The following is a 72,089-nucleotide window of genomic DNA, read 5'->3' on the forward strand; positions in this document are numbered from 1 at the left end:
TAACCTCTCTCAAAGCCATTACAATGTCAATCGTGAGTCACTTTTGTGTGGATTAAAGTCACTAATTGGGACTCTTGTTGCAATCAAGAAACGAGAATCGTCCTCCGTTCCATATGCTGCACGCCTCTCTGCCCCTACAGACTCCGGTAGGAATTAATAACTTCAAAACTAACTGCCGCTTTAAATAAAATGATCCCTCTTTCCAAACACTGTAATACAGACAATAAACTAGTTGACTAAACTGTTTTTTCCCTCCCAAAATGAGACGTCTTCCATTCTTTATGAATTACATCCTGAAGTGCAGCACAGCCATGGGGTGTGCAGCCAGTACATTCTGCGTGCCGGTCCCAAGCCCGGATAAATGAGGAGGGTTGCGTCAGGAAGGGCATCCGGCATAAAACAAGCAAACCCAACTATGCAGACTCAGAATCGAATTCCCATACCGGATCGGTCGCGGCCCGGGTTAACAACGTCCGCCACCGGTGCTATTGCCCAACAGGGTGCCGGTGGAAATTGGGCTACTGCTGGGCGAAGACGACGAAGAAGAGGAGGAAAACGTTGCCACGAACAGCAGGAGAAGAAGAAAACTAGAAGGGTGGAAATGAGAGTGGGGACTTTGAATGTTGGTAGTATGACTGGTAAAGGGAGAGAGCTGGCTGATATGATGGAGAGGGGAAAGGTAGACATAGTGTGTGCAAGAGACCAAGTGGAAGGGAAGTAAGAGCAGGAGCATTGGCGGTGGGTACAAGTTGTTGTACCATGGTGAGGACAGGAAGAGAAATGGTGTTGGGGTCATTTTAAAGGAAGAGTGTGTTAAACGTGTGTTGGAGGTTAAGCAAGTGTCTGACAGGGTGATGAGTGTGAAGTTGGAAATTGAAGGGGTGATGATGAATATCATCAGTACATATGCCCCACAGGTAGGTTGTTAGATGAAGGAGAAAGAAGATTTCTGGAGTGTGTTAGATGAGGTGGTGGAGAGTGTGCCCAAGCATGAAAGAGTGGTGATAGGAGCAGACTTCAATGGGCATGTTGGTGAAGGGAACAAAGGTGATGAGGAAGTAATGGGAAGATATGGTATGAAGGATAGGAATGGGGAAGGACAGATGGTAGTTGATTTTGCAAAAAGGATGGAAATGGCTGTGGTGAATACCTACTTTAAGAAAAGGGAGGAGCACAGGGTAACATAAGAGTGGAGGAAAGTGCACACAGGTGGACTACATTCTTTATAGGAGATGCAAGCTAAAAGAAATCACAGACTGTAAGGTGGTAGCAGGAGAGAGTGTCACTAGACAGCATAGGATGGTTGTTTGTAGGATGACTTTAGATGTAAAGAAGAAGAAGAGAGTGAGAGCTCAGCAAAGGATCAGATGGTGGAAGCTGAAGGAGGAAGACTGTTGTGTGAAATTTAGCGAGCAGGTGAGAGAAGCACTAGTTGGAGGGGAAGCAATTTTGGACAACTGGAAAAGTACTGCAGATGTGGTGAGGGAGACAGCTAGGGCAGTACTGGGTATGACATCTGGACAGTGGAAGGAAGACAAGGAGACTTGGTGGTGGAATGACGAGGTCCAGGAAAGTATAAGGAGAAAGAGGTTGGCGAAAAAGTTTTGGGATAGTCGGAGAGATGAAGAAAGTAGACAGGAGTACAAGGAGATGCGGCGTAAGGCGAGAAGAGAAGTGGCAAAAGCAAAGGAAAAGGCATATTGCGAGCTGTACAAGAAGTTGAATAGTAAGGAAGGAGAAAAGGACTTGTACCGATTGGCCAGACAAAGGGACAGAGCTGGAAAGGATGTGCAGCAGGTTAGGGTGGTAAAAGATGCACAGGGTAATGTGCTGACAAGTGACGAGTGTGTGCTGAGAAGGTGGAGGGAATATTTTGAAGAGTTGATGAATAAAGAAAATGAGCGAGAGAAAAGGTTGGATGATGTGGTGAGAGTAAATCAGGAAGTAAAAGAGATTAGCAAGGAAGAAATGAGGGCTGCTATGAAGAGGATGAAGAGTGGAAAGGCAGTTGGTCCAGATGACATTCCAATGGAGGCATGGACATGTCTAGGAGAGATGGCAGTAGAGTTTCTAACCAGATTGTTTAATAAAATCTTGGAAAGTGAGAGGATGCCTGAGGAGTGGAGACGAAGTGTGCTGGTTCCTATTTTCAAGAACAAGGGTGATGTGCAGAGCTGCAGTAACTACAGAGGCATAAAGCTGATCAACCACAGCATGACGTTATGGGAAAGAGTAGTAGAAGCTAGGCTTAGAAAACAGGTGAAGATCTGTGAGCAGCAATATGGTTTCATGCCGAGAAAGAGCACTACAGATGCAATGTTTGCTCTGAGAATACTGTTGGAAAAGTACAGAGAAGGACAGAAAGAGTTACATTGTGTGTTTGTGGACTTAGAAAAAGCTTATGATAGGGTGCCAAGAGAAGAGTTGTGGTATTGTATGAGGAAGTCTGGAGTGGCAGAGAAGTATGTTAGGGTAGTGCAGGACATGTACAAGAATAGTGTGACAGCGGTGAGATGCACAGTCGGAATGACAGACTCATTCAAGGTGGAGGTGGGATTACACCAAGGATCAGCTCTGAGTCCTTTCTTGTTTGCAGTGGTAATGGACAGGTTGACAGATGAGATCAGACAGGAGTCCCCATGGACTATGATGTTTGCAGATGACTGTGATCTGTAGTGAGAGTAGAGAGCAAGTTGAGTCTAGTCTGGAGAAGTGGAGATATGCTTTGGAGAGAAGGGGAATGAAAGTCAGTAGAAGCAAGACTGAGTACACGTGTGTGAATGAGAGGGAGCCCAGTGGAATAGTGCAGTTACAAGGAGTAGAAGTGGTGAAAGTAGATGAGTTTAAATATTTGGGGTCAACTGTTCAAAGTAATGGAGAGTGTGGTAGAGAGGTGAAGAAGAGAGTGCAGGCAGGGTGGAGTGGATGGAGAAAGGTGGCAGGAGTGATTTGTGACCGAACAATATCAGCAAGAGTGAAGGGGAAAGTTTACAAAACAGTAGTGAGACCAGCTATGTTGTATGGTTTAGAGACAGTGGCACTAACAAAAAGACAGGAGGCAGAGCTGGAGGTGGCAGAGCTGAAGATGTTGAGATTGTCTTTAGTAGTGATGAGAATGGACAAGATTAGGAATGAACATAGAGGGACAGCTCAGGTGGGACGGTTTGGAGACAAAGTCAGAGAGGCGAGATTGAGATGGTTTGGACATGTGCAGAGGAGGGACCCAGGGTATATAGGGAGAAGGATGCTGAGGATGGAGCCACCAGGCAGAAGGAGAAGAGAGAGGCCAAAGAGGAGGTTCATGGATGTGCTGAGAGAGGACATGCAGGTGGTTGGTGTGACAGAGGAAGATACAGAGGACAGGGTGAGATGGAAACGATTGATCTGCTGTGGCGACCCCTAACGGGAACAGCCGAAAGACAAAGAAGACAATGGTGCAACATTAAGAAGAGATAAAATGCTAAGATAAAATATAACATGTGTCAAAATAAGATAAAATATAAGATAAAAAAGAAATATGAAAGGCTGTGTGCAACAGAAAAACAAACAGAAAAAACAGTGCAATGGGAGGAGTGCAATTAAAAACCAAAGTACATTGTCTAAAGTGACCCGTGATAAAATGATAAAGTGACAGAGTTAAGCTTAAGGTGACTGAGTTATGAGGTGTTCATGAGTCTAACGGCAGAGGGGAAGAAACTATTCTTATGGCAGGAGGTTCTGGTCCAGATGGACCGTAGCCTCCTGCCTGAGGGGAGTGGTTTGAATAGACCGTGTCCAGGGTGAGAAGGATCAGTTGTGATCCGACCTGCACGGCCCAGAGTCCTGGAGACGTGCAGGTCATGGAGAGATGGAAGGCTACAGCCGATCACCTTCTCAGCAGAGGCCACAATGCGCTGCAGTCTGTGTCTGTCCCTGGCTGTGGCCCCGGTGTACCACACCGTGATGGAGGAGCAGAGGATGACTCGATGATGGCCATGTAGAACTGCACCATCAGCTGGACAGACAGCTTGGCCTTCTTCAGCTGCCGCAGGAAGTACATCCTCTGCTGGGCCTTCTTGATGAGGGAGCTGATGGTTGACTCCCACTTGAGGTCCTGGGTGATGGTGGTGCCGAGGAAGCGGTGACAGACCACAGTGGTGATGGGGCTGTTGGTGAGGGCGAGGGAGGGCGGGGGGGATGTGGCTTTCCTGAAGTCCAGGATCATCTCCACTGTTTTCTGGGCATTGCGCTCCAAGTTGTTCCTGCTGCACCAGGTCACCAGCCGGTCCACCTCCCTCCTGTAGGCAGACTCATCCCCATCCGAAATGAGTCCGATGAGGGTGGTGTTGTCCGCAAACTTGATGAGCTTTACGGAGTCGTGGCTGGAGGTGCAGCAGTTAATGTAGAGGGAGAAGAGCAGAAGGGAAAGGACACAGCCCTGTGGAGATCCTGTGCTGAGAGCCCGAGTGTTCGAGAATTTTTTCCCAGCCTCACACGCTGACTCCGGTCCGTCAGGAAGTCTGTGATCCACCTGCAGGTGGAGTTGGGCACGTGGAGCAGAGAAAGCTTGTCCTGGAGCAAAGCTGGAAGGATGGTGTTGAATGCAGAGCTGTAGTCCACAAACAGGATCCTAGCGTAGGTTCCTGGGGAGTCCAGGTGCTGCAGGATGGAGTGCAGGGCCAGGTTTATGGCGTCATCTACAGACCTGTTGGCTCTGCAGGCAAACTGCAGGGGGTCCAGGAGGGGGTCGGTGATGGAGTTCAGGTGGGATAAAACCAGGCGTTCGAAGGTCTTCATGACTACAGACGTGAGAGCCACAGGCAGCTCATCAGCGCAGTGTGGCAGGAGAGACACAGTCTGGGCCCGGGGCCTTACGTGGATTCAGCCTTTTGAAATGTCTCCTCACGTCCTCCTCTTGGAACGAGAGGGCAACAGGGGGAGTGGGGAGGGCAGCAGTGAGGGGGGGAGGTCCAGAGTGTTTGAATATGCAGTTGTGTGGGGGGTGGGGAGGTGTGAGTCCTTGTCTTCAAAGCGTGAATAGAAGACATTCAGGTCATTGGCCAGCTTCAGGTCGTCAACAGAACGAGGTGCTTTGGGCTTGTAGTTGTTGATCTCTTTCAACCCCCTCCACACAGAGGCCGAGTCGTTGGCAGAGAACCTTTGCTGCAGACGTGAACTGTACATGGATTTAGCCTTTGCCACCTCCTTGCTATATCGGTACTTTGCACCTCTATAGCTGTCTCTGTCTTCTTCTCTGAAAGCCACATCTTTCTGCTGACGGAGCTGCCAGAGTTTAGGTGTGAACCAGGGCTTGTCATTGTTATATCTTACCCTGGTGCGCTGTGGGATGATGCTGTCGTCACAGAAATGAATATATGACGTCACAGTGTCCGTGTAATCATCTAGACTGTCTGTTGAAGCCTCAAACATATCCCAATCCGTGGTGGCCAAGCATGCGCATAGCTCCTCTACAGCTTCATTGCTCCACACTTTAGACGTCCTCACAACAGGTTTAGAGAGTTTAAGTCTCTGTCTGTACGTGGGGATCAAGTGGACCATCACGTGATCTGAGAGTCCCAAAGCTGCACGGGCCACCGCGCGGTAGGCGCCGCTCACTGTCATGTAACAATGGTCTAACATGCTCCCTTCTCTGGTCGGGCATTTAACAAACTGTATTTTGGTAATTCCTGACTGAGATTCCCTTTGTTAAAATCACAGAGAATTATAACAAGAGAGTCCGGAAAGTCTCTCTCCAAGCTCAATCTGATCCGCGAGTGCGCGCTCGGCCTCGTGCACGTCCGCGCTCGGTGGAATATACACAGAGCAAAGTATGAAAGAGTTAAACTCACGTGGAGAGTAGAACGGTCTGCAGTTTATGAGGAGATATTCCAGAGAGGGACAGCAGTGTTAGGAGATCACAGTCACATCGGAGCACCAGGCGTTATTGATATAGAAGCAGAGTCCTCCCCCTCTAGTTTTTCCACTAGTGAGTGCTCGGTCTCTACATGATGTTACAGTGACATTGTGCCGTTGCTTAAGGAGAGCCCTGCCACTACTGATATTCTCTAAAAACACGAAAGTACTTTTTATCTGATTACTCGATTAATTGATAAAATAATCAGTAGAATACTCTATTCCAAAAAATATTCGATAGCTGCATCCCTACCTGGACCTATGCCATGAGTTAGAGTGCACTGTTGTTTGGTACTCACAATACATCTTGGTTTGAACACTTCAAGCACTACCTAACAGTTCCAACAAATTTCTCACTTGCTGTACGTCACGTTTTGGTGTACGTAGGGATGCACGATCCACAATTTTTCACTTCCAATCCGGATAACTGAATTTGGGTATCTGCCGATACCGATACTATTCCGATACCAGAGCTCTGTTTGCTTTAATATTATTATAATACAATAACATGCTTTTGGAGGGTGGTATGCATTTTTAGAGGCCCGACGTTCACGGCCAGTCGCCTGCAATGACAGATATTCGCCTTAGTTAGACGAGGGACTCAGACAATGCACAACAGCAGCATGTTATTTGCATTATTATCAATTTTTACTGAGATACACAACACATAACGCGTACACAAAAAGTTGGCTCACTTAACTTTTGTCATGTAGGCTGGCGCGCGCTGCTCTCCAATTTAGCCGGTGCTTCCTCATCAAGCTGGCTGCTTTAGCTGCTGTTCACTGTCATACTATCCATGAGAAAATCATCCGGAATATCCATATTGGGACCAAAACACACTTCTCGCCTTTTCATCTTTTCCTCTGCAGACAGCCCCCACCCCCCGGACAGTTCTTGGGCTGCGCGCGCTATGACGTCATTTGTTTAAGCACAGCAGGCGGGTATAGCCAGGTAGCGTCAACGTAAATCTACGATACCGGCCCAGCAACGCCCCGGTAAAGTGATAATAATGATCATTATTGTTGATTAAATATGAGGATTTTCTTAAAAAGAAGGCCTAAATGTTCAGCTACAATTTGCCAGAAGGTGTATCTAAGATGCAAGCCTAGATTTGATGTTTTGGTGAAAGAATTAAGTACATTTATATTTTATAGATTTTATAGCCTTAAAGAGAAAAGGCAGCTCTCTCTTTCCATCTGTCTGTCCTTCTCAATTTCAAGTCTTTCCTAAATTTCAATGGAGCTTTATTGACATGGGAGATATGTTTACATTGTCAAAGCAAGTGCTAAGACTAAAAATGAAGTCCTCTCTCTCTCCCTCTTCATATTTCCTTCTCAATTTTCAATTGCAATGGAATTCTATTGACATGGGAAACAAGGTTGCATTGTCAAAACAAGTGCTAAGAGTAAAAATTAAGTCCTCACTCTCCCTCTGTCTGTCTCTGTGTCTCTCCTCAATTTTCAATTTCAATGGAGCTTTACTGACATGGGAAACATGTTTAGATTGTCAAAGCAAGTGTTAAGAGTGAAAATTAAAAACTGCGTCCTCTCTCTCTCCTTCTGTCTCTCTTTCTCGTTCGCAGTTTTCATGCTGAGCAAACCTGGTACTTTTTAGAAAGACGAAGCCTTTGAACTGTAAAATAAACTTATTTCTAAACGTATCATTAACGACCTCTCTGGTAACCATCATCTTATCATGGTGGAGACATTTGTGTGTCCCTATGAACCTGAGAGCTGTTTGTGCTCCTGGTAGGGTGTCCCATGGAAAATTGGTCTCAGGTGAGAGGCCAGACTAAGAATGGTTGACAAGACACCATGACAGAACGAGGCAGAGGAAATGTGACCTGGCCTGGAGGAAGCCCGGGGCCCCTGTCTGGAGCCAGGCCTGGATGTAGGGCACGTCAGCGAGTGCCTGGTGGCTGGGCTTGCCATGGAGCCCAGTTGGGCACAGCCCGAAAAGGCAACATGGACCCACCATCTCCACCATGTAAGCTCACCACCCGCAGGGAGAACCGCTAGTGTTGGGTGCGCTGTCCCATGGTGGCAGTGAAAGTCAAGGGCCTTGGCGGACCAGACCCGGGCAGCAGGGGCTAGCTCTGGGGGTGTGGAATGTCACCTCACTGTGGGGGAAGGAGCCGCAGCTTGTGCGGGAGGTGGAGCGAGACCAGTTAGATCTGGTGGGCCTTGTCTCCATGCATAGCCTCGGCTCCAGAACCACTCTCCTTGACAGGGGTAGAACCTTGTTCTTCTCTGGAGTTGCCCAGGGTGTGAGATGCCGGGCGGTTGTGGGAATACTCACAAGTCCCCGGCTGAGCATCGCTATGTTGGAGTTCAGTAGATGAGAGCGTCACCTCCCTGCGCCTTCGGGTGACAATGGGGAAAACTCTGTTTGTGCGTATGCGCTGCACAGAAGTTTAGAGTATTCGGCCTTCATGAAGTCCCAAAATGGAATCCTGTATGGGGCTCCAGGGTTCAATACACATGTGGGTAATGAGCGAGACACCTGGAGAGGCATGACTGGGAGGAACGGCCTCCCCGATCTAAACCCGAACAGCCGCGTGTTACTGAACATCTGTGCTAGTCATGGACTCTCCATAACAAACACCATGTTCGAACATAAAGATGCTCATAAGTGTACTTGGTACCAGAGCACCCTAGGCTGAAGATCGATGATGGATTTTGTGATCGTATCATCTGATCTGATGCCGCATGTTCATCTGGTGGTGAGCTGGATCAGAGGGTGGGGGAGGACTTTGGACAGACCTGGTAAGCCCAAACGGACAGTGCGGGTGAACTGGGAACATCTGGACAAGCCCACTGTCCTACAGATCTTCAACTCACTGGGAACCATTCAAGCTGTCTACAGTAAGGACTGGACTCTGTTGACCTCAACTGAGGATGTAATCTGCCATTGGAAGAACACTTTGAGGAACTCCTGCATCAGATCAGCGCGCCCTCTATAGTAGGGGCAGAGCAGGAAGCTGATGGAGGATTATCATCAAATTCCCTGGTGGAAGTCACTGAGGTAGTCAAACAACTCTGCAGTGGCAAGGTCCGGGGCGTTGATGAGATCCGTGCAGAAATGCTGAAGGCTCTGGGTGTGGAGGGACTGCCTTGGATGACATGTCTCTTCAACACTGTGTTGCGGTCTGGGACAGTGTCTAAGGAGTGGCAAACCGGGGTGGTGGTCCCCATATTTAAAAAAAGGAACTAAGTGTGTGTGCCAACAACAGGGGCGTCACACTATTCAGCCTCCCTGGTAAAGTATACTCCAGAGTGCTGGAAAGGAGGGTTTGGCCAATCATCAAACCTGTGATGAGGAACAATGCGGGTTCCGTTCTGGTCGTGTAACAACTGACCAGCTCTTCACTCTGACAAGGATCCTGGAGGGTGCCTGGAGTATGCCCATCCAGTCTATGTGTGTTTTGTGAACCTCGAGAAGGTGTATGATTGGGTGCCCCGGGAGATACTGTGGAAGGTGCTGCGGGAGAATGGAATGAGGGGGTCCCTTCTCAGGGCCATCCAATCTCTGTACTCAAAGCGAGAGCTGTGTTTGGGTGCTTGGCAGTAAGTTGGACTTGTTTCTGGCCGGGGCTGGCCTCTGCCAGGGCTGCGCCTTATCACCAATCCTGTTTGTGATATTCATGGGCAGGATATCAAGACGTAGTCAGGTGAGGAGGTTTTCCAGTTTGGTGGGCTCAGGGTCTCATCACTGCTTTTTGCAGATGATGTGGTCCTGTTGGCTTCATCAGCCTGTGACCTCCAACACTAACTAGATCGTTTCGTGGCCGAGTGTGAAGTGGCTGGGATGAGGATCAGCACCTCTAAATCTAAAAGGAGCCAGCTGAGGTGGTTCAGGCAGCTGGTAAGGATACCCCCTTGGTCGCTCCCTATGGAGGTGTTCCAGGCATGTCCATCTGGGAGGAGATCCTGGGGAAGAACCAGGACAAGGTGGAGAGATTATATCTCCACACTGGCCTGGGAACGCCTCGGGATCCCCTAGTCAGGGGTGGCCAATGTGGCCCAGGACGGAGAAATCTTGGGTCCCCTGCTACAGCTGTTGCCCCCCCAACCCATCCCAGAAAAGTGGTTGAAGATGAGTGAGTGATGAGTGATCATCAACGATGCTCATGCAAAAAACTCTGGATTAATACTGAAGGATTTTGATAGAGATATTTTTCCCTTTCAGTGGACAGTATCTCTGTTCGACTGTCCTCAGCTGCACTCTGAGCTACCGTTTCATAGTGTTTCACAGCCTCGGGACGCTGAAGCAGTTAACTTTTCAGTACACATTTTGAACAATTCCATTCATTTTTCGGAAAATCCATGCTCGCGGCCCAGACAATTTGAACCCGAGAGCTGGGCAGAAATTTGCCGCTACCCACGGTTTAGAACACTGCAGAGAGTTCCTTCAAACAGCTCAGCTTCAGAAACCTCCCCCACCCCTCCTCACGCTCAACAGCAAACAGAGAGCATGCAGCAGCAGTTGAAATGTTTCACAGTGGTTCCTCTCCGGTATCGAAAAACGTCGCAGGTTGTATTGGTATTTTCCGATACTTGAACTGCGTTGGTATCGGAATCAGATACTGATACTGGATCAGCTCGGCCACATCCTTAGGTGTACGTCACGTTTGTGTATTGGGTACCGGACCAGAAATACGGACATACGTTTGGAAGAACATTAGCTTTAAGGAAGTAGACTAGTCAAAGTATGGTCCAAGAATCTTCAAAAATACTTTTGCCCATAGTAAAGTGCTCTGAATGTTGATTCAGCTGTGTCTCCACACTGCACAGGTATTAAGCTCTGAAACTTCACAGGTTAATACTCCAGACAGTGCCCTTTAAAATGGGATGTTACATTACATATTTCAAGGTACTTCATTTTGTACCCTATGGTGGCCAGAATCTGTACGTGTTCCCATGCCATGAGCCCTTGTTATTAAGTTATATTGTTATTTACCAAAAAGTTATTGGTGAAATTCCAGCTTAACTTGAAATTTAATTTTTAAATTTGTTTTAAAAAGTTTAAGAGCAGCATGGTGGCTCAGTGGTTATCACTGTTGCCTCACAGCAAGAAGGTCATGGCATCGCTTCCCATCTGGGGCCTTTCTGTGTGGAGTTTGCATCTCCCTCCAGAAGTTTGGGATTCTCCCCACATCCAAAGACATGCAAGTGTGACAAATTGGAAACTTTAAATTGTCCATAGGTGTGAATGTGTTCGTCTGAGTGTGTGGTCCTGTGATAGACTGGCATCCTGTCCAGGGTGAACCTCGCCTCACACCCTACGGGATAGGCTCCAGCTCCCCACTACTTCATTGGAGTGAGTCCTGAAAACGGATGGATGAAAGAATTTGAGAAATAAGGCAGCTAGCCTCAGCTGAGCAATTTCATTTACACATAATTTTCATTTTCTAAAACACGGATTCTTTAAGCCAAAAAAAAAAAAACAAAAAAACAAAACATTAAGTATCAGTTATTTGTGTCTGTGTTATACAAATAAATGTTAACTTTGTTTATAGATTTACATTTGTTCGCATTGCCTTTTTTCCATCCTTTTCTTCATGACCCAACTTCACATTACATGAAGAAATATGGCAGTGGCAGGGATTGAATTGGTAACCTTCCGCGCTGAAACCACTTGGACACCACCCCTGCAGCCTTTTTCCCACTTAAGTCTGTTTTTGTTTATTCCGGTGTCCCAACAAGATCTCATTCCTATCAAGAAACCAGCCCCCCACGCAACTGGGCATTACCCGACGGACTCTGACCGAGCAGCTGAAGAAAGCCCACATCAAAGAAAACCCACGCAAGTTTTGTTTTTGCATGTAAATTCATTCATAGATAGTAACTGTCAGTATCATACATAGGAACAATACAATAACTGCATTACAAATGATGGGAAATTGTCAATATCCACTTTAATAGTTGGAGTCTGTACAAAAATTTTGGGAGTATCAAAGACTATAATACAATTTTGTTAACCCTTCAGTATAATCGCCACAACAGGAAACTTGGCTTGCAGAGGGTGATGATACAAACTATGAATTGGAGGATTATGAATTCAATCATCTGAATAGACGAAATAGAGGAGGAGGAGTGGCTTTGAATGTTGACAAAAGGCTTAACTATAAAATTAAAGATCAAATGACAACAGCTGTGGAAAATCTTTTGGAATCCATCACAATTGAAATAGGTATGGAAAAAGGCAAATATATATATATATATATATATATATATATATATATATATATATATATATATATATATATATATATATATACACACACACACTCAACAAAAATATAAACGCAACACTTTTGGTTTTGCTCCCATTTTGTATGAGATGAACACAAAGATCTAAAACTTTTTCCACATACACAATATCACCATTTCCCTCAAATATTGTTCACAAACCAGTTTAAATCTGTGATAGTGAGCACTTCTCCTTTGATGAGATAATCCATCCCACCTCACAGGTGTGCCATACCAAGATGCTGATTAGACACGATTAGTGCACAGGTGTGCCTTAGACTGCCCACAATAAAAGGCCACTCTGAAAGGTGCAGTTTTGTTTTATTGGGGGGGGATACCAGTCAGTATCTGGTGTGACCACCATTTGCCTCATGCAGTGCAACACATCTCCTTCGCATAGACTTAAAGAGAACACCTCTCCAACATGCCAAACGCCAGCGAATGTGGGCATTTGCCCACTCAAGTCGGTTACGACGACAAACTGGAGTCAGGTCAAGACCCCGATGAGGACGAGAAGCATGCAGATGAGCTTCCCTGAGACGGTTTCTGACAGTTTGTGCAAAAATTCTTTGGTTATGCAAACCGATTGTTTCAGCAGCTGTGCAAAAATTCTTTGGTTATGCAAACCGATTGTTTCAGCAGCTGTCCGAGTGGCTGGTCTCAGACGATCTTGGAGGTGAACATGCTGGATGTGGAGGCCCTGGGCTGGTGTGGTTACACGTGGTCTGCGGTTATGAGGCTGGTTGGATGTACTGCCAAATTCTCTGAAACACCTTTGGAGACGGCTTATGGTAGAGACATGAACATTCAATACATGAGCAACAGCTCTGGTTGACATTCCTGCTGTCAGCATGCCAATTGCACGCTCCCTCAAATCTTGCAACATCTGTGGCATTGTGCTGTGTGATAAAACTGCACCTTTCAGAGTGGCCTTTTATTGTGGGCAGTCTAAGGCACACCTGCGCACTAATCATGGTGTCTAATCAGCATCTTGGTATGGCACACCTGTGAGGTGGGATGGATTATCTCAGCAAAGGAGAAGTGCTCACTATCACAGATTTAAACTGGTTTGTGAACAATATTTGAGGAAAATGGTGATATTGTGTATGTGGAAAAAGTTTTAGATCTTTGAGTTCATCTCATACAAAATGGGAGCAAAACCAAAAGTGTTGCGTTTATATTTTTGTTGAGTATATATATATATATATATATATATATATATATATGCTGCATATATAGAGCTCCGGGCTCTAAAATTGAAGAGTTTCAAAATTGAACAGAGAAGTTGTTTTCACAGATGTGTAACAAGAGAGTATTTGTCTGTGGAGATTTAAACACTGATCTCTTAAACCCATATCAGCATAAAGTAACTGAGGATTTCATTAACACTATGTACAGTCTGTATCCAAAAATCTATATCTAAAAATTACTAGGCCTTCAAGAATAACTCAGGGCTCAAAATAGTACGTGCATGTGCTAGTTTGTGCACGTATTATTCGAGCGGTGCACGTAATTTTATACTGCACTTGCACTGGTGCAAGTAACTTCATCCAGGTTTTATGAACTATAAGCACCAGTAAAATGAACCAATAAAGAAATAAATGAGGAAAATTTCCAGTGTTGTCTTCGTCTTCCCTGCATTTTATGACTCTCACACACGGAGCGAGTATCTGTGCTCTATTTGTTGTGTTCGCGTGCACACATGTAAACAAAGAAAAGAAAAAAAAATACTGGCTGGCTGCGGTTCCTCTCTCTCTCCCCCTCAAACTCTGTCATCATTGTGTTATAAACCAGTCACCATTTGTTTTATATACATCTGTGTAGTTAATAAAATTATCTTCACGGACGATTAGTTTGCGCACTCATGTGGGGGGAAAAAAAAAAAAAAAAAAAAAAAATGGCTGCCGCTGCAGTTCCATTACGGAACCCGGGAGAGGCCACTTAAAGTGATATTTTTTCTGGCCATGATAATTTGTGCACACGTTTTCCTTTAATTGAGCCCACAAATTAATAAAATGTGCTCTCAAATTAATAAAACGTGCGCATTTTTTCCTGGCCGTGATAATTTGTGTGCACGTTTTCCTTTAATTGAGCCCTCGAATTAATAAAACGTGCGCACATTTTCCTGGCCGTGATAATTCGTGCACACATTTTCCTTTAATTGAGCCCTCGAATTAATAAAATGTGTGCACGTTTTCCTTTCGTTTAAAATGAACTCCATAATATGACCTAAATTGTCATCCTCAGGACGGGGAGATGCTTCGCCCTCAGCATCCTTTGTACTTAAACTCCAGATGATGCCATGCTGGGCAGCTGGAGTTCTCTGCATATCCTTGTGCGCCCAAACCATGTTGATATACCCTCACCAGATCCATTTCTAATGAAGAAATGTACCACACTGTCTGCTGGTTTGTTGACTAGCAAGCATCTTTTTACGAACTACAGGCCTGTGTCTCTATTGTCACAATTTTCAAAGATACTGGAAAAACTTTACAAAAGCAGACTGGATAAATTTATACAACGACACACCTTGCTTGATGAAAGTCAAGATGGTTTTAGAGCAAAAAAGTCATTACACTGGCATTGCTCGATTCCATAGAAGAGATCAATAAACATGTGGACCAAAGGGTAATAGTAGCAGGTTTATTTATTGACCTAAGAAAGGCTTTTGACACAATTGATCACAATATATTATTTCAAAAGTTGGAACTATATGGGATCAGGGGGATTGCTCTGAGTTGGATTCAAAGCTACTTACAAAACCAGAAGCAGTTTGTTAAACTCAGGGAATACTGTTCTTCATGTCTGGACATCATTTATGGGCTTCCACAGGGTTCTGTGTTGGGCACAAAATTATTTATTTTATGCATTAGTCCTCTGGGGTCGACACCGTCGTATACGACGGATAAGACCAAGCTTTACTAAATTATAAATAACTTTTTAATGATATGAGGTAGAAACTTAATTTTTTTTTGCTGAAACGTTAACTCTGTGGACTTTCGAGCCGGCCATCTTTGTACTCCTCATAGAAGTTGTGTGATGACGTGCGCAATGTGAGTGCCCATTCGGAATTGGTTCACTGTCACATGGTTTTCCAAAATCCAATCGTAGGGCAGATTTACCTCACGTGAAAAGCCAAAGATCGTTTTCAGGAGTGATATGTTACTAGTTGGCCCATTTGAATAGCCTCCTGGGTGCTCCAATGAGTATATATTATTAGTACATACTCAGTATTATGCACAGCGAAAGTGAAAGCAGACGGAGAGCCTCTGATGACAATCTCACGTGCTCAAACAAAGAGTGTGTAACTATCAGGACTACTCCACTAGTATGCATGTGAATGTTACTGGATAACTCTGTTGCTTTCTCGGTGTAAAACACAGTTTACCATATCAAAATAACAAAACGCATAGACCATTTTGTATATGTTGTTCAAAATGTGCATTTGTGTTTATTGTTTGAATCTTTTTGTTGTACAGTCTTTCACACAAGACCTCAAATTACCTTTATAAAGTATCAAAACAGTTGTTTATTATAGTTTGCTGTGTGTTTTGAATAAATGTTTGTGGAAAATTATTTTTCACTTTATTTTTTCCTTGCCTATTTTTGATTGTAAACTTTTATTACACTTATAAAACACTAAAACATATATATTCTGAAAGCACAGGTTGTCCTGAAAAAAAGAGACATAAAACTTGATTGTGGGATGCAGGGAGAGCTGTTTACAGCAATAATAAAACATTCATGCCAGGCGAGTGAACTGTCCAAAAAATGCCCTCAGACCCCAGAGGGTTAATGATTTATGTAAAGTTTCAGATCTGGTTAAAGCTGTTCTCTTTGCAGATGACCTAAACCTGTTTTGCTCAGGGGAAAATCTTCAACAATTATTATGATTTAGGAAGAGATGGTTTGATATGAACAAATCATCATTAAATTTGTCTACAACTAAATTAGTGTTATTTGGAAATTATAAAAAAGACATACAAATTCAGTTAAATATACATGGGGTAAACATAGAATGTGTCAAAGAGAATACGTTTTTAGGTGTCATTACTGATAAAAAATTAATTGGAAAGCTCATATTCAGCATATTCAAATGAAGGTATCAGAGTATTGCAGTATTAAATAAAGCAAAGCATGTTCTTGATTGCAGAGCACTACATACTTTGTATTGTTCATTGGTTGCACCCTACCTGACTTACTCTGCTGAGGTTTGGGGCAGCACTTATAAAACTACATTGCAACCATTATTCATTCTTCAAAAAAGAGCATTAAGGACAACTCATAATGCAGGTTATCGAGACCACATCAACCCATCGTTCATTAAATCTCAAATATTAAAACTTCACAATATGATTTTCTTCAAGACTGTTCAATTAATGTACAAAGTGAAAAAAACAAGTGCCATTTAGAATTCAAGAATATTTTACTGAGAAAGAGGGAAAAATATAATTTACGGGGCTTGTATCATCTTAAAATTGCTGGCGCTCGGACGACCAGATTTCTGTGTCTACATGCATGGCCCAAGACTATGGAATAACCTGACGGATGAACTCAAACGATGTCCAAATATCAATCAGTTTAAAAATCAATATAAAGAAGTTGTTTTCAAAATATGTATCTGCTGAAGAAGGATGAGTTGTGTGTAGCCAATTGTAACTGTAAATTTGTTCATAACACTCGGATTGTGCCCTTTAAATTGAAGAGATTGAAGTGGTTGAAAATGGGAGTGGGAATAGTTGTTTTTCCCCCCGTTTCTTTCTTTGCAGTCCTCCTGATGACTAGATGATGTTACTTTTGGTTAAAGGGGTAGGTATTAAAAAGCCTACACCCTTTTAGGCACATGGATGTATTCTCAATCCATTTTCTTTTTCATTGTCAATCCATCTTTTCGTTGTAATTTTTGTTTGTTGTTGTTTTGTGTGTGTGTGTGCTGAATAAATTAATTCATTCATTAATACAACAGCACTAAGTGTGTTTTCAATTTTAAAAGGTTAACATTTGCATGTGCACGCTGTATTTACAGTACAATATTTTTGGCACGCTCAACATGACAGAACATTCACACGTGGAGTTGAGCTCTCTCTCAAAGGAAACACACAGTTTTGTCTTTGCATGAAAATACAACAGCAATAAGTGGACCTTTGTGTATCCTTATTGCTTTGTCTGGTTAGTGACTTTATTGCACCATTTTTTTGTGTTACACTGTCAGGTTATCTATCTTCACAACAAAGTATGCATTTTTTTTTTTTTACAGTTACAGTCATTATGTTGAGTAGATATGAGAACATTTGCAACTACATCTCTCTGGAAAAATAAATCAGGTAAAAAAAAAAAGTGGGGACCAAGCAATTAACTTATAAAATTATTCACGGACTAGGACCTCCCTACTTACAGGGGTAGAAATACATTTATTAACCTACTTGCACTGGTGCTAGTTTCAAAAAAATTACTTGTACCAAAAAAAAAAGTTACTTGCACAACCAAAGGTCAGTCTTATATAAACCTTAAAACTCCTCCTCTGATGTGTCAGACTCTTCCTCTCTGGGGAGAGTTTGAGAGGAGAGCAGCAGCACCGGCAGTTTTTTCTGTTTCACATGCGTGCGCGAACGTACGGAGCCCTGGAAGCGTCATCGCAAAATGTTTTGCATGTGGAGAGAATGTGTGCACATTTTATTATATTGTGTGCATATTTTAAGCATTGTTTGAGTAAAACAAGGGCACAATCTACTTAAACATGGCCACAATTTGTAAAACGTGCACTCAATTATTCAATATTGTCTTGACACATAAATGTTGACTATTAGTCAACAAACCAGCAGACAATGTAATACATTTCCCCATTAGAAATGGATCTGGTCAGGGTATATCATGGTTTGGGCGCACAAGGACATGCAGAGAACTCCAGCTGCCCAGCATGACATCATCTGGAGTTTAAGCACATTAAAAAGCATGCTGAGGGCAAAGTGTCTCCCCCTCATGAGTATGACAGTTTAGCTCATATTATGGAGTTCATTTTGAACGAAAGAAAAACATGCGCACGTTTTATTAATTCGTGGGCTCAATTAAAGGAAAAAATGTGCACAAATTATCATGGCCAGAAAAAAACTATCCCTTTAAGTGACCTCTTCCAGGTTCCGCAAGGAACCGCAGCGGCAGCCAGTTTTTTTTTTTCCACATGCGCACATGAACTAATCATCTGTGAAGATCATTTTATTAACTACACAGATGTATAATAAAACAAATGGTGACTGGTTTATAACAATGATGGCAGAGTTTGAGGGGAGAGAGAGCAAGAAACCGCAGCCAGTTTTTTCTTTTCTTTGTTTACATGTGCGTGCGCGCACACGGGACTGGAGGTCCTCAAACTGGAGCTCCTGCAGCTCCAATTATTTGCTGCAACTCCTGCAGCAAATAATGAAACTCCCCGAATTGGGAACGTCTCATGAGGATGTTGTGAACCCAGGGATGGCGCCGCTGGTGACGTTTGTCAGCTTTCCACAACAAATAGAGCACAGCAACTCGCTCTGTGTGTGAGAGTCGTAAAACGCAGGGAAGACGAAGACAACACAGTGGAAATTGTTTTTTTCCTTATTTATTCCTTTATTGGTTCATTCTACTGGTGCTTATAGTTGATAAAACCTGGATAAAGTTACTTGCACCAGTGCTAGTGCAGTATAAATTTACGTGCACCGCTCGAATAATACATGCACAAACTAGCACATGCACGTACTAATTCGACCCCTGCTACTTTGCTGACCTAATTAAACCCTACGCACCAGTGCTCTGTCAAGATGTGCGGTTTTGTCAAATTGTGCATCCCAACGCATAACTCTGTTCCATGTGCCCGGACAGAAGAGAGCCTTTCTCCACTCCACAGCTTTTGCCTGGAATAAATTGCAAGAAGAGTGGAAATTAAAAGTATTAATTTCACTGAGCGCTTTTAAATCAACACAGAGCACTTGAGGCCAACTCCATAATATGCACTTGTTTTTTTATAGTATGCTTGTAATTTTAATTTTTAATCATCTTTTTATTTGCCTTTTGCTTGTGTGAATGTGTAACTGTGCTTTGTATTTGCTGCTGTTTATCTTGACCAGGACTCCCTTGGAAAAGATGTTTTTAATCTCAATGGGAGTTCTAATTAAAAAAAAAAAAACAAAAAAAAAAACATGCCACTTGCTGGTTTCGAACCTGGAAAGACGAACAGCTTACTGCTGCACTACAGCCACAATTAGATAACAGAAGCGTAAATCTCTCAAATAAATAAGGAGGGAAATGTATTTAATTAAAAAATACAATGAAATGATGTATTAAAGAGGGTGTTAATTTATTATATATTTTCCTACCTATTCCCCAAAATATTAGCCGATGTTAAATGACAGCAGGTAAATTGGAGCAAACGTCGCCACAGATAGATGTGTGCTGGACTGATTCAGTCTGTTCGTCTTGATCACAAACACTTCAAGTTCAGTGGTTGAGAGAAAAGGAGGCTGTAGATAATTATACCGCACAAACGCCGTTTTTTTTATATTTTTGTATTTCACGCGCGTTGTGCGCATCTGAACGGCGTATTTACGGCGGTTTTTAAGGGCTCCAGTGCTGCGTGAAAAACGGCGTAATTTTGACACATTACGGCGCATTTAACGGCGTCGTCTTTAATTACGGCGTAAAAAGCGCCGTAATAAATGACAAAACGGTTTTGGCGAAACGTGTCTGAAAGTGGCGTAATTGTGGCACTGTTGGCTTGCCAAAGCTCGCCATACAGACTGTCGTGGACGCGCGTCCTTCTGTCTTTTTGGAATTTTTTTTTTCGATTAAAGGCCTGTTTTCGTTAAAGCGTGTTTTGCTGCCGACTTTACGGCCACGAGCCACTGCAGTGAACATATTAGAAACAGTTCATACGTTTAGAAAACAGGAATAAAGCTAACTATGGTCTGTTTAGCTGCTATGCTAACCAGCTCCACACTAGACCCGCTAACGTCCTGCTCAGATTTACTGCTAAACTAGTATGTTAATGAGTTCTAAGCATCTATTAGCGTCCTTTGGCTCATGTACAAATAAAGTGTGTTACCTGCTGAAATGCTTCACTCCACGGACTCGGACAAATGATGAGAATAAAAGATGAATTTGAAATGTTGGAGAAGAACAGACACCTCCGTCCAAACAGCACAGTGATTCTTCTGCTACTTCTTCTTTCGAATTCAATGGCGGGTGGGACGAGTTTAAGGTGCATCTACCGCCACCTACCGGGCTGGTTAGTGATCGCTGAGTTTTACAAAACAGGGCTCAGTCCCACTGGCGTTTAGGAAGATTTGCGTATGAATTGTGCACAAAATTGGTTCATATTCGCTAAACATCCGCAATATCTGTGAAACATGCTTGTATGAGTTGGCCAACATCCGCACATATCCGCAAGTATCCACAGAGGCACGTTTTTCCATTGCCAGGATTTTTGAGCTGCACAAAATTTTGGTTGCGGATGACAGCCGCCTTACATACACAATACATAATCTATGTGCTGTATATTTGCTGTTATCTGCAACTGACGGGGTAGTGCGGCTTGGCAGCGGACTGGGACAGTATGTAAAACGGATATAGCGTGCCTATCACATCCACATCACAAACTAAAATAAGTTGTGGCCAATGCATACAGATTGGCCACGTATTAAGCATTTGTATTACGACTGCTTGCATCTGATTTGCTGACAATTTGCGAATGCATAACAAACAGAAATCGACATACCTGCCAGTCATTGCCAGTCCAGTTGTGGAGACGTACAGATGTAGTTATGGATCCCCAAAGACATAGTGTGATAGTTGCTGCCATCCAACAACATACCAATCAAAGTGTCCAAGTCCACCAACTGCTCCAGAGGCTGTGGTGTTTGTGTGAATAGTGCCTGAGTGCACTTCTGTTATGTCCGCAATGCAGATGCCACGCACGCGCAATACAATCACCGTTGCCGCCACATGTGCGCGATGCATTCTCAATACATGCGTTATACATCCCTGATTGTTCGTCATATATAATCGTTATACGAGGCCTATTAGAAAAGTATCTGGCCTTATTATTTTTTTCAAAAACCATATGGATTTGAATCACGTGATTCCGTCAGACAAGCTTGAACCCTCGTGCGCATGCGTGAGTTTTTCCACGCCTGTCGGTTGCGTCATTCGCCTGTGAGCAGGGGTCCACCCCCTCGGCAGATTTTCATTGTCAGGAAATGGCGGAATGATTTGGGCTTTTTTTCCATCAGAATTTTTTCAGAAACTGTTAGAGACTGGCAGCTGGAAACCATTAGAAAAATTTATCTGGCTTTCAGTGAAAATTTTACGGGCTTCACAGAGAATAAGGACTGTTACTACAGCTTTAAGGATGGCTTTAAGGATGCTCGGCGCGCCGCGCTCCGTGCCGCCATCGAGAGCCACAAACCACCGGATCATTTCTAAACGGATGGCTCTGTGGAGCCGGACCGTCGTGTGCACTTTCTCTGGTTATCACAAGAGCTGGACATCAACCATTTTCCGGCAGATTTCACTTTTAACAAGAGATTTTGTCATTGAAAGCCGAGCGGAGGCTTCGCGCGTCACGATGGATTTGCTGATGGAGCGAGACAAAGGAACACCTCCGTTTTGGTCTCACAGGACGGCTTTGAGATAGCGTTCAGACAGCTGTCGATGGTTTTTCCATCGAGTGATTATCCGAGAAATTGTGGATGTGCCTGGACATGCCAGAACATGTCCCGTGAGGCTTCAATGTCTCAATGTGCCAAAAAAGTGCTGATGTCCACGTCTTTTCACAATTCCTGTGCTAGTCAGACGACGTCCCGGGTAAAACACAGCGTCCAGTTAGGGACATATTCTGGCATGTCCAGGCACATCCACAATTTCTCGGATAATCACTCGATGGAAAAACCACCGACAGCTGTCTGAATGCCATCTCAAAGCCGTCCTGTGAGATCAAAACGGAGGTGGTTTTGTCTCGCTCCATCAGCAAATCGGTCGTGACGCGCGAAGCCTCCGCTCGGCTTTCCATGACAAAATCTCTTGTTAAAAGTGAAATCTGCCAGAAAATGGTTGATGTCCAGCTCTTGTGATAACCAGAGAAAGTGCACATGACTGTCTCGGATCCACAGAGCCATCCGTTTAGAAATGATCCGGTGGTTTGTGGCTCTCGATGGCGGCACGGAGCGCGGCGCGCCGAGCATCCTTAAAGCCATCCTTAAAGCTGTAGTAACAGTCCTTATTCTCTGTGAAGCCCGTAAAATTTTCACTGAAAGCCAGATAAATTTTTCTAATGGTTTCCAGCTGCCAGTCTCTAACAGTTTCTGAAAAAATTCTGATGGAAAAAAAGCCCAAATCATTCCACCATTTCCTGACAATGAAAATCCGCCGAGGGGGTGGACCACTCCTCACTCAAAGCCTGCTCACAGGCGAATGACGCAACCGACAGGCGTGGAAAAACTCACGCATGCGCACGAGGGTTCAAGCTTGTCTGACGCAATCACACGTGATTCAAATCCATATGGTTTTTGAAAAAAATAATAAGGTTGGATACTTTTCTAATAGACCTCGTATATCCGTAATTCATCCTGAGACAGTTGTCATTTTGGCCAATTTTGTTGCAGATGACAACGAACGCCCATAATTTGTATACGCAATTAATCCTCTCCCCAGTGGGACTGGGCCTTAGCATTTCAGATGTTAATTAGGCTTCAGCGTGCCACTCAGCTCGCTTCTTTCAAAGCGCAGGGACGACGTCTCAGATGAAGTCACCGCCAGTCAGGTGGTGGCTCAGACTGCAAATGTTCAGAGCAGTTACTCCGTCTTCAGACTGTGGACCAGCAGCCCACACACCTGGCACCTGGTGTGAGGAATCCCAACAGCTAGCAGTTCAGCACCCTGACCTCTGCTGCTCGGGAACACAGGCTGACTCCTGTCAGTGTCTGATTACTCTCACAGAGTATAAACCTTCAGTAATTATCAAAAAGTCTGACGGGATGCTTGTTGTGACAGTACAGTATGTGGAACTCGGTCCTGCTTCATACAGCATCCTGAAAGTGCTGTAATGAGAATAACTTTATTTATGTGGTGTTTTCTCAGAGATCAAAGTGCTAAACAACAACACCAATAATAATAATAATAATGTATGGTGGCTTAGCAGTTAGCACTGTTGCTTCACAGTGAGACGGTCATGGGTTCGCTCCCCACCTGGTCCTTTCTGTGTGGAGTTTGCGTTTTCTCCCCATGTTCTCGTGGGTTCTTTCCAGGTGCTCCAGCTTCCTCCCACATCCAAAGACATGCAGGTTAGGTGAACTGAAAGCTTCGACAAACAATCACCCTAGTTTAAGGCCCTGTCCCACTGGGGAGAGGATTAATTGTGCATGAATTAAGTATACAAATTACGGGCATTTGTTGTTGTCCGCAACAAAACTGGCCAAAAATGACAAATGTCCCAGTATGAATTATGGATATATTAATAATGTATAGCGAATATATGACGAATAATCACGGATGTATAACGCACGTATTGAGGAAACAGATTGGATGCATTGCGATTATCACAGCAGTATTGCGGATGTATTGTGAATGCATCGCGCACATGTTGCGCGTGCACGGCATCTGCATTGTGGTCATCAAAGAAGCGCACTCGGGCCTTTCAGCATTACTATTCACACCAACACCGCAGCCTCTGGAGCAATTGCTGGACTCGGACAAGTTGATTGGTATTGTAATGATCACAGAGTTGATGTTCATGTTGTCATGCAAGGGTTAACTGTTCATGAGTTTGGGGAGCGGGGAAGCCGCTCCTGGTTGTGAGACAGTGTTTGTTTTTCTTGAGAGGGTCATGAAAAGAGAGATCAGCGTGAGTTGCGGCTGTAACAGTAACTCTTTCTTTAGTTGGTGTTAAATAAAAGTCCTGAAAGAGAACCGAGGTCCACGGCTGACTTCTCTGGCAGCTGGGGTTTTACAGTATGTTGTTGGATGGCAGCAGCTATTACGTCTTTGGGGATCCATAAATACATCTGTACATCTCCACAGCTGGACTGGCACTGACTGGCAGGTAGGGCAATTTCTGCCACATATAGTACTTTGGGTTTACGTGACGTGTTTGTTATGCATTCGCAGATTGTCCGCAAATCAGATGCAAAGCAGACGTAATATAAACACTTTATTTGTGGTCACTCTGTATGCATTCGCTACAACTTATTTTAGTCCGTGATGTGGACATGATAGGCATGCTTTATATTCGTTTTACACACTGTACCAGTCCGCTGCCAAGCCGCAAATCCCCGTCAGTTGCGGATATCAGCGGATATACTGTACAGTGCATAGCTTCAGTATGTATGGAGTATGTAAGGCAGATGTCATCCGCAACCAAAATTTTGTGCAGCTCAAAAATCCTGGCAACAGAAAAATGTGCCTCTGCGGATAAATGCGGATGTGTGCGGATCTCGGCCGACTCATACAAGCATGTTTCATGGATATTGCGGATGTTTAGCGAATATGAGCCAATTTTGTGTGCAATCCATACACAAATCTTTCTAAACGCGAGTGGGACCGGGTCATTAGCTCCTGGCAGGAGTAGTACACGTGCAGCCATAAACGAACAGCCTCCGGCTCTGCAGACACATACTATTGGACCTGGCAGCCATAGGCATTTGTTTAAATGTGATGAAGTAATCCAGAGTCCTTTAGATATTTAAATAATTCTTTTTGCACAATGTGTGATGGGTTTTGCAGAAAGTTTCCAAGGGACGTGTTCTTATTCTCTCTGCAAAGTATTGTGGACAGTCTCCTCCATTGCTCATTAAACGCCTCACATTGTATAAGAGCATGATGAACAGTGTCCAGTTGGGGCAGACTCCTGTTGGGTGTTTATGGATCCTTAGAAGAGTGTTATTAAGACCTGTGTGGCCTATCCTGAGACATGTCAAGACTACTTCCTCTTTCCTGCTTCCAGCCACATCCATTCTACCTAAAACATCTTTATGGATTTAATGTGCCTTCCTGTATCACACATGTCCCAAAATTCCTGCCATAACTCCATAACCTTTGCTTTAATAAGAGTCTTTCCTTCAAATTTACTCAAAATAGAATTTATTATTATCATTGTACATGACACCAGAAAAAAATACTGTGCATGACAATGAAATTAAAAGCACAAAGCACAAAGAAACTCCCTTCTCACGCAGCCTTCATATCACGTAATAGATGATGTATATCAAATCTGTTCTGCAAGACTTCCCAGATTCAATACTCAGGAGAGCTGCTTGACTGTCAGAGGCAACCACTAATTTCTGTGACAGTTTTTCTTCAACCCAGTTAAGGGCCATTAAGATAGCACACAGCTCAGTAGAATACACAGAAAGGTGATCAGATGTTCTCCTTTTTATACTGATTTTATACTCTGGAATGAAAATTGCAGAAGCAGTGCGGCCTCTAATTGGGTCTTTAGAGCCATCAGTGAAAATGAAGAGAAAGTCTATGTACTGTTCAAAATACTTCTGTACATGAAACCACTCTGGGGTGTTTTTCTTCCGGTTGGGCACCTGGTGTATACCCATATCGACTTTGGGGGAATCAAAAATCCACGAGGGGCCAGGTGAACGTGGCACCGTAGGGCAGAACTGGAGATGGTGTATATTCATAGGTTGAGCATTCCCAAACCAGCCAAAGCTCCATGAATCAGTTTCCTGATGCTCCCAGCACTTCATCAAGACAGCTTTAGTTGGATGACTCTGAGCATGTCCCTGGAGATTGATCCAGTAGTTCATCATTAGTTGGAGTCTTCTCAGCCTGAGAGGCATCTCCCCCACCTCAACTTGGAGTACAGCCACTGGACTAGATTTAAATGCTCCACGACATGTTCTTAAAGCGTGTGCTTGTTGTCTATCAAGTTTCACTAGATGGGATTCTGCAGCAGATATAAATGCAGGATGCTTCTCATCAAGGACTAGAAAATATTTAACAGTGCTCCTCTAGCAGCAGTGGTGTCAAAAGTACACACATTTGTTACTTAAGTAGAAATATAGATACTGCAGTTTAAAAACACTCTGGTAAAAGTTGAAGTATCAACTTGACCTCTTTACTCAAGTAAAAGTGAAAAAGTATGTGCTCCAAAACCTACTTAAAGTATAAAAGTATAAAGTAACTTTAAAAAAAAAAAAAAAAAAAAAAAAAAGGTAGATGCCACTATATGAATTGAAAGCTTAATTTAAAAACTGATTTGTTCTACATGTGGCCCAAGACCCAAAACCCAAAATTACCCCCAACACCACCTGCACGAAAATGTTTCAATTCTACAACCCCTGGCAATAATTATGGAATCTCCGGCCTCGGAGGATGTTCATTCAGTTGTTTAATTTTGTAGAAAAAAAGCAGATCACAGACATGACACAAAACTAAAGTCATTTCAAATGGCAACTTTCTGGCTTTAAGAAACACTATAAGAAATCAGGAAAAAAATTGTGGCAGTCAATAACGGTTACTTTTTTAGACCAAGCAGAGGGAAAAAAATATGGAATCACTCAATTCTGAGGAATAGATTATGGAATCACCCTGTACATTTTCATCCCCAAAACTAACACCTGCATCAAATCAGATCTGCTCGTTAGTCTGCATCTAAAAAGGAGTGATCACACCTTGGAGAGCTGTTGCACCAAGTGGACTGACATGAATCATGGCTCCAACACAAGAGATGTCAATTGAAACAAAGGAGAGGATTATCAAACTCTTAAAAGAGGGCAAATCATCACGCAATGTTGCAAAAGATGTTGGTTGTTCACAGTCAGCTGTGTCTAAACTCTGGACCAAATACAAACAACATGGGAAGGTTGTTAAAGGCAAACATACTGGAAGACCAAGGAAGACATCAAAGCGTCAAGACAGAAAACTTAAAGCAATATGTCTCAAAAATCGAAAATGCACAACAAAACAAATGAGGAACGAATGGGAGGAAACTGGAGTCAGCGTCTGTGACTGAACTGTAAGAAACCGCCTAAAGGAAATGGGATTTACATACAGAAAAGCTAAACGAAAGCCATCATTAACACCTAAACAGAAAAAACAAGGTTACAATGGGCTAAGGAAAAGCAATCGTGGACTGTGGATGACTGGATGAAAGTCATATTCAGTGATGAATCTCGAATCTGCATTGGGCAAGGTGATGATGCTGGAACTTTGGTTTGGTGCCGTTCCAATGAGATTTATAAAGATGACTGCCTGAAAAGAATATGTAAATTTCCACAGTCATTGATGATATGGGGTTGCATGTCAGGTAAAGGCACTGGGGAGATGGCTGTCATTACATCATCAATAAATGCACAAGTTTACGTTGATATTTTGGACACTTTTCTTATCCCATCAATTGAAAGGATGTTTGGGGATGATGAAATCATTTTTCAAGATGATAATGCATCTTGCCAGAGTAAAAACTGTGAAAACATTCCTTGCAAAAAGACACATAGGGTCAATGTCATGGTCTGCAAATAGTCCAGATCTTAATCTAATTGAAAATCTTTGGTGGAAGTTGAAGGTGGTGGAAGTTGGTCCATGACAAGGCTCCAACCTGCAAAGCTGATCTGGCAACAGCAATCAGAGAAAGTTGGAGCCAGATTGATGAAGAGTACTGTTTGTCACTCATTAAGTCCATGCCTCAGAGACTGCAAGCTGTTATAAAAGCCAGAGCTGGTGCAACAAAATACTAGTGATGTGTTGGAGCGTTCTTTTGTTTTTCATGATTCCATAATTTTTTCCTCAGAATTGAGTGATTCCATATTTCTTCCCTCTGCTTGGTCTAAAAAAGTAACAGTTACTGACTGACACATAGTGTTTCTTAAAGCCAGAAAGTTGCCATTTGAAATGACTTTAGTTTTGTGTCATGTCTGTGATCTGCTTTTTTTCTACAAAATTAAACAATTGAATGAACATCCTCCGAGGGCGGTGATTCCATAATTTTTGCCAGGGGTTGTAGAAGCTCTGAAATGCAATCTGGGACTATTCCAGACAATAAACTGCAGTGAGTGCAGCATCAACAAAAACAAAAACAAAACACAACTTTCCTTATTCAAATTCATTCCAGTAGTATTCTGCTCTTACTAGGATGCAGCAGTTTTCTAGTTTGGCAGATAGCTCTGGAGAAAATCACTGAAGAAATTAACAAATTGAAAATATGGTTTGACCGAAACAAACTCTCATTAAATAAGACAGGGATGAAGTGGAGGTGTAAGAGTCACTAGGTGTTCACAGAAAACACTTATTTATGTATGTTCATTGTTAGTTGCTTTTATATTTTCTGTTGTGTTTCTATTCAGGTTCTTTTTGCCTCTTTCTCTACAATTTTATATAATAATCATTAGATTATTAATATATAAACAAAAATAAATTTAAGAAATATTACAATTTGAAAACAAATGCAGCCGAACGTGATGAGAGCTGCAATTGCTTAATGCTAACTTTTAACATTGAAAATGCCATAGACATGCTAACACGTTAGCGTCGCTCCCGTTTTTAAGTTATAAAATACATCTATCAACTGTTTCAGAAGACCATAACAGGTCGGTTTAACATAGAAAAGGTAAATAATACTCACAGAGGTATGTTCTTTAGGGTTTTAGCGGGGGAAAATTAAGCGAAAGAAAGAAAGAATAAACGAAACAATAGATCGAAGATTCAATCTGCGAACCACTGCTTCGATTGGTTCACGGTTCAAAGCAAAGCCGTGCTGCAGAAACGTTGATTACAGGCGCACATGACGTGAAATATATATATAAACATTAAACTGAAGCCAAGAGTAACGAGGCTGTTTGTTTTAAAAATGTAAGGAATAGAAAGTACAGATACTTGTGTGAAAATGTAATGATAGAAGTCAGAAGTAGGCAGAAAAATAAGTAATGGAGTAAAGTATAGATACCTAAAAAGTGTACTTAAGTACAGTAACGAAGTATTTGTACTTCGTTACTTGACACCTCTGTCTAGCAGCCCCCCCAGTCCTGCCCCGCCAAGCACCGAAGCAAGTTATTGATGTTTTTGCACTTGGCCTGTACATACTCAATTTGAGGTTTCCAGGTCAGTTTCTCATCAAAGATGGTGCCAAGGAATTTAAATCTATCTTGTTCAAGTACCTGACCATACATCTTTCACACAACGTTTTTGCACCGCTTCAAAAAACATATAACCTGTGTTTTTGAGACTGACAGTCTAAAGGCCCATTTATTACACCACTCCTGCACTTTATTAATGGCTCTCTGCATTTTTGTTTGTAAAAACTTCAAATTATGACCCCTAACCAATAGAACTCTATCATCGGCAGAGAGGGACCTTCCCACATTCCCCTCCACCTCATCAAATATATCATTAATAATAATACTAAACAACACAGAGCTCCACACACTTCCCTGTGGCGTTCCATTTTCCACATTATAAGGATTTGATAAGTCAGATTCAATTCGGACCTCTATGGTAAATCTAGAACCCAATTATATAATTTGCCTTTTATTCCAAGTTTATCCAGTTTAATGAGCAGCCCTTCCTTCCACAACAAGTAGCGATACCTGCCACTTCACAAGATGCTAGGTTAAGATCAATACAACACACTGTGTTATTGGTAATGTTGTATCTGGTGCCTCTGCCATCATTAAGGCAAACCAAATCATTTTCCTCCATATAGTTCTCAATAGTAGACCCAGTCACATCTGTATCCTGACTCCCCCACAAAACACTATGAGCATTAAAATCTCCACACCATAAAACGTTACCCCATTCAAGCCCACGCACACTATCCAGATCAATTAAAGTTAACCTATAACACGGGTTATAGAAATGAATCAGTACCAATTCATTTGTATATTCTCAATCCAAATTTTAATTACTATCACCTCATGATCCTGCCCTAAGTCCATAACCGTATATCTCATGCCATTTTTAATGAAGGTTACTACGCCACCCCCTTGTCCTTCCTTTCGATCACATCTAATACCTATATATCCCTGGATCACAAAATCCAATCGAGACTTTAGCCAAGACTCCTGGACACAAATAACATGCGGCTTAACCTCTAAATCTGCAACAAACTTCTTAAATTCTTGGCCATTACTTATCAGACTACTTGCATTCCAATGCAAGACTTAACATAAAGATGAGGGCACCGAACATGATTGTGAGGATTTATTACTCTTTTCTAGCTGAGCTGTGATTTTTTTCAAAGTTAGGCCCTGAACTTGAAGATGTTTTTCTGCTGCTTTCAAAATGTTCATTGTTTTTTTTTTTTTTCTCTCTCTCTCTCTGTTTGGGCACAACAATTTATCACATCAACCAAAAACACTACAAAATCTCTTTCTCTGATGACTAAGGAGTCATCCTTTACTTTATCACATCTCCCCTAAAAACTGCTGCCAACTTGGGTCTTCGGTTGGAAAGTGGCCGTCTTTTGACTTCGTTTGACTGCAGTGAGGGGAGGACTTCCTTGGCTGCTTCCACATATGGCACCCCCATTGTGGCTTTAAGTTTTTGCACTTCCACTGCTCTTTTGCTGGCTACAGAGCCCCGATACGCTGAGCTGTGCTCCCCTCCACAGTAACAGCACTTCAGCTGGATGGATGGATGAGATTTATTGTCATTGTCATTTCAATGACAATGGGGGGGGGGGGGGGGGGGGGTATACAGTTTAACATCATAACTCATGAATCCAATATAAACCTTTAGAGGGAGGAATTCCTGCTCAAACCTCAACATGACCGACAGACTGTCACAGCTTTCACCATTTCGAGTAGTTTTCAATCCTTTTGGTTTCCAGCACTTTCCCTCTCTCAATATTTCCTGTAATTTCTTCAATCGACATATCAGTAGGAATGCCTGTAATGACACCACGCACTCCTTTTCCCCCTTCTATTATTTTTCCATGCACTTTTTCTCCTCCAAACGCAGTCAGACCAATCACATTCTTCAGCTGAACTAGGTTTTTACATGTGAGAAGTAGCGACCCATCCCACAGCACTTTTGTAAACTTGACATCACCAACAAGCTCCAGAATCATCTTTGTCAGGTTCACAGGGTTCCATCGATTGAAAGAGGAGACTCCTTTTTCCATCTTTAACACAGCTTTCAGTTCTGGTGCAATCTGCCTCTCGCTACTGCTGTCATTGGTTGTGTCATCAGACTGCGACGTTATACATGCCGTCTTGGGTTTTTTCCGTTTGCGTCGGACTCTTTGCGTCTGCCAGACATCATCATCTTTCAGATCTCCTTCTTCCATCTGTCCAACCGAATCAGATCCAGAACCACCTTCCACTGCCATATTCGATCACTCACAGCCCACCCGCTAGCTATCACAAAAACGCTGACACACTCTCCCACCAAAACTTCAATCCTATTTCTCAGAACGGTGATTGGCTCAGACACATCAGCCAATCAGAACATTGCTTCTTGGAGGAGCCCAAAAATAGAAATCGGTCAACTGTAGACATTATATGCATATATGATGAGGATTTACTGGTGAAAGTCAAGAGAGTGCAGGGATCAAAGGGCGTGATTGTGAAACAAATGAGACTGGGCGTGAACACATGAGAACAAAGGGAGAAGAGACAGGCAGGGGAGTGCAGTGACAGCATGAACATTACTACAAACAATAATCTAACAATACTAAACTAACAAGACAGAGAAAAACAACTTGAACCAAAGTCTGCATGGAATATCCACAAGAACAGATTAATACTGGACAATAACTAGAAAAGAAAGCAACAAGAAGATCAAAAGCTGAAACTAGAATGGAAACTGGTATGTGACGAGAGTGTAAAATACAAAATACACGTATAACCAACGGCTGCAATGAACAACGTGACAAATAAAACCTGTGACAAAAAAAAGCAATAATGATCAAAATCAAGGACCGTGGATCAAACAAATTAAACAAGAATGGAACTCAACATGTGACTGTAGTGTGAAGAACAAAAAACAACAAACTGTGGCAAAAGCAGTGATGAACAAAAATCAAAGACAGTGGATCAAAGGCTAGACTAAACCAGAATGGAGCTCAAGATGTGGCTGAAGTGTGAAGAACAGAAAGTGTTAGGAAAGTGAATGAAACGGACCCACATTAGGGGGTCGTAAATGAACGGTCAACAGGATAACCAATAAATAACAATTTATTATGCAAAGTGCAACACAAAACCAAATTATGCAGAGTCCAATTAAACACGAAGTGACACGTGGGCAAGCCCGAGGGTAGGAGATGCCTATCCAGTGAAGAGCCGGGACCCACGATGTTCCACCGCCAGCCGGAGGTCTGCAATACCCCAGAACCGCCAAGTCCTGGTACCCCAGGTGGCCACCGCTCGAGGCTGTCGGACCGGTACTGCTGGCAGTAGCAAAAACAGGTTAAGTGTGGGTGTGTGTACACCCAGCAAACAGTCAGCAAAAACACAGTTTTCTCCTTAAGGAAAAATCCAACACTCCAGAGAGCAGGAAAACTGAGAATGTGCAGTACCAGTAGTAATACATAGAAATTAGGAAAGTGAGGAGTGGAAATGCCAGCTCCTCCAAACTTCCACTAACCCAGCTCCAAGCTGCAAGTATACAAAGGTCATGACTGCAAAGACTTCAGTAGCAATAAATGTGCGAACGGCACAAAACGGCTGAGAGAGTTTACCGGTCGGGTAAACTGATAACTCGGCAGAGTTGTGGTGTCCTTCCTAGGCTTTTATGGTATGTGTGATGATGATGATGGACCACAGCTGATGGCAGCCTCCAGGTGCGCCTCCAGGAGTACCAGAAAAAAGGCCAGTACGCCCTCCAGAGGCCCAAAGGTGCCAGCATGGCAGGGTGCCATCTGGTGGTGGGCCAGCAGTACCTCCTCTTCGGCGGCCCACACAACAGGACCCCCCCCCCTCAATGGGTGCCTCCTGGCGCCCGCCCCGACTTGTTTGGGTGCTCCTGGTAGAAGTCCGCTAGGAGGGTGGGGTCCAGAATGTAGCTCCACTTCACCCAGGAGCGTTCCTCTGGGCCATATCCCTCCCAGTCTACCAGATATTGGTAACCCCGACCCCTCCATCGAACATCGAGGAGTTTCTTCCCCGTCCAGGCTGGTTCTCTATCGATGATCCGGGCAGGAGGCGGCGCCGGTCCAGGGGAGCAGAGGGCTCAGGTGTGGTATGGCTTGATGCGTGAGACATGGAAAACCGGGTGAATCCGCAGTGAAGCAGGGAGTTGGAGCTTCACTGTGTCTGGGCTGATCACCTTGATGATCCTGTAGGGTCCAATGAAACGGTCAGTCAGTTTCGGGGAGTCCGTGTGTAGAGGGATGTTTTTGGTGGATAACCAAACCTCCTGCCCTGGCTGGTAAGTAGGGGCCGGGGCTTGTTGGCGATCCGCATGGTCCTTAGCCCACGTCTGGGCTTTCAGGAGAGCAGAGCGGGCTTTCTTCCACACACGACGGCATCTCCTGAGGTGGGCCTGGACCGAGGGCACCTCGACCTCTCCCTCGACTGCCGGAAATAGCGGTGGTTGATACCCAAGGCAGACCTCAAACGGGGAGAGGCCAGTTGCGGATGAAACTTGGCTATTATGTGCGTACTCGATCCAGGCCAGGTGTTGGCTCCAGGCCGTCAGGTGCGCAGATGTGACACATCGGAGGGCTTGTTCCAGATCCTGGTTAGCCCGCTCTGCTTGACCGTTAGTCTGAGGGTGGTATCCGGATGACAGGCTCACCGTGGCTCCCAGCTCCTTGCAAAAGCTCTTCCAGAACTTCGAGGAGAACTGAGGACCACGGTCTGAGATGATGTCCGTGGGGATACCATGCAGACGCACAACGTGGTAGACCATGAGGTCTGCTGTCTCCTGGGCCGTCTGGAGCTTCAGGAGGGCCATAAAGTGGGCCGCCTTAGAAAACCGGTCAACTATTGTCAAAACGACAGTCTTCCCCTGGGACGCAGGGAGGCCTGTGACAAAATCCAGGCCTATGTGGGACCAGGGGCGATGAGGTATGGGCAAAGGCTGGAGAAGCCCCTTCTCCGCCTGATGTGCTGCCTTGCCCCTGGCGCAGGTGGTGCAGGCCCGGATGTAATCCTGAGTGTCCGCTTCGACTGACGGCCACCAGAACCGCTGCCGGACCACTGCCACAGTCCTTCGCACCCCTGGATGACAGGAGAGCTTGGAACCGTGACAGAAGTCCAACACGGCAGTCGTAGCGTCTGGTGGCACGTACAGCCTGTTGGTGGGTCCTCCTCCTGGATCCGGTTGTTGGGTCAGGGCCTCCCTGACTACTCCCTCCACATCCCACGTGAGTGTACCGAGAATAGTGGACTCTGGTAAGATGGCGTCCAGTGGATCCGACAGCCTGTTCCTTGAGTCCTCTTCATGCACCCGGGACAAGGCGTCAGACTGGACGTTCTTAGTCCCGGGGCGATAGGTGATTGAAAAGTTGGAGCGACCAAAAAACAATGACCACCGGGCCTGCCTGCGGTTCAGCCGCTTGGCGGTCTGTATGTACTCCAGGTTCCGGTGGTCAGTGAGAACCACGAATGGGACCACAGCTCCCTCCAACAGATGTCTCCACTCCTCAAGGGCCTCTTTCACTGCCAGGAGTTCCCAATTGCCAACGTCATAGTTCCATTCAGCGGGGGTCAACCTGCGGAAGAAGTAAGCACAAGGGTGGAGAACACCATCGGACTCCCTGCTCTGGGACAACACGGCTCCTATCCCTGAGTCAGAGGCATCCACTTCAACTATAAACTGGCGGCTAGGATCAGGCTGCACCAGAACTGGTGCAGTCGAAAACCGGTGTTTCAACTCCCTAAATGCGGCTTTGCACCGATACAACCAGGTGAAGGGGACTTTGGTGGAGGTCAGGGTTGTAAGGGGGCTTGCTACCTGACTATAGCCTTAATGAACCTCCTGTAGAAATTAGTGAACCCTAGGAACTGTTGAAGCTTCCTACGATTTGTCGGTTGGGGCCAATCTCTCACTGCAGCTACCTTAGCCGGATCTGGTGCGACGGAGTTGGAGGAGATTATGAACCCCAAGAAGGACAGAGAGATGCGATGGAACTCGCACTTCTCTGCCTTCACAAACAGCCGGTTCTCCAATAACTGCTGAAGGACCTGACGAACACGCCTGACATGGGTCTCAGAGTCCTGAGAGAAGATGAGGATGTCGTCTAGGTAAACAAAGACAAATCGGTGCAGGAATTCCCACAGAACATCGTTTACCAAGGCTTGGAATGTGGCAGGGGCGTTGGTGAGGCCGAACGGCATGACCAGGTACTCAAAGTGACCTAAGGGGGTGTTAAATGCCGTCTTCCACTCATCTCCCTTCCTGATCAGAACGAGGTGACAGGCATTCCTAAGATCCAGTTTGGTGAAAATTTTGGCTCCATGCAGGGGCGTGAACACTGAATCCAATAGAGGTAATGGGTATCAGTTGCAAACCGTATCTCGTTCAGCCCCTATAATCAATGCATGGACGGAGACCGCCATCCTTCTTGCCACAAAAAAAGAAACCTGTACCTAACGGGGATGAGAATTCCAGATTAGCCCGGCAGCTAAAGAGTCCCGGATGTAGGTCTCCATTGATTCGCGTTCAGGACGTGAAAGATTGTACAGTCTGCTGGACGGGTACTCAGCACCTGGAACCAATCAATGGCACAATCATACGGTCGATGCGGGGGCAGGGTGAGTGCCAGATCCTTGCTAAAGACGTCAGCAAGGTCATGATACTCAGCCGGCACCTCCGTGAGATTGGGGGGACTTGACCTCCTCTTTAACTTCATCACCAGGTGGCACCAAGATCTCAACACTCCCGGTGGTAGGTTTCGCTCCATTGAGCCACAACCCCAGATGGCCAATCAATCCGGGGATTGTGCTTTACCATCCATGGAAAGCCCAAATTATCCTGGAGGTTGAAGGTGTCACAAAGAACACAATCTCCTCCCTGTGATTCCCAGAGACAACCAAGGTTAAGGCTGTGTCTGGTGTGTGATTTCTGGCAGTAGGGTGCCATCTAGTGCCTGCACCTTTAATGGTGAAGGAACGGCCACCAGAGGGAGCCCTACAGCCTTAGCCCACCTACTGTCCAGTAGGTTCCCTTCCGATCCGGTGTCGATCAGTGCTGGAGCGGTAAGGGTTAAATCCCCACAGAGGATTGTGACTGGGAGTCGTGCGCATTTGCGTGGGACACCCGTGTGGTTTGTATGGCTCACTCAGCCCAGTCTCTAAGGTTGAGCGTTGGCGTTTAACCGCCTGGGGCCCCTTATTTTGCGCATGCTCATTCGAGCCGCAGTAAACACACTCTCCACGTGCCAGCCTCCTTTGTTTAACTTTCACTTTCGCCCTGCTCATGTCCATAGCTTCGTTAGCAGGGGAGCTGGTGCCATGCGGAAAGCCCTGGCTTTGGAGCGAGGACAGGACGGTGCTACTTCAGACCTGGAAGGGAGAGGGACGGAACACACCCGGCCACGCCCTTCATCTCGCTCCCTGCTTGTATTCCTCTAATCGATTGTCTAGATGAATAACTAGATCAATAAGCCCGTCTAAATCCCGTGGCTGATCCTTAGCCACCAGATGCTCCTTTAGGGCTGGAGACAGCCCATTTACAAAGGCGGCGCGGAGTGATACTGAATCCCAACCGGCCCTCGCTAACGCAACATGGAAGTCGATTGCGTAATCAGCAGCACTCCGTCGCCCCGTCTCATCGACAGCAGCATATTTGAAGCGGACTCGCCTCTATTGGGATGATCGAACACCTGTCGAAACTCCCTTATAAACTCAGTGTAAGTAGAGAGGATCCGTGAATCTCGTTCCCAGAGCACCGTAGCCCAGGCGCGTGCTCTGCCCCGAAGTAAGTTAATTACATAAGCCACCCGGCTGTGCGCCGACGCGTACATAGCGGGCCGTTGTGAAAAAACAAGCACACACTGCATCAAAAAGTCCGCGCATGTTTCAACACAACCACTGTACGGTTCTGGGGGACTTATGTAAGCTTCGGGCGATGAAGGGGAGGGCCTCTGAACGACCACTGGATAAACTCTCTTTGGCGGCAGATCCACTGGAGGGGGAGCGGCTACAGCCGCGCCTGACGTGCATGTGTCTACCTGCGCGGTGAAAGCCTCCATCCTACGGCTGAGGTGAGCGTCCTGCTTGGTTAATAAATCCAACCGAGCAGTGAGGTTAGACAGAATGTGCCGCAGCTCACCCAGCGGTCCTCCCAGTGGATCCTGCGCACCTTGCACTTCCATTGATCAGTCACTAGGTGGTAAACACCCCTCGGAGTCCATGACATGGCCGAGTTATCCTGAATGAAATGGACCCACGTTAGGGGGGCGTAAATGAAGGGTCAATAGGATAACCAATAAATAACAATTATTATGCAAAGTGCACCACAAACCAAATTATGCAGAAGTCCAATTAAACACGAAGTGACGTGGGCAGGCCCGAGGGTAGGAGACGCCTATCCAGAGAAGAGCCAGGACCCACGATGATGTGATGATGATGATGGACCACAGCTGATGGCAGCCTCCAGGTGCGTCTCCAGGAGTACCAGAAAAAAGGCCAGTGCGCCCTCCAGAGGCCCAAAGGTGCCAGCATGGCAGGGCACCATCTGGTGGTGGGCCAGCAGTACCTCCTCTTCGGTGGCCCACAGAACAGAAAGCAAGCATCTGTGACAAAAGCAAAATAAACAGATGATCAAAAAAGCAGACAAAAGAACTCAATGAAGACAGAAAACATAACTGTCGAGGACTCAGCAGGGGCAAGTCATGACAGACTCACCACCCAGAGACACAACTTTATCATACAGCTAGCGGGAATGTCTTTTCAATTGGGACCCAGGACTTTCATCCCGCTACACATCTCCCCACCATTTTTGACTTCGTCCCGAAGTCACAGGTGCATGTTAGCATACTCTGTGACCCACATCTGGTTCATGATGCCAGATTGAAGCAGCAGGACCTTCGTGGCCGGGACGACGGTGGGGATCGAACCCACGCGGCTCGCACCAAAAGACCATTCCTCTACCAGGTCAGCAAAGGGGAACTCCCCGTTAGCCAAGCTAGCGGGAACGTCTTTTCAATTGGGACCCGGACTTTCATCCCGCTACACATCTCCCCACCATTTCTGACTTCGTCCCAAAGTCACAGGTGCATGTTAGCATACTCTGTGACCCACATCCTGTTCGTCATGCCAGATTGAAGCAGCAGGACCTTCGTGGCCGGGACGACTGTGGGGATCGAACCCACGCGGCTCACACAAAGACCGTTCCTCTACCAGGTCAGCCAAAGGGAACTCCCCATTAGCCAAGCTAGCGGGAACGTCTTTTCAATTGGGACCTGGGACTTTCATCCCGCTACAGTACAAAAACACTTCTCAGATACAGAAATACAAGTGATGCAACACGAGGTTGGACAAATGGTCAGGGACGGCATCTGCCCTCCGACACAACCCTTTGCACCACCTAGAAATGACTGTCCTCAGAAAACATGCATCCAACAAAAAAATACAGACCAAGCCAGCCTCTCACACCAAAGAAGAAGTTGGAGTCAAACACAGCCCCAACAAAAAAAGGAATCAGGCACTGCTCCCCCCCAAAAAAGAGTCATTCACTGCTCTCCGAAAAATGAGTCATTCACTTGCCCCCCCCCCCCCCCCCCCCCCCCCCCCCCCACACACACACAAAACAAGCTATTCACTAGCTCATCCACCACAAAACAATATACAGGTGCACCCAGACCTAAAACAGTGGAATTAGAAGAGGAATTGGCAAATAAGATTGAGGAAACAAGAAAAATGGACATGAAAGAGCATCCAAAACGGACTAAATTAGAACTTGAAAAATTCTGGCGACCACTCTTTGAACACCCAAAACACCAGGAGGCAGAGTGGATTGAAATAATAAAACAGAAAAACAAAGACAAACAGCAAATGCCAGCAATTGTAATCACTGAAGAGGAGATCAGAAAGAAAATGACTGAATACAGTAACTTCAAGGCACCTGGCATCGACAAAATCCCAAATTTTTGGTTGAAAAGACTGACAGCATTACACCACCACTATGCCGTGGCTTTCACAAAAATATTGAATGAAGAAGAGGACACACCAGACTGGCTAACGACTGGGAACACAAGCCTACTTCCAAAGACCAAGGAAACACAGCTTCCCAACAAGTACAGACCCATCTGCTGCCTAACAACAACATCCAAATGGCTGACAGGAATCATAGCTGATGCCATTTATGAACATCTTCACACTGGTGGCTACCTGGAAATTGAACAGAAAGGTTGTTCAAGAAAAAGATTAGTAGCTAAAGACCAGTTACTGATACACAAAGCTATTCTGGAAGACTGCAAAAAAAAAAAAAAAAAAAAAAAGAGAAACCTCAGCATGGCTTGGATTGATTACAAAAGGCATTTGACAATGTGTCACACTCCTGATCATGAGGTGCTTAGAACTTGTCAATGTCAATGAGGAAATAGATCTTTCCTCAGAGCACAAATGAACAAGTGGAAACACCACCATCACCCTCAATCACCCAGACAACAATCATAACAATCCCAGACATACGAGTTCAGAGAGGGATATACATGGAGGACAGCCTCTCGCCACTTTTATTGTGCTTAACCATAGACCCGCTCAGCAAGATCCTGAAGGAGCATGACATCGGGTATGACTTAAGTGAGAGCAGAGGAAGGAAACCAAAAACTTGTGAACCATCTGCTGTTCATGGATGATTTGAAAATCTACACCAGCACAAAAAAGGGACTCAGTCAGCTCATGGAAACAGTCCACAAGTTCTCCAAAGACATTGGTATAGAATTTGGACTGGACAAATGCTCAAAATGCACAATCAAAAAGGTAAAAAGAAAAAACAGAAATATACAGTTGGATGAAGGGAGCTACACTGAAGACTTGGCTGTAGACTCCACATACAAATACTTGGGATTGAACAATATGCTTACAGTTGAGCACAAGAAATGAGAACGAAAACAACACAATAATACCTAAACCGCTTAAAAAAGATCTACAAAACAGAGTTGAGACTAAAGAACAAGATCACAGCCATAAACCAGTTTGCAATACCAGTGGTGATCTATGGGTTGGCATCGTAGACCGGCCACAGTTTGAGCTTATAAGTTGGAGACAAAAAACCAGGAAGGTACTCATCCTCCACAAAGTCACGGTACAACAAACAGTGCATGGACAGACTGTATCTCCCTCGCAGAGAAGGTGGTCTGGGTCTCACTAAAATCAACCAGGCCTACAGAGCATCGATAATACATACTGGACAGTACGTAGAACTCTGAAGAAGAAGTAATGAAAAAGATTGCACAACATCACGAGAAGTCCTTATCTGAACAGACCTCAGTCATCACACTGGCAAAAACCTTTGGCGGAGAACTCTTACAAGGAGGGAAAGCAACAATCTGAACCTGCACAAAATTCACAAGACAGAACAGAGAACAATACAGCAAAAGAGAATGAAACATTGAGTGAACAGATGGAAACAGCACAAAAGGGCCAGACGATTCCAAGAAGAACTCGAAAAGGAATACACTGACAAAGTTGCATCAATGGAGTGGCTGAACAGGAGAACTTGGTTTTGATGGAGAAAGAATTCTAACTGGAGCACAAGATCAGGGACTTCGAACAAATGGCTTCAAAAAATGGCAGGGATCTCACAAAATGACAATTCTGTCATACAGCTGTTGAGAGTGTAAACCATCTAACATCAGCATGCCAGATCCTTATGGCAGACAGACATTACACATCCAGACACAAGATCTGTCAATATCCCCACTGGAAAGTATGCAAGGAACAGGAGATGGAAGTCAACGACAATATCTGGGAGCATGAGCCAGCACAGTCTCATCCAACGTAAAAGTAACTGTCTTCTACAACAAGAGATCCCAGCAGGAAGACATATCGAAGGAGGTGCAAGAAAACCTGATATTATCATCTGGAACAAGCAAGAGAAAACAGCCAAATCATCGATGTGACAGTCCCAATGACTATGGCCTGAACCGAGCTGACAGTGGAAAGATCACAAATACCAAGACCTTAAAAATGGTCTACAAACAACGTGGTCATTGAAAGACCATTGATATCAACCCAGTTGTGGTGGGGGCAACAGGCCTGATGAAGAAGAGCCTGAACAAATCCCTTGAGGCAATCCCTGGCCACCCAAGCGCACACGAGGTGCAGTTGTCTGCAATTAAGGGAATGATCACCATCTTGAAGAGAGCCCTCGGATACAATGCCAACTATGGTTAGGGTTCTGTTAGCACGGGTCGCTGGGCTTCCTGTGTTACAGTCATAGCCCCGTTTCCCCGGAGAAGTAACTACTGCGTCTGTTGTATCAGCTCCGGCGTTATTTAGTTGAGCACATTTGGTGTGTGTTGCACTCAGCTGCGCACACAAAAGCAGCTCGTTTGTTTTTTTTCTGTCGCCCAAGGGGTTTTTTCATTTTTAGCACTCTGGTTCCCCCTTGTGGTGACTGAATCACGTTACCGTCAAGCTCTTGAGTAGGAACAGGTGTGTTCCATTGGTTGAGCTGACGGTATAACTCACTGATTTGTTTTGTGTTAGTTCATTTTGTGTGGGTGTTTTTTGAGTTGGTTTGTGTGTGGCTTTTCTTTTTTGTTGTCCACTATTTGTCTGGGGGTGTGACCCTGTAGCCTTTGCAAAAAACAAAAAAACACAAAGAGAACAGGGACCCAAACAACTGTGTGTTGGTCTGTTTTTTTTTTCCTTTGTTTCTTTTTGTTCACATCCCAGGGTTGGATGGTACGGTCCCCTGGGGGGTGATTGGGGTGGTCTTTGGTTGTTTTTTCTCTTTGTTTTTTGTTATGCCCTCTCTTCTCCTCTGACTCCAGCCGGGTGTGCCGTAGTGTCGGCATTGCTGGAGGGGTGCAGTTAGGTTGTGCTGGGCGTTTCCCAGGTAGCCTCTGCACCCGGGAGGGGAGGGGAGGGGGTTTGGGGTTTTTTTTGTTTTCCCTCCCCCAGTTTCCGCCCTCAGGGTTTGACTGTGGTGTCCTCTGGGGGGGAACGGGCGTTGGGTCCATCTAGCCGTAGACGGCCGGGGCTGGGTCCATTAGTCATGCGGGGAGGCGTCTCCTGGGGTTGACGAGTGGTCCTCTGGGGGGCGCTGGTGGTCCCCGTGGGTGACGTTGGATCCCAGAGGGACCTCGGCCGTGGTTATACTCCTGGAGCTGGCGGGTGGCCCTCTGGGGGGTGTTGGTCCCTACGTGTCGTTTGGGGGGGAGGAGGGGGGGGTATTTTGGCATTTGTTTGTGAGCTTAAATTTGGATTGTTTTTCTTTTCTCCCCTTCCCTGGGGTTTGATGGAACGGCCTCTGGGGCGGGGGGGGGGGGGGGGGGGGTTTTTAGTGTTTTGTTTGTGGGCTTGGGTTGGGTTGTTTTCCTTTCTCCCCTCCCTGGGGTTTGATGGGACGGTCCCCTGGGGCGGGGGGGATGTTTTGGTTGTTTTGTTTTCTGACTAATCACACATGTTTGGTTAAAGGCTGACCGCACAGGTGTAGGAACTCCTGGCCACACCTGTGCTGAGACTGTCAAACAAGGGCAAAGATGCAGCCAGTTCAACCAGTCTGTTGGAGGACGAACGCAGACGCGGTTTCCAGCCATGGTCCCTGGAGGGGGGGTGTTTCTCCTGGGCCAGGTGTGTGTGGTCGCCGGGAGGCTTCCCGTGAGGGTGGGGTACTGTTATATGGCTGGGGGGGCCTGGCTGCCGGTTTGTTTGTCTTTTTGTTTTCCTCCCAGGTGGCGTGCATTTGGGACTGAGTGGCTGTGTTGCTGGGGCTGTCAGGACCTCACCCTGATCACCTGCGACTCGTCAGGACTCACAGCTGAGGTGCATCTGGATGGATTGGAGCATGTTGGCATTTAAGACTGGAGTGCACAGTGTGTATTTGCCAGAGACTCGACCTTGTGACCAGACGGGTGAGATCGTCGTCTCGGGAGCCATCTCATCAGCAGCGGATGCTGAGAAACGTCCAGGTTTGATGCACAGTCTGTGAAGAGGAGGGGGTGAGGTCTCACGCTCGTCAGCACACTTCCTGAGGTACGTTAGATTTTGTGACTAACAGTTATACAGTCAGTAAATGTGGTGTCCCTCACACCTTATTGTATTGAGCTGTTTGTTAGTCATGTATCAGCTTCCACTGCGGTGGAGTTTTGTGAACTGGATGTTCCATGCCTGCAGGTTGGAAGCTGATCAGCAATCAAGCCAGGAAGTGTTTGCTGTTTGTACACCTTTAAGTGTTCTGTGTGTAGAGTGTGGACTCACATAATGGTTCCTTCTTTCACAGACTCGGTTGTTGCGGCCACCTGGGGGGTGTCGGCGGGGTCCTTGGGTCCGAAACAGCTTCTGGCTCCGGACCGTTAGCGCTGCTGGGAGCGCACCACGCCAGACCGCACCTTTTTGTATTATCACTGTTATGTATTAAATTCAGTTAGCCTTTGTACCGTGCTCTGCTTATTTCATACTGGGTCCTTCAAACGCTGGTCGGTTCTCCGAGCTGCGTCCGACACATAACACCAGTCCTCTGTTTCCTTCCTAGGTTTTGTTTTTGATCATGTGACCGCAGGACCTTTGTGGCCGGGACGGCGGTGGGATCGAACCCAGACAGCTCGCTCTAAAGACCATTCCTCTACCAGGTCAGCCAAAGGGGAATTCCCCCGTTAGCCGGAACGTCTTTTCAATCAGGACCCGGGACCTTCATCCCGCTACATATCTTCCCACCATTTTTGACTTTGTCCCGAAGTCACAGGTGCATTTAAGCATGTTCTGTGACTACCCACATCCTGTTCATGACGCCAGATTGTGGCCGACCTACAGGTAACCAACAAAAAAAGATTCTCAAACTAGGGTAAAAAGGACAGGCAGAGGCGCAGTTCCAAGTTGCAATTATTCACAATTTTATTTCCGAATGTTTACAGATTGTTTTGTGGTTAAAAATAATTAATTCAATTCAATTCAATTTTTTTTTTATATAGCGCCAAATCACAACAAACAGTTGCCCCAAGGCGCTTTATATTGTAAGGCAAGGCCATACAATAATTATGTAAAACCCCAACGGTCAAAACGACCCCCTGTGAGCAAGCACTTGGCTACAGTGGGAAGGAAAAACTCCCTTTTAACAGGAAGAAACCTCCAGCAGAACCAGGCTCAGGGAGGGGCAGTCTTCTGCTGGGACTGGTTGGGGCTGAGGGAGAGAACCAGGAAAAAGACATGCTGTGGAGGGGAGCAGAGATCGATCACTAATGATTAAATGCAGAGTGGTGCATACAGAGCAAAAAGAGAAAGAAACAGTGCATCATGGGAACCCCCCAGCAGTCTACGTCTATAGAGCCTAATCTTAAAAGTAGAGAGGGTGTCTGTCTCCCTGATCTGAATTGGGAGCTGGTTCCACAGGAGAGGAGCCTGAAAGCTGAAGGCTCTGCCTCCCATTCTACTCTTACAAACCCTAGGAACTACAAGTAAGCCTGCAGTCTGAGAGCGAAGTGCTCTATTGGGGTGATATGGTACTACGAGGTCCCTAAGATAAGATGGGACCTGATTATTCAAAACCTTATAAGTAAGAAGAAGAATTTTAAATTCTATTCTAGAATTAACAGGAAGCCAATGAAGAGAGGCCAATATGGGTGAGATATGCTCTCTCCTTCGAGTCCCCGTCAGTACTCTAGCTGCAGCATTTTGAATTAACTGAAGGCTTTTTAGGGAACTTTTAGGACAACCTGATAATAATGAATTACAATAGTCCAGCCTAGAGGTTTTTCAGCATCACTCTGAGACAAGACCTTTCTGATTTTAGAGATATTGTGTAAATGCAAAAAAGCAGTCCTACATATTTGTTTAATATGCGCTTTGAATGACATATCCTGATCAAAATTTCTCAAAAGATTCTCACAGTATTACTAGAGGTCAGGGTAATGCCATCCAGAGTAAGGATCTGGTTAGACACCATGTTTCTAAGATTTGTGGGGCCAAGTACAATAACTTCAGTTTTATCTGAGTTTAAAAGCAGGAAATTAGAGGTCATCCATGTCTTTATGTCTGTAAGACAATCCTGCAGTTTATCTAATTGGTGTGTGTCCTCTGGCTTCATGGATAGATAAAGCTGGGTATCATCTGCGTAACAATGAAAATTTAAGCAATACCGTCTAATAATACTGCCTAAGGGAAGCATGTATAAAGTGAATAAAATTGGTCCTAGCACAGAACTTTGTGGAACTCCATAATTAACTTTAGTCTGTGAAGAAGATTCCCCATTTACATGAACAAATTGTAATCTATTAGACAAATATGATTCAAACCACCGCAGCGCAGTGCCTTTAATACCTATGGCATGCTCTAATCTCTGTAATAAAATTTTATGGTCAACAGTATCAAAAGCAGCACTGAGGTCTAACAGAACAAGCACAGAGATGAGTCCACTGTCCGAGGCCATAAGAAGATCATTTGTAACCTTCACTAATGCTGTTTCTGTACTATGATGAATTCTAAAACCTGACTGAAACTCTTCAAATAGACCATTTCCTCTGCAGATGATCAGTTAGCTGTTTTACAACTACCCTTTCAAGAATTTTTGAGAGAAAAGGAACGTTGGAGATTGGCCTATAGTTAGCTAAGATAGCTGGGTCAAGTGATGGCTTTTTAAGTAATGGTTTAATTACTGCCACCTTAAAAGCCTGTGGTACATAGCCAACTAACAAAGATAGATTGATCATATTTAAGATCGAAGCATTAAATAATGGTAGGGCTTCCTTGAGCAGCCTGGTAGGAATGGGGTCTAATAAACATGTTGATGGTTTGGATGAAGTAACTAATGAAATAACTCAGACAGAACAATCTGAGAGAAAGAGTCTAACCAAATACCGGCATCACTGAAAGCAGCCAAAGATAACGATACGTCTTTGGGATGGTTATGAGTAATTTTTTCTCTAATAGTTAAAATTTGTTAGCAAGAAAGTCATGAAGTCATTACTAGTTAAAGTTAATGGAATACTGAGCTCAATAGAGCTCTGACTCTTGTCAGCCTGGCTACAGTGCTGAAAAGAAACCTGGGGTTGTTTCTTATTTTCTTCAATTAGTGATGAGTAGAAAGATGTCCTAGCTTTACGGAGGGCTTTTTTTATAGAGCAACAGACTCTTTTTCCAGGCTAAGTGAAGATCTTCTAAATTAGTGAGACACCATTTCCTCTCCAACTTACGGGTTATCTGCTTTAAGCTACGAGTTTGTGAGTTATACCACGGAGTCAGGCACTTCTGATTTAAAGCTCTCTTTTTTAGAGGAGCTACAGCATCCAAAGTTGTCTTCAATGAGGATGTAAAACTATTGACGAGATACTCTATCTCCCTTACAGAGTTTAGGTAGCTACTCTGCACTGTGTTGGTATATGGCATTAGAGAACATAAAGAAGGAATCATATCCATAAACCTAGTTACAGCGCTTTCTGAAAGACTTCTAGTGTAATGAAACTTATTCCCCACTGCAGGGTAGTCCATCAGAGTAAATGTAAATGTTATTAAGAAATGATCAGACAGAAGGGAGTTTTCAGGGAATACTGTTAAGTCTTCTATTTCCATACCATAAGTCAGAACAAGATCTAAGATATGATTAAGTGGTGGGTGGACTCATTTACTTTTTGAGCAAAGCCAATAGAGTCTAATAATAGATTAAATGCAGTGTTGAGGCTGTCATTCTCAGCATCTGTGTGGATGTTAAATCGCCTACTATAATTATCTTATCTGAGCTAAGCACTAAGTCAGACAAAAGGTCTGAAAATTCACAGAGAAACTCACAGTAACGACCAGGTGGACGATAGATAATAACAATAAAACCAGTTTTTGGGACTTCCAATTTGGATGGACAAGACTAAGAGTCAAGCTTTCAAATGAATTAAAGCTCTGTCTGGGTTTTTGATTAATTAATAAGCTGGAATGGAAGATTGCTGCTAATCCTCCGCCCCGGCCCGTGCTACGAGCATTCTGACAGTTAGTGTGACTCAGGGGTGTTGACTCATTTAAACTAACATATTCATCCTGCTGTAACCAGGTTTCTGTAAGGCAGAATAAATCAATATGTGATCAATTATTATATCATTTACCAACAGGGACTTAGAAGAGAGAGACCTAATGTTTAATAGACCACATTTAACTGTTTTAGTCTGTGGTGCAGTTGAAGGTGCTATATTATTTTTTCTTTTTGAATTTTTATGCTTAAATAGATTTTTGCTGGTTATTGGTAGTCTGGGAGCAGGCACCGTCTCTACGGGGATGGGGTAATAAGGGGATGGTAGGGGGAGAGAAGCTGCAGAGAGGTGTGTAAGACTACAACTCTGCTTCCTGGTCCCAACCCTGGATAGTCACGGTTTGGAGGATTTAAGAAAATTGGCCAGATTTCTAGAAATGAGAGCTGCTCCATCCAAAGTGGGATGGATGCCGTCTCTCCTAACAAGACCAGGTTTTCCCCAGAAGCTTTGCCAATTATCTATGAAGCCCACCTCATTTTTTGGACACCACTCAGACAGACAGCAATTCAAGGAGAACATGCGGCTAAACATGTCACTCCCGGTCCGATTGGGGAGGGGCCCAGAGAAAACTACAGAGTCCAACATTGTTTTTGCAAAGTTACACACCGATTTAATGTTAATTTTAGTGACCTCCGATTGGCGTAACCGGGTGTCATTACTGCCGACGTGAATTACAATCTTACCAAATTTACGCTTAGCCTTAGCCAGCAGTTTCAAATTTCCTTCAATGTCGCCTGCTCTGGCCCCCGGAAGACAATTGACTATGGTTGCTGGTGTCGCTAACTTCACATTTCGCAAAACAGAGTCGCCAATAACCAGAGTTTGATCCTTGGCGGGTGTGTCGTCGAGTGGGGAAAAACGGTTAGAGATGTGAACGGGTTGGCGGTGTACACGGGGCTTCTGTTTAGGGCTACGCTTCCTCCTCACAGTCACCCAGTCGGCCTGCTTTCCCGGCTGCTCGGGATCTGCCAGGGGGGAACTAACGGCGTCTAAGCTACCTTGGTCCGCACCGACTACAGGGGCCTGGCTAGCTGTAGAATTTTCCACGGTGCGGAGCCGAGTCTCCAATTCGCCCAGCCTGGCCTCCAAAGCTACGAATAAGCTACACTTATTACAAGTACCGTTACTGCTAAAGGAGGCCGAGGAATAACTAAACATTTCACACCCAGAGCAGAAAAGTGCGGGAGAGACAGGAGAAGCCGCCATGCTAAATCGGCTAAGAGCTAGTAGCTACGCTAAGCTAGCGGATTCCTAAAAACACGCAAAGTGAATAATGTGTAAATAATTTAGAGGTGATTCAGCAGGAGTGCTTTAGTTAAGGCACGTAAAGATTACACTGGGAAACAAATCGTAATCTAGATAACTAGATCAATCTAACTGCGCAGATTAAACAGCTAACAGATACAGAAAAACACCGCTGTGCTCCGGAACAGGAAGTGATACAATACCGCAGTGAGAGCCAACCACCACAGAAAATTGAGGGATTAGTCAACAGCAAGGGCTTACAGGTGAGAAGGAAGCACCAGCAGTGATGGTCCCTAAAGAAAAAGTACCCCAGTCACACGTGACACACACATCACAATCACACTGTGAAGGTCCAATCTTGCGGGGCGGGTGAAACACAACACACCAAAATAGAGGGATCCAACACCCTGGGCCCCTACACCACCACTGTTGCCCAGCAACTGAAAAACAAAAGAAATCAAGACAATCCCTCAAATGAATCATAATTCATTCATTCAAAAAAAAAAAAAAAGAATTTAAAATTAACCACAAACAACTAGGCATAAAAAAAAAAAAATCATACAAGCCAAATAAAAAAAACACAAAACAGTTAAAAGAAGGAAAAAAAATAAATAAAATTAATAAACAAACTCTGGCCCGAACACCCACAAGGGCTACTGCACCAAGAGACCTGGATGTATTGCGGGTGTCTAAGTTAGCCACCGGAAGGTATGCTATCCTTAGCACGGTCAGATGCAGTACTAAACACACGCTAAAACCAGATAAGGCAAAGCAGCAGCAGTCTTATGCAGCCAATCCAGAGCTGCTGTCCACCCCAGGAATCTGCCATGACATGACAAATTATTCAATTACTAAAAGGCCATAATATGTGCATTGCTAACATGTTGAGCCACATACCAGTAAGAGAGCCACTTGGTCACAGGAAGGGAGGGAGGAGCGCCACAGCTGATGATGCCGCCGTAACAACCTGCGGATTACGTTTCCCCATGACACGATAGTACAGATTTCCTGTCTGCTGTAAATTTACAAATATAATAATGAGCTATAGTCTCTTTTAGCCTTCTTGCAGGCAGTGCGATTACAGCAACGTACCTGAACTGCAGAAAGTGAGGCACGTAGCCAGGTAGCGCAAGGAAGGACGCTGGCAGCTCGCTGCACGATGGCGTGCTGGAGAATTAAATCATTAGCAACGAACACAAAAACAATAAGGTTGATATTCAGTGTAGCACTGCTACATACCTGCACCAGGAGTGAAGCAAACAACCAGGTGGCGGAAGTGGAGCGGCTAAGGGTGCCTGCTCAATGCCGTACAGAACCAGGAGGGAACCAGCCACTAAGGCACTACTCTTTTTGAAGTGCGCCCCTAGCGAGGATTGGGTGAACCAAATGACTATCAGGGGAGAGAAGGAGAACACTCCTCCTGCTACATTCTACCCCCGCCTTTTTCATCGTTGCCCCGACGATGCATCACTTCAGCCTAAACTAATCCTAAGGTCTAAAAAGTGCAGTCATTGCATTGGCCACTGGGCCAGAACCACCACCACTCCATCCACCGCTTGACCACAGGCCTAGGTAGGTGGTACCTATTGGAGTGCTGGTCTGCTGTTGACCGTGCAGTTCGCCTAACTGCTCCCACACTGACATTCAAAGAAACAGTTTGTGGACTTGCCAATGGGGCCGGTGGCAAATCAGTCACCTCAGGGGCAGAAGAAACTAGCGCCTGCCCTGGAAGAACTGCACCACCCCACAAAGGTGAGGTGCTTGGAGTCACTGCCACCATGCGACTTTGGGGTCCCATGAGAAATTTCATGGGTCACCACAAACAAATCACTTTCTGGGGGTTCCTCCTCCAGAAGTTCTCCTTCAGGAGAAAGGGGACCAAGGTCTGTGGGGGTACCAACCTCCAACCACGCCCCTTCAACAGGGTTCTGTGGACCATTTTAATTTTGGAGTGGTCTTCTGCGCGGGCAATAGTATACACTGAGCCCCCGTCTTTTGGTGCTTTCAGGACTTGATACAAAACAGAACTCCAAAAATCCTGAATTTTGTTACGGACCTTTACACTACAGTCCCGCAGCAACACCAACTGCCCCTCCTGCAGAGGAACATCCAGACACGCTGTTTGTAATTGTTCCATCGACGCTCCGTTGCCAACCTCAACCTTTCTCTGGCACCCTCAAATGCCATCTGCAGGTGGGCTTGGTGCTCCTGAATCCATTCAGAAAACACCAACCCCAACTGGACTTGGGACACGGCCCAACAAAAAGTCAACTGGGAGCCTAGGCTCTTGTCCAAACATTAAAAAGAATGGAGATTCACCTGTTGACTGATGGGGGGTGGTGTTATATGAGTAAAGAAGTTGAGGTAGGCAGGAGTGCCACTCACGTTTCCGAGAGACAGGCAGAGTACGCAGCAGGATGTGGGGGGTTCGATTTAAACCATTCACATTGCCTGTTGCCAGCTGGATGGTATGGTGTTGTACGGGACTTTTTAATGCCATAAAGACTGCAAAGCTGCTGAATCAGTAAGTTCTCAAAGTTATGACCCTGATCAGAGTGAATATGAGCGGGAACCCCAAACTTACAAAACAATCTGTAACCAAAACTTGTGCCACCATGGATGCACATTGGTCATGTGTGGAATGGCCAGTGTATATTTACTAAAAACATCCGTCATGACGAGGACACTTCTCAAGACCTGTAGCAGTAGGTTCCAGCACCCGTAAAATCCATGGCCAAGATCTCATTTGGCCAAGATGCAAGCAGGTGCCCCATAAAGCTGAGAGCAGCTGTTTGGGTGTTTTTGGCAACCTGGCACCTATCACAGGACTGGCACCACTGCGCCATGTCAGAGGACATGCCTGGCCAGTAACAGCGTAAACACAATAGCTCCAAGGTCCTATCAACACCTTGATGACCATGTCTCTGGTGGTACTTCAGTTAGTAAATCTTCTTTTAATCAATCAATCAATCAACTTTTTTCTTGTATAGCGCCAAATCACAACAAACAGTTGCCCCAAGGCGACTTTTAATGCTGCAGGCAACACCAGCTGCAACACCCCCTCGGTACCATCAGGGCGAAATGCCCGCCGATACAACATACCCCTCCTCTCCACCAAGCGGTCCCACTGACGGAGCAGAACCAAGGCAGGATGAGAAAGTTGTCTGCACTCCACATAAGTTGGATGCCACTTCTGAACCCAAAAAGCCAAGAGTTCTTCGATGACAGGGTCAGCCTGTTGGAGTTGGGAGAGGTCCCGGGGAGCATAGTGAGGCAGAGCAACAACAGCACCCTGAATTGCTTCAGCTGCACTAGGCTGCAGTACTTGCTGTAATGCTACAGGAACAGGTGTGACAGGCAGCATAGCTTACAGGTCTAATGGACCGGGAGGATGCTGACGGGACAGTGCATTCGCGTTCCTGTTAACCTACCGGTTCGATAAGAAATATCGAATCGAACTGTGCGAGTTGGGCCACACAGCACTGCTCTGTGGCCCAACTCGCATAGCTGAAAAATGTGGCTCAAGGGGTTATTGTCGGTACAGACCACACACTTATGACCAAGCAGATATTTTTGAAATTTTTCAGTCACGGCCCACTTGAGCGCCAAAAACTCCAACTTCATGGAGCTATAATTTTCCATATAGCGCTCAGTGGGCCATAGACTTCTGCTGGCATAAGCGATTGGCCTAACCTGGCCATTCTGCTGCTGTGAGAGTACTGCCCCCAACCGCCATAGCTTGCCTCAACCTCCAAGATGAAAGGGAAGGGAAAAGTCGGTGTAAGCCAGCACAGACATGGTGGTGAGTTTGGTATTCAATGACTCAAAACTCTGATGACACTCATCAGACCAGTGCTCAACCACGGTATGTGATCTGTTTCTGGACCTTTTGCCTCCCAGCTCAGCCACCAACCTGTGTAAGGGTGCCACCAACTTGGCAAAACCTTCCACAAACTGGCGGTAATAGCTGGCAAAACCCAGAAATGACCGCAGTTTGGTAATTGTGGTGGGAGGCTGCCAATTAGCTACCACTTTGACCTTGCTAGGGGCAACACCCTTATCAGAAATCACATGCCCCAAATAACACATGGACGGCTCACACTAAAGACCATTCCTCTACCAGGTCAGCCAATGGGGAATTCCCCTTTGGCTGACATGACTTGGTAGAGGAATGGTCTTTACCCCGGACGGTGCGAGACGTCCGGGCTCGATCCCGCCGCCGTCCCAGCCACAAAGGTCCTGTGGTCACAATCTGGCGTCACGAACAGGATGTGGGTAGTCACAGAACATGCTTAAATGCACCTGTGACTTCGGGACAAAGTTAAAAATAGTGGGGAGATATGTAGCGGGATGAAGGTCCCAGGTCCTGATTGAAAAGACGTTCCCGCTAGCTTGGCTAACAGGGAATTCCCCTTTGGCTGACATGGTAGAGGAATGGTCTTTAGTGTGAGCCGTCTGGGTTTGATCCCACCGCCGTCCCGGCCACAAAGGTCCTGCGGTCACAATCTGGCGTCACGAACAGGATGTCGGTAGTCACAGAACATGCTTACATGCACCTGTGACTTTGGGACAAAGTTAAAAATAGTGGGGAGATATGTAGCGGGATGAAGGTCCCAGGTCCTGATTGAAAAGACGTTCCCGCTAGCTTGGCTAACAGGAAATTCCCCTTTGGCTGACATGGTAGAGGAATGGTCTTTAGTGTGAGCTGTCTGGGTTTGATCCCACCGCCGTCCCGGCCACAAAGGTCCTGCGGTCACAATCTGGCGTCAAGAACAGGAGCATCATCCAACAAAGGGATGTCATGGGTGATCAGGTTTGTACAACCAAGATCACCATCGTGAGCAGCGAATACAGATCCATAAAAGTATGGTTCTGTATGGTACACTGATCTTCAGCAGACAAGGAAGCCAAGGGAAGGGAGGCAATCTGCTCAAGAACAGAATGGAAGCCGACTGAGATGAAACTGTGGCCAGATGGTACTTCTGTGACACCAGCAGGAAGACTCACAACGTCTACCTCAGTTAGGCTGCCAACTACTGTATGGGGATAGAGCAGTGTCTCTGTGAAACCAACATGCATTATAGGAATGTAGGCTGTTCCCTCGACGACCCGAACCAAGGCCGGTGAGGCAAGTAGTCCAGCAGGGAGGCAAGATATCAAAGGCTCAAAAAAATGCAGCAGTACCTGAGTAATGTCCAGAACAGGTTGCCGCGACAATCTGCATTACCCCACCAGGAATTCGCTACATCCTCCTGCCACACATCTTGACCTTACCAGAAGCAGACCGATGAGTTGACACACTAGCTTGATGGCATGAATGTAGCGGCGCCTACACAACTACTTCGGGGCCTCAAACACAGATGGCAAATCAAACAATGTTGGCCAAACAGCTCCTGCACTTGCTTATGATGTTCATCCCTAAGACACCAGGGGCTGGCAGCTCGCACTAAAGACCATTCCTCTACCAGGTCAGCCAAAGGGGAATTCGCCCGTTAGCCAAGCTAGCGGGAACGTCTTTTCGATTAGGACCTGGGACCTTCATCCCACTACATCATAATCAAATCAAGCCTGACCCTGCTAAAATCACCGCAGTTTCCGAATGGCCCACTCCCTCCAACATCAAACAACTTTAGCAATTCCTTGGATTTGCCAACTTCTACAGTAGGTAATTTCAGTCACATAGCTGCCTCCCTCCATCAGCTCACATCCTCTAAAACCCCTTTTCTCTGGTCCCCTGAAGCCAATCAGGCCTTAAGCATCACTCAAACATTGTTTTACTACCGTCCTTGTCCAGCCTGATCCGGATCGTCAGTTCATTGTGGAGGTTGATGCCTCCGACATTGGGATAGGGGCTGTCCTCTCTCAGCGGGCTGAGGGCGATGGGCAACTTCACCCTTGTGCTTTCTTTTCTTGGCAACTGTCTCCCGCCAAGCACAATTATGATGAGGATAACCGTGAATTCCTGGCAGTGAAGAAAGCATTGGAGAAGGGGAGACACTGGTTAGAAGGTACGTGCATTCCCTTCATTGTATGGACTGATCACAAGAACCTTGCTTACATCCAAAGTGATAAAAGGTTAAATTCCAGGCACGGCAGGTGGTCTTTGTTTTTTGGACAATTTAATTTTCTCTCACCTACAGACCTGGCTCTAAAAACACCAAGCCTGATGCTCTCTCTCGGCAATATGCCCCCCTCGACAGCAAAGCCACCTCTGACCACATTCTCCCTGACCAGGTGGTGATTGGGGCTCTGACGTGGGACATTGAAAGTGTTGCCAGGGAGGCACAAGTTAACCATCAGGATCTTGAGGGAGGTCCCCCTGGAGTCTTTTTGTTCCTCCTTCTGCACGTTCCGCTGTCCTTCAGTTCATTCACACTGCCAAATCTGCATGCCATCCAGGCATCCAGCGGACACTCCATCTCCTTCAGCAGCACTTCTGGTGGCCCTCCGTCCAGGCGGATGTGTGAGAGTATGTGACCGCCTGTCCAACCTGTGCCAGGAGCAAGTCTCTCCTTTCACTCCACTCAGGCCTCCTTCAACCCACTCCCTGTCCCTGGATTTTGTGACCGGCCTACCCGCCTCCCATGGACACACCGCCATCCTCACCATCCTCAACCGCGTTTTTCAAGTCTGCTCACTTCCTGGCCCTGCCTAAGCTACCCTCTGCCCAGGAGACCGCCAACCTCCTGGTCCACCATGTCTTCCGGCTACATGGTATCCCACAAGACATTGTGTCAGAACGAGGTCCCCAGTTCACATCACAGGTATGGAAGACCTTTTGTTCAGCTTGGGGGCCTCGGCCAGCCTCTCGTCCAGGTTCCATCCCCAGACCAATGGCCAAGCGGAACGGGCCAACCAGGAGCTCGAGGCAGCCCTCCGTTGTGTTATTTCCTCCCACCCATCCTCTGGAGCACCCACCTACCCTGGATTGAGTATGCTCATAATTCCCAAGTGAGCTCCACCACTGGACTGTCTCCTTTCGAGTGGTCTCTGGGTCACCAGCCCCCACTGTTTCTGGACTAGGAGTTAGATCTTGCTGTGCCGTCTGTTTCAGGCCAAGCTCTGATGCTGTTAATGGGTGTGGAAGACCTGCCCGTTCCACTTTGCTCCAGACGAGGGACAGACTATACACCACGCAGACCGTCATCGGACCCTGGCCCCCCACTACCGTTCTGGGCAATAAGTCTGGCTCTCGGCAAGGACGTGCCTCTCAGGGGTGAAACCCAAAAGCTAGCTCCACGGTTCCTGGGTCCGTTCACTGTGGAAAAGCTTATCAATCCTGTGTCTGTTAGACTTAAGTTGCCATGGTCGCTCCGGATCCATCTAGTGTTTCACGTTTGTTTCAGCTCAACGGGTCAGCGCCTTGCACCCTCCAGCCAATCCCCCTCCTTCCGCCCAGCTTGTGGATGGCCTTCTGGCCTGGACCGTCCCTCACATCCTGGATGTGCGTCGCCGGGGTCAGGGTTTCCAGTAGTTGGTGGACCGGGAGGGGCTGGGCCCTGAGGAGTGCTCCTGGGGTGTTGCAGGGCCTGATTCGGGACCCCTCCCTCATCCGTGACTTCTATCGGGCCCACACGGACCGACTGCCTAGGGGATCCCATTGGGGGGGTTACTGTAGTGCTTGCTGCCTCACTCCCCCTCCCTTCCTGTTTTCTCTGGCTGACCTCACAGAGCTGATTGGACTCACCTGACTGCAATTAACCACACCTGTATTTATACCTCTACTCTTCATTCACTCAGATGCCGGAAACTCAGTTTGCCTTTGGGGTATCTGGCTTCAGCTTGGTGTCTTATGCTTCGCGATTTCCCTGGTTTTTGCCTACTGACCCTGTTCTCTGTGTTTTCAGATTTTGGACTCAATCAGCTTGGTCAGCCACTGGTCCTGCTCTGGCTAACTTCAACTACTGGTTTGGGAGTGCACCTTCACTGCAGCACCCAGGCTTGTCTCTCCCTCCTCCAGTGCTTGATTAATCTATTCATTCCATTCTACATTAAATTCACTTACAAAATAAACTGTTATATTTTTGCTACTCCTGGTCTATTTCTCTGCATTCAAGTCCTAACCTCTGTTTTGGGTGTTTTCACCACAATAGAAACCAAAGTCCTGGTGTCGTTCTTGGGGACGGATGACTCGTCTTCTTCTAACTCCATCCTGCAGAAGGTGCATCACAATGTGCATGTGGGGGGAACGGGATGGGAGGGGGACTTCAACTTCCTCCAGGATTCTCTAAGCAACTCACCAAAAACAAAGAAACACTGATGTGAGATCAGTGGGAAGGAAGGGCTAAAGAACAACAACTTGTACGGAAAGCCCTCACAGTATGTGGGTACCCACAATGGTCCCTGGACAAAGTGCAGAAGTCCCAGAAAACAAAGAGACCAGATAGACAGGAGATGGAGACAAGAAGAAGAGTGTCTCTCCCTTATTTAGCAGGAGTAAGGAAAAAACTACAGAGGATCTTCAGACAGCACAAAATCCCAGTTTACTTTAAAACCGGTTAACACCTTGAGACAGAAATTAATTCACCCTAAGGACAGGATCCCTAGTTACAAACAGAGCATGTAGTGTATATCAGTCAGTTCAGGAAAACTGTAATGAACACTACATAGGTGAGACTAAGCAACCTTTAAACAAGAGGCTATACCAGCACCGCAGAGAGGTTGCCAGTGGACCCTCAGTCTGCAGTTCATCTCCACCTGAAAGACACCAACCACACGTTTGAGGACAAGGAAGTTAAAATCTTAGCCAGAGAGAAGTAAATGTTTGAGAGAGGTGTCCAAGGAAGCATTGTTTGTAAAACAGTTGAAACCTAGCCTTACCGGGGGGCGGGTCTCAGACATGCATTGGTCCCCTGTTTACAATGGGGTACTCAGGTCAAAGCAGTTTCAGTCTTTGTTCATGGTAATGAATCATTCACGTCATCAGGAGAGGTCGTCAAGGGAAACATCAGGGGAGGCTTCCATCCCATCATTAGGAGAGTGCTAACTAGAGCACAATAGGTGCTAATTAGAGTTATTGTTTAGTCACTGGCCTATAGCAGTCGGCCTCTCGGTAGTAGGGGTTGGTTAGGTTAAAAACTCCATCTTTTGTTGGCTTCCTGGTTTATTCTCTCTACAAGAGTCAAGACAGAAGTCAGACTACCAGAGCAAGATTTTTAGCTTGAGGAAGCTTTCTGTGATTTGAAGCGAAACGTCCTCACTCAAGCAACCAGTCCAGTCAAGATTCAAGTCTTCCTACTATGGAAACCACCTGGACAACTGAGAGCCTACACAGAATTATGTCTAATGTATTTATAAATTGTTATGGTTCTTTTTACATATACACACACCATTAATATTATCATATTTTATTATTACTTCTAGTTTGTCATTGGATTTTAAATAGATCACAAAGGTGTTTGATTTATTTCGTCGTCATGTATTTTTAACGTATTTTACATTCGGTTATGTACTTAAATTGAACTTACTAAATAAAATCACACACACATGCATGCTTTTAACATAAGAGTTTCTCCACCATTACATTATTTTCACAACACACATTTATTACAGTTCAGGTTATATGATCAGTTGATTTTACTGTCAATTCATAATTAGCAGTGGTGGGCACAGATAACCAAAGAATTAACTCCGATAACAGATCTTTGATAAAGTTAAAACAATAAACCACCCAAAAATGTATCGGAAGTTACAGAAACCGATAAATTCCAGTATTGTCTCCAATACACTTGCAACTACTAACAAGCTGATTTTGAGTTTAACACCACGATACAATGAGTCAGCACTTCTGTCTTTGAGCATCCTGCCCCCTGCTGGAAGCTCCAGTTTACTACATGGCTTCCAGCACAAACGCAACTGAGAGGAGCCACAAAGCTCACTCTCTACTCAATCACAACACTGCTGTCAGTCGGAGGTCTTGGAAAATAAAGCAATGCTGACTTATGGTTTTGGTGTAAATAAATGAATACTGATAGAATAACTCCATTAATGTCAATTCTGTCATTTGTGCAAAGTTAAGATATAACATATGTTTTAATGTTGAATAATGCACTAATTCTAAAGTTTTGTAACAGACAGATGGCATTCTGGGTAAAATGTGCCTCCGCCAACACCGATTGGTTTCTCATTTATTCTACGTAAACAACACGTTAATGTGAGGTGTGTCGTGTGTTGGTGTTTACAGATAAATGTGCTTTTGTAAAATATGCTATTTTTGTTTATTAAAAAAAAAAAAAAAAAAAAGCCAGTTGTAATTATCCCAGCTAACACGGAACGTCCTTGCAACGTTGCTGGGAGGTTACATTTTGTTGCCATCAATTGGGAACGTTCTGTCCACCTCCTGGCAACTTCCATCAGATCCGTTTACTTGTTTACAGTTTTTGGACGTTTCTTTGGAATGTTGTACTTACGTTGAGGGGACTGTTCTATTAACTACAATTCACCAGCCTTATCAATCTATATTGATTGATAAGGCTGGTGAATTGGTATTGTTGTAAATTTAAATAGATTCCTGTATTTTCTTTTCTTAACACTTATATTTTATAACTTACTTAATTTTCTGAAAGTTTCATTCTCAGGGAGACTTTAGTAGGCCTACCGTCCCGATGATAGTCTAATCCAGATTGACCGGTCGATCGCATGGGGGGGTTTCATTCTATCTGCGCATGCGCAGGGTCAAGAGGTCGTGAGGAGCTACAATGGAGAGTGACGGGAGCGTATAATGGCGGAGGAAAAAGATCCCAAACTTATCATTTTCATCCAGAGTGGGAGGAAGATTATTTTTTCGTTTATTCAAATGGCAAATCCATCTGCCTTATCTGCAATGCAAACGTGGCATTACCGAAGAAAGGGAATTTGGAGCGGCATTTTAAGACGATCCACAAGAGCTACGATGCTAGCTTCACGGCTAAAAGCCGGCTTGCAGCACAACAGGCCGTTTTCCCCCGGACAAATACCACCAGTAAGGCTGCAACCACAGCTTCTTATCGTGCCAGCCGTATTCTGGCAAAAGAAAGAATCATTCAAGGATGGTGAAATTGTGAAAGAAGCTTTCATGGAAGCTGCAGATGTGCTTCTTTGCCGATTTTAAAAATCAGAATGAGATCGTGTCTGCAGGATGTGCAGCTCTCAAGAAAGTCTGTTTCACGACGATGCGAGTTAATGGCGGAGGATATTGATCGGCAACTGAGGAATGATATTGAGGTATGTGAGATGTTTTCTCTGCAATTCGATGAATCCACCGATACTGTGGACGTGGCTCAGCTATGTGTTTTTTTAGAATGTTTTTTGACAACATGAATGTAAAAGAACTGCTGAGCATTTTACCTTTGAAAGGCCACACGAGAGGCACAGATATGTTTCAGGTTTTTATGGAATTTGTTAATAAGAGCCAGCTGCCCCTCTACAAACTCATTTCTATAACCGAGCTGCCAGCTCGATGCCATCTTAATAATGTATTTATACAAACAACCATGTCATCAAATTTCATTGCATGAGAGGCCTATTAACTGATCGAGTAGTTCTGTTGTGTTTATATACGTGTTCCTGCTTTCAGCAGCATTGTAGCTGTTTCATGTATACTAAACTTGAAGCAACTTTGTAACAGATGGTACGCAGCAACGACTCGACAGACTGGGAGTCAAAGGTGGACGGAATACTACAACTACTGTGGAGGAATCAGGCTGCTGAAGAAGCTGACTGCATTGGAGATAATGCAGGCCAGACTTAAAACAACGGAGGAGCTGGACCAATTCAGCAAAACGCTGGAGGACCAGGAGTTTAGGAGGACAGGGGTAATTATTGTTCGTAACACTTTTGCAGAAGTGGTTATTTTCATAAAAGTTGCATATTGCCATTGCACCACATACTCTTTTTTACTCTGTCATAGGTGAATCTGCTGAAACAGCTATCTGGATCAATGCTGAACTCCTTTGCCAGGACGATGCTCGGCGGAATTGGGATGTGGCGGTTGTGGGCTGGCGTCAGCCTCAAAGGATGGAAAGGGAAGAAAGCCCTGCAGCCTCTCACTCTCTAGTTTTGAAGAGTAAGTTATCAAGGTGTCTCACTGCATCATTTAATTTTAGTTAGCAATTAAAAAGAATTTTATCGTTTCTGCAGTTAAAAAAGAGGAAAATACAAGACCGTTTTTTATTTTGTTTTTGTGACAGAAGCTTTCAGCAACAAGATGGAAATTTTACCAGATGCTATCGATGATGCGTTAACTGAAACACTGCGCCATGCAGCAAAGAGGGTAAGTAGTTAAACTTTTATGGCATCAGCAACTCACAGGTGACTTGTACTAGCACCATGGCCACACCTAGTCATTCCCTTCAATCAAATCCCGGTCCAGTGTTGACTGTTTCAAGAGTGAAGACCGTGACCGGCTCACATGCACCCCAGCTCTTTGGAGCAATCTCTCTCTCTCAATCCGTTCATCACATTCTGTATTCTCTTTCCTCAAACATCTTAAAACCTATCTGTGTGGGCTCACCTTCCCTCCATAGTGTAACTGTCACTCGGCTGTGTTGACAATGGGAATTCATTCATTCATTATTGGTTTATTTGACAGGGACAGTGCATATTAATGAACGTACAATTGTTTATAGACAGTATATATACTCGCATACACACACACACACACACATATATATATATATATATATATATATATATATATACACAACAAAAATATAAACGCAACACTTTTGGTTTTGCTCCCATTTTATATGAGATGAACTCAAAGATCTAAAACTTTTTCCACATACACAATTCACCATTTTCCCTCAAATATTGTTCACAAACAGTCTAAATCTGTGATAGTGAGCACTTCTCCTTTGCTGAGATAATTCATCCACCTCACAGGTGTGCCATATCAAGCTGAGATTAGACACCATGATTAGTGCACAGGTGTGCCTTAGACTGTCCACAATACAAGGCACTCTGAAAGGTGCAGTTTTGTTTTATTGGGGGGGGATACCAGTCAGTATCTGGTGTGACCATTTGCCTCAGCAGTGCAACACTCTCCTCGCATAGAGTTGATCAGTTGTCAATTGTGGCCTGTGGATGTTGGTCCACTCTTCTCAATGTCTGTGCGAGTTGCTGGATATTGGCAGGAACTGGTAACACGCTGTCCGTATACGCTGGTCCAGAGCATCCCAAACATGCTCATGGGTGACCATGTCCGGTGACTATGCCGGCCAGCAAGAACTGGGACATTTTCAGCTTCCAGAATTGTGTACAGATCCTTGCAACATGGGCCGTGCATTATCCTGCTGCCACATGAGGTGATGTTCTTGGATGTATGGCACAACAATGGGCCTCAGGATCTCGTCACGGTATCTCTGGCATTCAAAATGCCATCAATAACATGCACCTGTGTTCTTCATCCGTAACAGACGCCTGCCCATACCATAACCCCACCGCCACCATGGGCCACTCGAGCCACAACATTGACATCAGAAAACCGCTCACCCACACGACGCCACACACGGCTGCCATCTGCCGTGAACAGTGTGAACCGGGATTCATCCATGAAGAGAACACCTCTCCAACGCTGCCAAACCGCCAGCGAATGCGAGCATTTGCCCACTCAAGTTGGTTACGACGACGAACTGGAGTCAGGTCGAGACCCCGATGAGGACGACAAGCATGCAGATGAGCTTCCCTGAGATGGTTTCTGACAATTGTGCAGAAATTTCTTTGGTTATGCAAACCGATTGTTTCAGCAGCTGTCCGAGTGGCTGGTCTCAGACGATCTTGGAGGTGAACATGCTGGATGTGGAGGTCCTGGGCTAGTGTGGTTACACGTGGTCTGCGATTGTGAGGCTGGTTGGATGTACTGCCAAATTCTCTGAAATGCCTTTGGAGACGGCTTATGGTAGAGAAATGAACATTCAATACACGTGCACCAGCTCTTTGGTTGACATTCCTGCTGTCAACATGCCAATTGCACACTCCCTCAAATCTTGCGACATCTGTGGCACTGTGCTGTGTGATAAAACTGCACCTTTCAGAGTGGCCCTTTTATTGTGGGCAGTCTAAGGCACACCTGTGCACTACTCATGGTGTCTCAATCAGCATCTTGGTATTTCACACCTGTGAGGTGGGATGGATTATCTCAGCAAAAGGAGAAGTGCTCACTATCACAGATTTAAACTGGTTTGTGAACAATATTTGAGGGAAATGGTGATATTGTGTATGTGGAAAAAGTTTTAGATCTTTGAGTTCATCTCATACAAAATGGGAGCAAAACCAAAAGTGTTGCGTTTATATATACACACACGTATACACACACGTGTATATATACGTACATATATATATATATATATATATATATATATATATATATAGGGCACACACTTTAACGTAAATATGCCAGTTTTAGCATAATACTAATTTCCATCCGTAGTCTCCAGACATAAATATAAAACACAGAGCATTTAACAAGCATAAAACATTGATAATTTACAGTATAATACACTGTCATATTTTAATATAACCCAGAGCCATATAAAGGAGGAGTTATTTACTTAGTTTGAGCTGGATCCGAGTACAGTGATTGAAAATATCAGCCCATGAACACTACTGGCCAGTAGATGGCAGTAGAGACCTTGAAAACCTGCCAAAACAAAATTCCAGATAATCTGTGTCCGCTACTCTGCTACGTTTAAGATGCGTGGAATTTAATAAACGCAAACACAATAACGTTGTCTATAAACCCAGAGAATATATTCACGAGAGTTTTAGGCACTAGAGTTTAATGCTGCTATCCGTGGAGCCTGATCAGAGTGTTTCAAATGCATTTCTCGTGTCGTGAATGTACTGAGATTACCCTATTATACCCATAATGCACCTGGACACAGTCCACACTAAAACCTTAAAAATTAGCGCACTACTTTAAAACTAAAACATATATCTGATATTTTCACTTTATAAAACTTCAGACGTGATGTTAATTTAAATAACTTGTCCGAAATTAGTTTGGTTAAAATTTGAACCATAAGTTAAAATGTATGCCTCTGAATGACTTGGGTGATATTGCCTGCGTATCAGTATGAGGTTGAAAGAAATGAGTTTTTTGTAACCAGTTCTCCTTTGCCTGCAGATAGAGTGGTTTCTTCTAGAAGCAGTTCTCCCTCTGTTTGCAGAGAGCAGAACTTCACATCTGCTACAAAACATGTAACAGGTAGGTGCTCAACTGAATTTAAATTTTAAAGAGTTTTGTAGCTGTTCAGCATTGTTTACCCACGTTAATGGTCTAAAAATGATCCGACCAAAATTATCATAAGATAATTAGTCCGATAATGGTTTTCAAATTCGATAATGAAAACATTAGTCCGATAATGGTTTTCAAAGTTATCTGAAAAGATAATCCGATAATGACATTATCTTGGATAATTATCGGTTATCGGGACTGTGCCCACCACTGATAATTAGGACCACAGAGTAGGGGTGGGCGATATGACCTAACATTCATATCACTGTATACATTGGATCCCTTCACAGTAACAGTATATACTGCGATAGAGAAGCTTGAATCTTTGACTGGACTGGGTTGCTTGATGCGAGGACGTTTCGCTTCAAATCGCAGAAGCTTCCTCAGCTAAAATTCTTGCTCTGGTAGTCTGATTTCTGTCTTCTGTCTGACTTCTTCTTCTCCACAAGAGTAAAGACAGAAGTCAGACTACCAGAGCAAGAATTTTAGCTGAGGAAGCGTCTGCGATTTGAAGCGAAACATCCTCACGTCAAGCAACCCAGTCCAGTCGAAGATTCAAGCTTCTCTACTATGGAAACCACCTGGACAACTGAGAGCCTACACAGAAATATATATTGCACTATAAATGCAAGTGTAAAAATCATAATGTGTTTATGAATGGGTCCTTTAGCAAAGGTAAATTGATCAAAATAATAAATAAAACAAAAACAAAAACAGATATCATGTAATTTTTAAAACATTTATTGTGCAGATCTCAAAACTACAGGTACAATTTGCCAGAAGGTACATCTAAGATGCGAGCCTCGATTTGATTGTTTGTGGTGAAAGAATTCCTGACTCTGGCTCCCAGAGTCAGGACTAAAACACGGAGAGGCTGTGTTTCAGTTTATGCAGCTAAAATCTGGAACAAACTTCCAGAAATGGTTTCGACAGGCCTCAACTCTGACAATGTTCAAATCCAGGCTGAAAAGTTTATTTCTGCATATAAAAATTGAAAGTATTTTATCTGCACTTTTTTCTTTTCATGTAATTTTTAATGATTATCTACATTTAATGAATTGATTATATTTGACTGTAAATTTATGTAACTGTAAAGCACTTTGAATTGCCGTGTGTATGAACTGTGCTCAATAAATAAACTTGCCTTGCCAGTAACATTTATTTACCGGTGGGTGAGAGGCTGAAGTTTCATCTCTTGAACACAAGATGGCACTCATTTGAAGTTAGTGTGGATAAATCGTCTCATCCTCGCTGATTTTGTCTTATAGCTACGGTTTAAAAAAAAAAACTCCTTGTGTGATTAAATGTGATGCTTTCTCAAAGTTTGATTGAGGTCGCAACAGAGCCGCTGCCTTCCTCCAGTGCATCCGCTGAAAGAAATAAACAACTTTGTAAATATCAGCAACAGAACAGGCGTCTCACAAACTTACATGAGCAGCATTGAGAGTCACCAGAAACAAAATTTTGTATCTAATGATACATTTTCAGCATCTCCTGGAAGAAAAAAAAATCTCAAAAGAAGTGCATATTTAATGATTCCCAGATTCAACCTTTCATTTGAATTGTCAATGATAATGTTGAAATAACAGAATATCACATGGAAGTAGGACCTGGAATGATTTTACTTTTAATTGTAAACCAAATGATGCACTAACTCAGAACAATTAAACTACATGATATCATGAAGACTGAAAAGACTGTTAAAGCATTTCAAAAACCATAGCTCAAGCTTGTAGAATATTTTGAAAATCATGGAACAATATCAATAACATACCTTAGAGTAAAAAAGTCACACATCCGTGTGTAAATCCATTCAAAGCCACAATGTCTGTTTTTCAAATGAAAGTCTACATTAATTTAAAAAAGTCACATAATCTTGTCTGAAATCCTGTTTGAACAGCACAATGTCTATTTACCAAATACAAAAAATAAAATAAGTCTTACCATGTTTTGATGGGAACAAGAAGCAGTGAGCTTTTCCCGTTTCTTTTATCTGTGTTCATGACGACAAACTTTAAAATCAACCCAGTGCCAATTCCACGGATTCTTGTCCTCCTTAAACTTTTTCACACAGTCTTTCTCGCCATCTTCCCTCTCTCCAACACTGCTCCGTGACAGAGACATGCCACAAAATTCTTCTCTTAAAAACTGGATGGCTCTAAAGTATGCGATGTACACATGCTACTGCCGCACAGCATCGCCGTAGCAACCAAAAAGTTCCAATTTACAACAGCCACACTTAGAGTGAGGCACTTTTAATCTCTGCGTAATTCCGTAGATTCGAGGACACCAGATTTGTATCTCTAACACACAGATCAGTGCCCGTGGACTTATAACACTTGCATGATGTCGTAAAAAAAAAAAAAAAAAAAAAAAAAAACCTTTGAGATAGGCATTTAAAAACTCTGGGATAACAATTACAGAGTACAACATTAACACTGTGGAGTTTTCACAGCCCTGTAATCTGATCAAAATCAATTAAATAAAAATCAGAGATGAAATATTTTACATAAATTTCTCCCCAAAGAAGTCTGTATTTTCCCTAAATTATCATTTCATATTTCCAAAAGGAAGAATTGTGAACAGTGTTCTGATGAATCAAACAAAAACATGATAATCAAAATCCACCAAGAACAGAAGAAGGAAAACAAAATTCAGTTTTTGCCGTAAAAAGTCCATATTTTTTTCCCCAAATTTATAACTGAACATTGTAACATCCAAAGAATCAGATCATTCCATCAAACATAACTCCTGACACAGATGCCATTTCACACCTCGACTACTGCAACACCTTGCTGACAGGTTAAAGTTCATGAACATCCAAAACACATCACACCTTCACACCACCTTTAGTCCACATCTTCCGCCACACAGCCACTTTTTTTTTTCCTTTCTCCGATTTTTTTAATCAAATGCAACGGGCTCTCTTCAAGATGGCGACCGATCCCTTAATTGCCGATCAAAATGTTTTTGTCTTTTTTTTTTTTTCATTTCTCTGGATGTCTTTTTAATAGAATGCAGCGCTCCCCGAGTTATCATGTGTCTGTTCAGGTCGCTCTTTGTCCAATCTTTGACCACATTGAGAACAGTCAAACTGTTTTTGACCTGTATGAGTTATCACATGTCTGTTCAGGCTGCTCTTTAGTCCAATCTTTGACCACATTCAGAACAGCCAAATGGTTTTTTTCCTGTATGAATTATCATATGCCTGTTCAGAGCGCTCTTATCTCCGAATCTTTGACCACATTCACAACAGCCAAATGGTTTTTTTCCTGTATGAAGTATCATGTGTCTGTTCAGATAGCTCTTATCTCCAAATCTTTGACCACATTGAGAACAGCCAAATGGTTTTTTTCCTGTATGAATTATCATGTGTGTCTTCAGGTAGCTATTATCTCTGAATCTTCGACCACATTCAGAACAGAGAAATGGTTTTTGCCCTGTATGAACTATCATGTGTCTGTTAATGGTAGCTCTTTAGTCCAAATCTTTGACCACATTCAGAACAGACAAATTTTTTTTGTCCTGTATGAATTATCATGTGTTTTGTCAGGCTGCTCTTTTGTCCCAAATCTTTGACCACATTCAGAACAGACAAACTGTTTTTTGTCCTGTATGAGTTATCATGTGTCTGTTCAGGCTGCTCTTTTGTCCCAAATCTTCGACCACATCAGAACAGTCAAATTGTTTTTCTCCTTTTTCTCCTGTATGAATTATCATGTGTGTGTTCAGGTAGCTCTTATCTCTGAATCTTTGACCACATTCAGAACAGCCAAATTTTTTTTGTCCTGTATGAATTATCATGTGTCTGTTCAGCTGGCTCTTATGGCCAAATCTTCGACCACATTCAGAACAATCAAACTGTTCTTGTCCTGTCTGAACTGTCCTGTGTTTGTTCAAAGTGCCCTTCTGTTTCTGTCTTTTACGCTGATCACTGATATTTTTTCGACAGTTAAAACGTGACTGACGTTTTCTGGTCTGTTTCCAGTCAGAACTGTCATCAGTCTCACTTCCAGAACTGTCTGAACCCCTGCCACTGGTACATGGCTGTAAATGACTGTTTGGACCTGGGTTGCTGGCTGGTTGTGGTCCTCCATCAGCTTCTGCTGTCAGTGTTCTGTGTACAGATGAGCTGCTGGCTACGGACTCAGCCTCTGTGCTCTGATCACTTCGGGCTTTGATGAAGCTGTGATGACTCTGGTTTTTCATCATCATTTCACTCTTCACAGGGACGGCACTGAAACCCAAACTTGGTGAGATCTGCCTCCTCCAGCTGCTGAGGCTGCTGTCCCTGCTGACTTATCCACACCTTTCTTCTTTATATTCTGCTGGTCAACACTCAGATTCCATTCCTGGTGTTCAGGGAGAGTTTCTTCTTTCATCACCAACAACGGCTGCATGTCTACAAAGAAACAAATTAAGAATAAATGTTCGAACACATACTCATTAAAATAAGAGTAGTAGAGTGGCGAGTTTGACCTAATGACAGTAAGTTATTGCACTGATGGAACTGATAAAGTGGAAATGTACATCAGGAGGGTTTGTTTAACATTTAAATTCATCCTTTGTCTTCTAGAATTGACTACTGTAATGTTTTATTTTCTGGACTGACACGTAAGAGTATGACATGCATACAGATGGTACTGAACACTGCTGCTCGAGTTTTGATGAAAACCAGGATGTTTAATCACAGCCATTCTGGTTTCCCTTCACTGGCTCTATGTGACTCGAAGAGCAGATTTGACAGGGAAACATCAATAACTGTTAAATATAAAAACAAACACAGGAAAGCTGATACAACTTTGTTACATCAAATTCTTTATCAGAGTGATGTAGACATCTACGTTGTCTGATGAGCCTGGAACAATAAGAACTCAAATCAGTTCTTTCAGGATAAATACATCTGTCCTCCTCTCTGATCTGAATTCAATTAGGTCAGTGGGTCCTGCTGAGCAGATGCTTGGAAAAGATTGGGAATATGCATATACAAGGTCTATTAGAAAAGTATCCGACCTTATTATTTTTTCCAAAAACCATATGGATTTGAATCACGTGTGATTGCGTCAGACAAGCTTGAACCCTCTTGCGCATGCGTGAGTTTTTCCACGCCTGTCGGTTGCGTCATTCGCCTGTGAGCAGGCTTTGAGTGAGGAGTGGTCCAGCCCCCTCGGCGGATTTTCATTGTCAGGAAATGGCGGAATGATTTGGGCTTTTTTCCATCAGACTTTTTTCAGAAACTGTTAGAGACTGGCAGGTGGAAACCATTCGAAAAATTTATCTGGCTTTCGGTGAAAGTTTTACGGGCTTCACAGAGAATAAGGATTGTTACTACAGCCTTAAGGACGCTCGGCGCGCCGTGCTGCCATCGAGAGCCACAACCACCGGATCATTTCTAAACGGATGGCTCTGTGGATCCGAGACCGTCGTGTGCACTTTCTCTGGTTATCACAAGAGCTGGACATCAGCCATTTTCTGGCAGATTTCACTTTTAACAAGAGATTTTGTCATGGAAAGCCGAACGGAGGCTTTGCGCGTCACGACCGATTTGCTGATGGAGCGAGACAAAGGAACACCTCCGTTTTGGTCTCACAGGATGGCTTTGAGATGGCGTTCAGACAGCTGTCGGAGGTTTTTCCATCGGGTGATTATCCGAGAAAATTGTGGATGTGCCTGGACATGCCAGAACATGTCCCGTGAGGCTTCATCACAGCGTTGCTTTGCGCCGTGCGGCACCACCGCGATGCGCGGAATTCCTCCGCACGTTTGTCTCAATGTGCCGAAAAAGTGCTGATGTCCACATCTTTTCACAATTCCTGTGCTAGTCAGATGACGTCCCGGATAAAACACAGCGTCCAGTTGGAAATGAATGGCACATTCCACTGTTACAGGAGTTTTTGTCATGGAAAGAGCAACACCGTGATGTTGGATACTTTTCTAATAGACCTCGTACATACAATATACATATTCTAGTCAATTTTTGATGTTCTTGTGGTCAACAGTAGAGAGAATCTTGGAGGCCGACCATGAAGTCCTTATTTATTCAGTGCACATTTTATAGCTGCCCCTGAACTTGTACCAGCATTCATTAGATTGTCCTTGCAGTGTGTTTTACAGTCACACGGTTTCTCGTAGTTGTCCTGACTGAGTTCCTGAGCACCTTTGATAAAATTATGGGCTTTCTTCCACAGTCAGGTCAGCTATCAAATCTATCTTTTGCTCTAAAATTCTGGACAAAGTTGTTTCACTGCAGCTTGTGGACTACCTTACCGAGAATAATCTTTGAGCCACTGTAGTCTGCTTTTAGAAAATATTCCACAGAGACAGTTCTCACTAAAGTGGTGAATGATGTTCTACTTGCAGTGGATTCAGACATCACTACAGTTCTGGTGTTGTTAGATCTCAGTGCTGCATTTGATACCGTGGATCATCATATTCAACGCGATAGGCTGGAGAATCATTTTGGGATTACTGGGAGTGCCCTGCATGATTGACGTCATACATGACCAGTAGTTTCTCACTGTGTTTTGTACAGTAACACTACCTCTAACCTCAGTGACATGAAATCTGGGGTTCCACAGGGGTCCATCTTAGGCCCCCTGCTTTTCTCCCTTTATATAGCACGCCTTGGGCACATATTGCGGTGTTTTGGGGTTACCGTTCACTGCTACGCTGATGATACTCAGTTATACATGCCGATAACTGCTGGTAATCTCATCCACATAAAATGTTTACAAGATTGCCTTGCATCAGTGAGAAGCTGGATGTCTAGCTACTTCCTACTTTTAAGGTACTTTTCTACTACACAGAAACAGCATTACTCGGCTCTACTTGGTTTGGTTCCAGATGCGTCTTTTTCCACCACAGATAGAACCTCCTCAATGTGGGCGGGGTGAGCAGAGCAAACTGCAGTGACGTCGTTTCATACACGACACAAACATAAATAGTGGCGGACTCCGTGTGTTTATTGCTTTGTGAATTTTTAAGAGAAAGCTGCTGGTGGAGAGACGAAACGCTTGAAAAGTACAGAAGACTTTGGGAATTCATACAACAATATGAAGATGAAGACGAGAAGATACAAGCTGCAAAAGAGATGAAGCATAAATAACGTAAGGCTGTAAGTAACCGCAGGCTGTCGCTATTAAGTATTAAAATTGCGGCTGTCAAAATAATGCGTTAATTTAGATTAATTACAGCACCTATCACGCCTTCAGTCACACTTTGCTCCATTTTGTTTTGACGTCAGTTTATTGTTTATTTATTTGGATCCCCATTATCTGCAGCTCAGCTGCAGCTATTCTTCCTGGGGTCCACACAAGTCAACAAACAATATACAGAAATCAAAAATGCATTCAAAAATATATAAAATGAGAAGTAATAAAAAAGGGGAAAAAAAATAATAATAATCAAGTTCCAATCAAATCAATCATCACATTTTGTCAATTTACATACACAAAAACCCTATCTACAAATGAACAAAAGCCATACCCAGATTGCTTTTTATGTCCACAAATATCATTTTAGAAACAGCTTAAAAGAACATTCATTTAAAATGAGTTTGATGCGTTCTGGTAATGAATTCCATTCCTTCATACCCCTAAATATGACAGTTTTTTTATGCCATTCGTCCTGGCTACAGGCAGCGTAACGTTTCCCACCACAGCACGACTGGTTATGCATGATTTTCTGAACTGAAAGAGAAATTCCTAAACAAAATACATGGTAACTTAGTGACAATAATCTTTCTGGTAAAAATGATCAGTGAATATAAAAGTCTATCTTTAGCTAACATCCAGTTTAAATTTTTATGCATTGTAATACTACAACCCCTGGCAAAAATTATGGAATCACCGGCCTCAGAGGATGTTCATTCAGTTGTTCAATTTTGTAGAAAAAAAGCAGATCACACACATGACACAAAACTAAAGTAATTTCAAATGGCAACTTTCTGGCTTTAAGAAACACTATAAGAAATCAAGAAAAAAAGATTGTGGCAGTCAGTAACGGTTACTTTTTTAGACCAAGCAGAGGAAAAAAAAAAAATAAGGACTCACTCAATTCTGAGGAAAAAATTATGGAATCACCCTGTAAATTTTCATCCCCCAAATTAACACCTGCATCAAATCAGATCTGCTCATTGACATTGACCCTATGCCATGACATTGACCCTATGTGTCTTTTTGAAAGGAATGTTTTTGCAGTTTTTGCTCTATGGCAAGATGCATTATCATCTTGAAAAATGATATCATCCCCAAACATCCTTTCAATTGTCCAAAATATCAACATAAACTTGTGCATTTATTGATGATGTAATGACAGCCATCTCCCCAGTGCCTTTACCTGACATGCAGCCCCATATCATCAATGACTGTGGAAATTTACATGTTCTCTTCAGGCAGTCATCTTTATAAATCTCATTGGAAAGGCACCAAACAAAAGTTCCAGCATCATC

General features: G+C 44.4%; 1 long non-coding RNA gene across 1 annotated transcript; it reads right to left on the reverse strand.

Annotated features, from left to right (window-relative positions):
• Nucleotides 1–28,815: 28,815 nt before the first annotated feature.
• LOC117517827 lies at nucleotides 28,816–38,625 on the reverse strand. The gene is made up of 3 exons (XR_004562862.1): nucleotides 38,490–38,625; nucleotides 30,514–30,523; nucleotides 28,816–28,825 (listed from the first exon to the last, which is right to left on the reverse strand). It is a non-coding gene; the product is annotated as an uncharacterized LOC117517827 (long non-coding RNA).
• Between the last annotated feature and the right edge of the window lie 33,464 nt (nucleotides 38,626–72,089).

Source organism: Thalassophryne amazonica, chromosome 9 (assembly GCF_902500255.1).
Source record: "Thalassophryne amazonica chromosome 9, fThaAma1.1, whole genome shotgun sequence".
NCBI lineage: Eukaryota > Metazoa > Chordata > Actinopteri > Batrachoidiformes > Batrachoididae > Thalassophryne > Thalassophryne amazonica.